Genomic DNA, 63,946 nt, shown 5'->3' with positions numbered 1-63,946 from the left:
GCGGCTGTCGGATGCTGTATTCGCCATTAACTCTGCTAAACAGTCAACAACGAAGCATTCGCCGTTTCAGCTTGTCTATGGACGACTCCCCAATAGACCAGATAACAACCTGTTTGAGTGGCCAGTGTCAAGGAGAAAGTTCATCAAACGTGTGGAACAATTGAGAAAGGCGGCCAGATTTAACATTATCCGCCGTCAGGACAGAACAAAAATGCTTTGCGACGCTCGCAGAAAGGCATCGAAGCCGTATTATCAAGGTGACCTTGTGCTAGTGCGTCGGATGTTAAAAAAAAAAGGATTGACAAAGAAGTTCTTGCCAAAATATATCGGGCCATTCCAGATTGTAAAGAAAGTGGCAGAAACCACTTATCTAGTGGAAGAGTTGCCATCTAGAAGAAAGAGGAAAGTGGTACGAAGGTTTAACGCTCATGTTGTGCAATTAAAGCCATTTCGAGCGAGAAGTGACGAGTGGCATGTGAGTGAACTCGACGAACCAACCGAAAGTGAAAACGACAATGAAAATAGAAGTGAAAATGAAATGTCTCAAGTTACCGTTGATCCAGTCATGGAAGAAATTCCGGCCCAGCATGTACCTGCCCCCGAATTCCCAAATCGCCCGCCAGTGAGGACAAGAAGCGGACGAACTTCCCGTCTCCCCACTATCCTCGAAGGTTTTGATTTGAGTTAATGTTGTGTCATCTGTTTTCGGAATTAACTATTCGATTTGTTTTGTTTTGTTTTGTTTGTTTTTTGTTGTTTTTGTTAGTTTTTTTTTTTTTGTTTTTTTGTTTTGTTTTTTGTTTTTGTTTGTTTTTTTTGTTGTTGAATTTAAATAGGGCTTTGCTCCACCCACCCATAGTTTCCCCCATCCGTGAGCTATTTTGTTTAGTTTTGTTTGATCTTGATTTTGAATCTCCCACCCAGAAGGAGGAATTGAATGCATGAGAAGGGAATGGTAAAAGTTATGTGTTGAATGGGTTGGGTATAGCTTGGTTATAAGTTTAGTTTAGTTTATCAGATTATTATTTTTTTTTTATTTTTATTTTTTTTTTTTTATTTTTTTTTATTTTTTTCAAGATCGAAGATTTTTTTAGTAAGAAACATTTATTTTGTGTGGGATGTGTTATGAGTGTTCAGTGCCTTTTAGCACGGGTGAAATTATTGTTGGTGTTATGTATTGTTTATTATGTATGTGAATCGTGAAAAAAGTCACAGGCCAGGAAAGGCCGAATGTGGCGGGGATATCCCAGATACCCCACTGGCATTACGACAAGTCCCTTTCCCCCCTGCTATATGTCACGACTGGTGACACCCCTTATCTTCTGCCCTCACCCTCTCTCGGGACAGACTGGTTCGAACTGTCAAGCTGGGAACATTTTCCCCCCTTCTCTTGCTGGGATATTGTGTAATACGGGTGCCGTGCTAGGCCCCGTCGTGTGAAAAAGGTACTAAGATTGATTAAGAAGTACATTTGATTGTCCTGTAGATTGTTTGCATTTCGATTGGGTGAAAGTCTTGCTTGTGTGTCTAGAAAGACAAACCCTCGTTAATTCACTAGTGTCTGAATAAAATAGGCTTGTGGGCCTTTATCCCGCAACAGGATAAGTCCAAGGAGAAAGTTTCATGGTGGGAGGTGTTCTGAAATAGATTCCGAGTGCAGAAAGTTGTAATTTGATGACAATCAGGTTTGGGATACTCCTCTCTTTCCAGAAGGTAAGATTATTGACTATATTGGTTGCTGTTGTAAAGAACAAATTTGACTTTTTGTATTGTAGTTTGATTACTAAACATAGGAAGGTTCGTCTGAAGGTAAGTCATGGTTCATGTTTTTTTCTAATATCTCTTGCTAAATATGCTTTGCCTTTAGAGAGAATAACTTCAAGAAAGAAAACAACTAAAGCTCAAGCTCCATCATCAACTCAAACTCAGCCACAAACTCAAGCCCAGCCACCAACTCAAGCTCCGAAATCAACTCAAGCTCAGACATCAACTCAAGCTCCGCCATCAACTCAAGCTCTGTCGAAAACCAAACCGCTCCTGCCGAATACTGCCCTTGTCTTTCCCAAAGCCATAGGGGTAATAGTTAAAACTCCAAATGGGATGTTTTTGAAAATGAGTGACAGTCAGGTAGATAGTTCATATATATTATAATGTGCGCTTAATTTATTAAGAATCTATTCAGGTTCTAGTCCCGATTATTAGTAACGTGCTGCAACAACCGAAGTAGTGTCAAGGATATGTATAACGGAACAAATACGTGGATTTTAAACTTCTTGTTCTTGTTTTTATGTTTTCTGTAATAGACCGCAGCAACTCCTCCCAGCAACAGCAACCCCACCTAGCAAGAAGGTCGTCACGAATGCAACCTTCCCTGAGGATAATAGTTTATGATAAAAGTAAAAGTTATTGTAAACCCCTCCCTTCTTAACCTTCAATCTTTTGGTATATAAATGCATGGTTGTATCGTCTTAAGTAGAGTTAGTTTACTAGCAAATACACAGTCTAGAAACTATTACATTTTGAGGTCCCAACGAAACAGTCAAGAATAACAACGAGACTCTGGAAGAAAAATTTCTGATCTGTGCTTCATTCGCCAGCTGCAAGTGTTCTACGCTTCTATCACCAAGTCTTCAAGTAACCAACATCGGAACACCATCGAGGTAAGCAAATCCCGTTTGATTCACCTGTACAAAAGACTGCTCTCAACGAGAACACATTACTACCTTTATACCCCGTACTAGAAGAATCTGATTTAACCGACCAAGACCCAAACCTAAGTCACCATCGAGAACAATTTTTGGACCATTGGAAGACCTTAATAGACTTAGAATTTAAGCAAGACTTAGAAAGAAGTAAATCATACCAGACAATCTCAACAACCGAAAATATCCAACAGTTACAAACACAGAAAAAAGAAGCAAGTCAGGCGACGCAAAATTCGCTGCATTTTTACACTTATTACCTTCTAGAACAAACTGTAAAAGTAACAGATGGTGTAACGGCAGAAACCATTGCAAATGCTAGTAAAACACTCAAAGACGATATAGTCGCACAAGGTGGGAACACCAGAACACTCGATCGTTTACTACAACAGCTACACAAATTGCACGGAAAAGAAAAAGAATTTTTGTTTGGTACCATTAGTGTATTGCAGAAAGAGTCAGTAATTGCACGAATTGAAGATAAAAAGCAGATATCTACGCTAAAATTTGAACTTTCAAACGCGCAAAAACAATTGGAGAGTAACAAAAAGAAGGCAAAAAGTTCCAAATACACTTTAAGCAGTTCGTTAGAGCAATTTCAAGAAAACAACGAGGCTCTGAAAAACTCCCTTGAAAAAGCCAATTCCCGAATCGCCGACTTAGAACAAAACCTTAAAACCACCTTAGCAACCGAGAGCCAATTGCAGAATCTTCTCAAAAGAAAAGAGGAAAACAACGCAGCCGTCGAGACCGAAGGGCAAGAAATAATTAACAAACTTGAAGGTGAGAAGACCAGACTGATCCAGAAACTCAGCACTGCTGAAAACCAGATAAAACAAGTATCAGAAACAGCAGAATAGCTCCAGAAAGAAATAAAAGTTTTGGCAGACAGACTCGACAAGGCTTTAACGGAGAAAATCAATTTAAAGAAAAACTTGCTAGATTTTACTTCGAAGAACAAGAAACTTGAAAAAGACCTTCAAGAACTACAAGATCGGGTACGAGGACAAAAAAATCAAATAATATTTCTAGAAAACCGGGTGAAAGAATAAAAAAAACTTCAAGTTAAATTCATTGAGACTGAAGACTCCAACGACTCAAGGTTAGACGAGGACGAGCCAGGAGAAATAACCAAACTAGTGGGAGATATAAGCGAACTGACCTTGCCGACAGACAGTGGAGACAAGTCACTCCACTACGAGTTGGAAATAAAACAAACAAACGATTTTGAACAAACAATAGAAAACCTCAAAACGCAAATAGAACACTTAAACAAAACAATCATCTATTTGGAGCAAGAAAATCAACAGCTAAAAAAGAAGTTCGATATGGGCGTAACACACGACGACGAGGACACTTCGGAAAAAACGTTCGCGAATACCTCCAAGAAAAATCCCAAGGATGACGATATTCCAGCAACTGAGCAGGACGAAGAAGATGCAAAGAAAGTGAACAGGTACTTCACTCAGCCAATAGTGAAGGCCCTAGGAAAGCTATTCTCCAGAGAAGACAAAAAGGCAATTCCAATCTTTAAAGGAAAAAGCACTGATAAACTAATATCAGAGTGGCTACGCGGTGCCGAGCACGTAGCACAAAACAACGAATGGGACGACAATCAAAAGATAGGTTTCTTCTCTGATCGATTGAAAGGCGAAGCCTTCGAATGGCATGAAAACTACCCTGAGGAGGAAGGCGATGATCTAAATTACCAGGATTGGAAAGAAGCACTAATAACAAGATTTCAAGACACCTACGACTTAGCTACGCTGGAGAAAAAACTTTCAAAATTAACTCAAAAACCGGAAGAAAACTGCAGAGCTTTCATGTCAAGGTTAAATAATCTTTACGATACCATCGCTGGTAAAGAAGAAAGGGCTGATCATAACTAAACTATTATTGAAGGAAAATTACGAAACAAAGTGAAAAAGGTGAGGGATCACAGAAAAAGCAAAATCCTGCTACAAGGATTACTACCAAAGTAAAAAGCAGAACTTTATCTAAGAACGCCAGAAAACACAGAAGACTTTGACGCATTATGTAAACAAATTTCATTTCTGAAAAAATTCTACACACAAAAGAAGCTACAGACGACAAGGAGATGTCAGCTGTCATAGCAGGGATAACGCATCACGAAAAACAACAAGACGATAAAATCCAATTACTTGAGCAAAAATTATCAGAAGCTCTGTCAGAATTAAAATTTACTAATACGAAACGTGGATCCCCACAGGAAAACGACGTTACCATAGCTGCAACTGACCAATACGAAAACGGGAGACCACGTCCAAGTGAACGCTACTCAAGATCACGTGATTCGCGAGTGCGATTTGCTGACAGTCATACCTTCGAGAATCAAGTCGAGGAAGATGTCTAAGTAGGAACAGAGACAACAGCCCCTACCGCAGAGATTACAATTCGTCAGGACGAAGAAATTATAATCCTTCAGGATACAGGCAAGCCAGATTTTCATCTCACCAACGTCCCTCCTATCGGAACGACTACCCCAACCGACAAGGAAACTACAACGGACCAAACAACTACAGACATCAAGCACGTTATAACAGCAACCAACATACACAGCAGCCACAGCACACTGGCAACAACCCTCGAACCACTGAAAATCGAGAAATAACCTGCTACTAGTGTAACCGAAGAAGACATATTGCAAGAGAATGTTGGACAGATATGGCACGTACCAACAACCAAGGTCCCCGATAAACACCATAAAACCAATCCGTAACTCCCAACTAACATACAATTTAGGATCAGATGTAGAAGAAGAAATTCCTAAACTGATACGTATTCCCGTTAGAACTTTTAATAAGTGTAAAGCATCCTCCCTCTCGGGTGAATAACTTTACGGATTAAGACAAATATATTAACACGGAACTCGGAGGCGTTTACCCACAATGATGACAGTGTATTACTAGACTAGGCCATAAGAATTACACGGGAAAGGACATACAATATGACAAGAAAAGGGGATAACGAGCCAAACCATAATGACCAACAGAAGAAGGGCAATTTGGAAGCTTACCGATCTAGCGCGAGCGTTACGGGAGCGCACGTTGGTAAAACGATACGAAGTGGCTTGTGGTAGCGAGAGCGGGACGCGGGGGAAATAGACGCGAGATGGAGACGATTGGAAATACAATTCAGATAGGCACTTACGGAAACAGGTAGTCGGAGAAACACTTGTAGGAGAAAACACTAAGGCAAGTTAGGTGTCGAACTAGTGTTGTTGAAGGCAACTGAACATTTAGCGAGCTGCTAATTGTCTGATCTTTCTTAGGTTTTGGGTTCACCATGAAACCTCGCATCTCGTCAAAGTGGCGTGATGCTGTTGACGCGTCGCTATGTCGCGAGTGCAGCCAATCAGAAGGTGTTTGTTTAATGGCTTGATTGGCGTCGCGCGTGCGACCAATCAAACGAATGTTTATTTAATGGCGTGATATGCGTCGCAGGTGTGACCAATCACGGAAGTTTGTTTAGTGGCGTGATAATGCGTCACACGTGTGAGTCAGACAGCAGGTGTTCAATTAGGTCAACGCTAAGATGTCTATGACAAATGGTTACTATGCGGATTACAATATTCGAATAATATGCAAAAGAAGAGTAAATGCAAGAGAGTAAAATGTAGACATAATTATATACCAAGGGAGAGTAAACATAATATTATAAGAATGTGGGTGTCATAATTAAATGTATTTGTAGGCCTTCGTTACATCGCTCCCGGCGGCGTAAGATTACGTCCCGTAATCAGACTTCGTGTTCGTGATAAGAAGTTTTAACTTCTTTAATTAGAGGACAGCAAACACCGAAGAGGCCAAGACAGCAGCAAATGCGTAATACGATGAGGACAAGGATGAAAATGACGGTGACGACCAAGGAGATTATGATGACCTTCCACCAGCTGGTATATCTCTCGACTCCTGCTGCTGTCAGTAGAACATCCGCTGCATGAGGACGATGATTCAATGGAAAATCAGCAGGTGATTGTTCATTCATGGCGGCTACGATGTCAGCTACAACGTTCATGGGGTTGAGTAAATTATCGTTATAAGCTGGATTGCTGCGATGGTCATAGTCGAAGACTTTCACGTCTTCATAGCGGAAGGAATGAGCCAATCTACGCTCCGGCGGTACAATATTCGGGTCGATCCTTTTCCAAGTGTTGTTGCGGAAGGCGTAAGGTTTATCGTTGAAATTGACGGAACCATTTGTCCAATAGCATGGGGAAAATTTCACTAATTCCCAGCCATCAAGATTAATGGTATAATTGTTAAATTTCGGTTGTGGTCCACAAGGTGTTATTATGGTTTCAAATGTGGCATTCACAGCTTTACACTGAATCACTACGGCGGTTTGTCCAAAAGCTTGCAATTTTGCACACCGAGGTAATTTCAATAATGAAGCGGCGAGCCAACCATTATATTGGGCGGTGATAATTGCTCGTTCATTGTTAGCTTTGCGAACATCACATTCAATTGTCTGTAACATACGCGCTAATTCATTATCACGATCAATAGCACGATCTTGAATATATTGTTTATTGGCCAATTTATCCAAATCGGGGTCACTAGATGGTGAGGTGGTTTCAACAGAGACGCTTGGTTGGGCCTTCTCCTTGATGGACGCCGACTCAGCGGTGAGTGATAGAGATTTATCGACGAAGGGCCACGTTACCAAAACTAAATTTGATTGGCCGACGATTTTAAAAGTCGTTGTTCGGTTGTTGCAACTTCGATGATTGGGGTCGCAAGGTGGTTGAAGAGTCAAATGAAAATCTAGTTGACGGTCGTCGTCCAAGAGGCGGACATATTTTTCATTAATCGTTTTCAACATAAGATTTCCGGTTCCAGATTCAACTGGACGTAATTCGTGTTGAATCTTATGGGTGTATGTCGTATCCCAAACCAAAGTTAGATGGTTGTGAGACAAGGTACCGGCGGTTGCGGAAGCTTTTCCGATCGGCGTTGGAAAATCTTCATCTTCCATTTGTTGAAACAATTGTACTTGTTCAAGCGCACAATTCAGAGTTTCCCAATCGACGGTTCGCATCCAGTAACCGTCAGATCGAGGTTCATGCGAAAATACATACTTCTCATCCGAAAGAGTCATTTCATAACCTTCACACTTTTTAGTGTTAATCATTTTATAGCACTCAGAAGCCGTTGTGTCTATAGGAATTTTCTCAGGCACGATCACTGTTTGACCGAAAAAGTTCATAGTCACACGGTGAATATTTCTCCATTTGGCACAAATAAAACCCGGAAATTTCACTGCGGCGCGTTCATCACTGTAGACAACATATCTCACTGGAACAGCTCTCGTGGAATTCATTTTCGGCTTGCAATCAGCATCAGGAAATTGAATAATTCCCATATTCTTCGGTTCAGAACAATCGCACACAATTGTCTCAAATGCCTGCGGGTGTAACCCGTAAAATCATAGCAGCAGTAGGAATGGTAACGAGGACATTTCTACATGTAAAAATATATGGTAAATGACATAACAAAAAATGAACAGTATACTGGCCAACTTAGTCTAAGTCATCATGTGGGTTTACTAGCTAAGATAATCAAATATGAAAAAGAAATAATGGAAGTAAACGTCAAGGTAAAAGAGAGGAAACAACAACAAAAAAAAAAAAAAAAAATTCTGACGGCTTTTGAAAGGTCAACGATTTCCCGTCGGCTTTTCGTCGGTTACGCCACGGCAAAATAATAGAAAAATAGGGGGTGACGTAATATAACAGTTTTTTATGGTAGAAGGACACAATATTTTTTGAATAAATTTATATCGTTGGAAAGAGGGGAAAGTGAGCTTAATTATCAAAAAGAAAGAATTGAAAAATATTGAATCATGTGGAAATGCTGACGAGAAAGAAACGTTTCAAAGTTTTATGGCGGAAAATTTTTCTGCCGTGGAAGGTCACGCGCATATCTCGTTTTTCTCTAAGTCCAATGCAGGGAAAAAGTGCAAATGGGGGGAAGAAGCGGAGGGGAATAAAAATGGAATAGGGGGAGTAGAGAAAGTAGCCTTCGGCAAAAAGGGAACTTAGAATATTTTCAATATTGCTGCGGCGGGGAAGCTGCAGTAGGGAAACGAAAGGGAAAGTGAAAACTTAGCGTATGTTGGGGTGTGTAAGAATGGAATGCGCTAGCGGTGGCGCTGCCATATGTGTAGTGTATATGGGAAAAGTCTTTGCAGTGATAGCAAAGCTATAGAAAAGCATAGAAGGGAAGTGGTATATAGTGGGACTTAAAAAATTTCAACTGTTTCGTTCGTCTACCGATTTCTTAGAGAAATGGGAGTTGTTAAATTGAAATGGCATACATTACTATCAAAATTTTACTTATTTCTTTTTTTTTCAATACTTTACTTTTTACTATTTCCAATGTTGTATTGTTACTGAATAATTGTAACAGGTGGACTTCTAATAAAATCTACTATTTCTTTAAAAAAATTTTTTTCGATAAATGTCTGTTACTTCTATCGTAAAAGACGGAAATATGGGAGTTATGCTAATTATGGGCTTAATTAGAGAGGGAACAAATCAAATACAAATATTTCAAAAGAATACAGAGGCAAGAAGAAATAACGAATTATTTTATACTTGTTGGACACGAACATTGTTTTATGGTATCACAACATATGACACGACATACGTATGGAAAGAATGTAAGAAGTTCAATAGTCTAATGGAATAATTTTCTTTTCCTCTATTTTTTCTTTGTCTTTTCTGTTCGAGAGAACTCATGTAATTTTGTGTTTGTTTGTTTGTTTTTTTTTTCGTTTTTGTTTCTTTTTTTTTTCAAGAAATTATTGTTCTCATTTGACTTTGTTTGTTTGTTTTGTTTTTTTTCAGAGTTCTTCTGTTTCCTTTTTTTCTTTTTGGTATACCTTTCCTTTGTTTTATTTTATTTTTTTTTCTCTACTATTAATGGAGAGACTTACTTCTCTCTCTCACGTCTTATGGTTTTAATTTTTTTTTTTCAACAATTAAATCATTCGACCATTCCATCAGTAAAGCGAATTGGTTTTCTTCGATTTCTTTGCGGGCGTCGTCCGGTAGCATTTTGGTGTTCCGGCTTTTCTGCTGACAAATCGTCCTTGGACTCTGTTGGTGGATTTTCGGACTCGTTAGTGTCGCGTGTGGAGTTGTCATCGGAGATTGGTTTGGAATGACGCTGACTTGTAGCATCCACGCATATTTCAGCGGATGGCAACTGATTTTCTGTATTTTGATGAGATGAAACGGCAACGTTCTCTTGGCTTAACTTTTGCTGATCAATTTCTTGAGTCGGAAAATTAGTGTCAAATGGGAGGGCGTCACTGTCAAAGGTATCGTCTGGGTTGTCAATGTCGGGGCCGATTTCCTTTTCGAAAATATCGGTAGTCTGAGTCGCAATCGATTTGCGGAATCGATTTTCAAAATCCAATGAGTTTTCAATGGATGGACAATCTTCAGTCTTCCAAAGCATTGTTTCGTACAAAGGTTTCAAACGATTGACGTGGGTACGCTGGCATACATAGGAATTATCGGCTATATCTACTGTATTATTGGTATGTACTTTTACAACTCTATAAGGGCCTTTATATTTCGAAGTGAATTTCCTACTGTCACCTTCTTTAACTAAACGAATATCTAATAAAACTCTATCTCCTACGACATATTTTCTTTCTTTCGCACGTTTATTATATTGTTCAAGCTGACGATTCCGTGCTTTCTCGCTTTCTTCACGGACTCGCTGAAAGCTATAGCGTAATCGATCAGCTAAATTTCCTACATAGTCGGATACAGATTTAAAAGTTTGAGGGGAGGCGTCTAAAAATTCATTAATGGGAAGATTAGGGTCTCTCCCGTGAACTAAATAATAAGGGGTTTCAAGTGTCGAAGAGTTAACTGAACTACGATAAGCAAATAAAACATCGTCTAACATATTTTCCCAATTTGAATGTTCTCCGTCTTTCAATTCTTTTCTTAACATCGCGGTTAGTGTCCGATTAAACCTTTCTGTCTCGCCATTACTAGCGGGATTGTAGGCCGTTGTTAATCTTTGGTCAATTTTTAATTTCTTACAAAAATAACGGAACAATTTCGAAGTGAAATTCGTTCCACGATCGGAAATAATGGCTTTAGGCATACCATGTCTTACAATTATTGTTTTATATACACATTCTGCCGTGGTTTGGGCAGTTTGGTCTTTTAGAGCAACTGCTTCCACCCAGCGACTAAAATAATCAGTAATAACTAAAATATAACTATTTCCATTAGGCGAAGCGGGAGTAATAGGGCCTAAAAAATCCATGCCTATTACTTGGAAAGGGGCTTTAGCAATTTCATGCGGGTGCAAAAGTGCTCTATATGTGGAAGAAGTGTTAGCTATACAAGTTTCACAAGCTTGACAATATTCTAAAATATCTTTTCTCATTGTAGGCCAATAATAATGATTTTTGACCTTCAAATACGTTTTATAAAAAGCTAAATGTCCACCCATCGGTGCGTCATGTAATTCTTTTAACACTAAATGGCGAAGCGATAAGGGTAACACTACTTGACAATTAATTTCGTTACGCTTACTATTTTTGGAAGGCACTTCGTGGCGATAAAGTGTACCTTCTATAATTTCAAAATATTCAATTTCTTTAGACCATTCAGGTTTAGACAGAGATAAGGAGATGGCTCACTCCACGTAAAGCCCAGCAGTCGACATTTTCCCTCCTCCCCCTCTCTAGCAGACGAATTCGACTGCGCTGCTCCTTTCGGCCAGCTCCGGAAGCATTTGACGGCTGAGGACCACTGGAGGACTGGTTTTACGTTTTGAAACGCAAAGATATTCGTATTTCTTATTTATTTAGTTCCGTTCAGTGCACTTTAGTGATTGAATTGATGAATTGAAAAGAAACAAAGATGAAAATTATGTTTCTACTGATTCATAAACAAGGTATATTTGTTCAAGAAATTTCTTTTAGAGGTTTCATTTGATAAGTTTTGATTAAACACTTTAGTAAAAGAAACGAATCTGAATTTAAGATATCTGAGTACAATTAGTTTGATTAATTCATGAACACTTTCAACAGAAAACTTGTTAACAATGGTAGGAAACACTTCAGAGTAGTTAACAACTTTGAGGATCTTGTGCGCTAATGTTTCTAACACATTATGTTGATTGGAGAGTGCAGATAACTTTTCTACAACAACGGAATGAAAAAATGTTTCAGCTGTGTGAATCAAGGTATATACAGATTGTGAAGGAACAGTTATTACGTTTGTAACTCTAAATTTACAAATATTTAACAGGTCTGGACTTAGAGGATCATCACACGAGTTAAACAAGGAATTTCTTCTGGTTGGACATTTAACAAGTTTCTCAATTTTCAGTACAATGTAGCCAGCAATGTATGCTAGGCATTGGTTGGTGAAGTGGTCTTTCAACTGACTAGCATGGAATTCCTCATCAGAACATATTACTTCAATATCCATCATGATATCCTGATCAACTGTGAGTTCGTTAACATCAGATACATTATCTACTGGCATAAGGGAACAGTTGGATGACAGTGAAGGGGTAACACCTCCAGCTTTTATAACTAAAAATTTTCTCAGAATGGATTTGAATTGCAGAGCATTTGGATTATTATTCAATCCACAACGAAGTCGAATGATCCCAAAAAAGTGTTCCAATGGGTCCTGCTGCATGTGCCTAGTGGCTACATAACTCAATGGGTTGTTCTGCCGATGAAGAAGCTGGTGGGCTAGAGTTATAGTTGATCGTATCGTTGCGATAAATCCAATAATACAGGTTTTCCTTCTACTTGTGTAGACTAATCTGCCACTTGGAAGTTTTAGTTTAGCTAAAAAGAGCGCTAACTCATTAAGCTCTTTAGTCTTCTCCTCTAGGTTTTCTTTGGTAAGAACCGCTTTGTCACCATTTGCTTGAACATTCCATGAGTTCAGGATATCGAAAAGCTTATTGAATTGCCGACAGAACTGTTCGGTGGCCTCACTTCCTTGAAACTGTAATTTGTGAGTCAGATTTTGTTGTTAAAATTGGCTATTAATTTTTATTTTTTAATATTGAGATGTTACCTGAGGAACTTTTAGTACTTCTCGTAAATGTCGGAGCGCATCTGCCACGGATCTACTCAAAACTTGAGCAGCGAGAGCCACCTTCATCTTATGTCGCTCGAAGTATGCGTGTTGTCTTGTAAGTCGATTACCGAGACGAAATCCAGCCTCATTTTGGAATTGAAAGAGAGCCTTGATGTACTTCCACTGTGCTGGATCTTGATATCCAGGTAACTTCACCGGTGAAAAAGACAGTAGATTCCTTGCCAACTTCAGCATGTGGCACGCATCAAGTAAAACATTAACTGGTTCTCCGGTAGAAGGATGCACGAAGTTTGGTTTAAACGGGCAAGTCAATTTTTTTTTCAAAGCGGCAGCTCGTCTTCCTGTCCTTGCTGTTTTTGTTGGCATTGATGACGACGAGTATTTCAGATTTGCGCCTAACTCAGTAGTCATTCCAACGTTCGCCGCTAACCCATCGAATACCACGGATCTGACAATAATCCCAAATTCGTGAGTCGCCTTGAGTACGTCCTTAAGCAGTCCTCCCAAGCGTGTTCCGTCGATGTGGTTTGTAAAATAATATGCGACAGGAGTTTTCCATTTACCGTCGAGACCAACGATGTAAAACACTAGTGCTTGGGTAGCCATAGAAGACACGGAATCGTCTGTTTCTGACTGCTCCTTGTTAGAAAACTCGTCGAACCCGAAATATTTTTTCAATTTTGCATCCCAATGAATCCCTTTCTTGATCGCCATCTCGTCTAGCGAAAGAGTAGCTTCCGCCCCATGAAGACCGTCTTTAATTTGTTGCTGAATTTCTGCCAAAGCGTTTTTCAAAATACCGGAAGGACATCCAACGGGAGCTAAGTATCTTCTAATACTGCTAATCGACGGTAACCTGAAGATAGTTCTAAGTTTTTTGTATCCTTGATTCGAATAGAAGCTTAAATTGATTGCCAAATTCCTGATATCATCCGAGAAACGTTGGCCGCGGGAATATTTTTTTGCATTGATTCTTTCGTTGTTGAATATCAATTGTGCCGTGGGAGTCATGTTGTCTTTGAATGCGAGCTCTTTGCGCAAAGGTTTTTTTAAGTTGTTTAGTTGGACGTGCATTTCCTTCAGCATCAGAGTCTTCATCGCCAATTCTTTTTCAACAAATTGCAACTTGGATGTTGTTACTGCCATGGTATGATTTTCTTCACGAAGCTTTTCTATTAAACCCTTATTTTGTTCCTGGTTCGCTTGAAGAATATTCAACTTTTCTTGAAGGGCATTATTTTCGACTTTTAATCGGTGGAGTTCTTCAAAAGTGTCACTGAAAGACTGTTCTTTTTGAATCTCTTCAGCCTCGAAATAAACAGTGTCATTAAACAACTCTTCTTGTTGAATTTCAACAGTCTCCAGATAAGCGGCTTGGACGGTTAAATCAGGTGACCTTTTTTTCTTACTTGGCGTCTCTGCGCACTCTGCGCCGTCGACATCATAACTTTCATCAGTACCATAAAGAAGCTTCTTTCGGCACAACACCATCGATTCAGGTTGCGACTGGCCATCTTCATGTAAAGTCGATAAATTAGGATCATTGATATAAATGACGGAAGAGAACATATAGATTAATCTTAGTTCACTGTACCTGTATCCTCCGTCAAAACTGGAATTGGATCTTGCAAACGATTCAGTTGGCGACATGATCTCTTCCTAGGTGTATGTTTCATGGGACCGAAGTGCAAAGAACACAACACTGAACTTTTCTTTGGAACGAAATTATGTGGACAATGTTGTAGCCATAGCGCACGTCTGACGTCATCAACGGGGAACCTTAAAAGCGACACGTCACGATCACCAGACTTAGAATTACAGTCTTTCGCACTACACTTCGATGGCATACTGTTAGAGCAGAAACTTAAAACTGGACGTAGTTGAGATACGTGACCGTATATTGCGATGGAAAGACATAGACTGATGACTTGCATCACTGTACAGAAAGTCCTTGACATCCTTAAAGTCATTTAACAAATTCCAAAGAAACAGATGTTACAACCAAAAATTCGGAAGGATCAATGGCGAAAAGCAGCTCCTCCGTTAACAAGCATTTCCCAGTAGCGCTCCCCCTTCACGTTTTAAACCATACCGTCCTTACCGCCAAGTACAGCCATGATTCCGGAGCTGGCCGAAAGGAGCAGCGCAGTCGAATTCGTCTGCTAGAGAGGGGGAGGAGAGAAAATGTCGACTGCTGGGCTTTACGTGGAGTGAGCCATCTCCTTATCTCTGGGTTTAGATTGGCTATTTTCCTCATTGAGCTCTCCTTTCTCTAAATAATTTCTAATGGCTACACAAAGGTCGTCCTCTAGCTGTTTTTCACAAATTAACTTAATATTATTTGGTACCGGCTGAATACTAGCTACTTTCAACCGTGATAAACAATCAGCATTTTGATGAATACGTCCAGGCCTATACTTTAATTCATAATTTGTAGCAGCTAATAGTATAGCCCATCTACCTAACCTACCGTTATTATCTTTCTGATTTTTTAGCCATTGCAAAGGACGATGGTCACTAATAATTTCAAAGGGTTTATCCAAGAGATAATGTCGGAAATGTTTAATTGCATCAATTACGGCTAATGTTTCTTTTTCAGTTGTACTGTATTTCATTTCGGCCTTTGTCAATTGCCTACTAGAGTAGGCTATTGGATGTTCTTGCTCATGCTGCATTTGAGACAGCACGGCTCCTATTCCATAATCGCATGCGTCAGTAAAAAGCAAAAATTTTTCGTTAAAATTTGGATAAGCGAGGACTGGGGGAGTTACCAGAGAAGTGCGCAATTTCTCAAAGGCAACCTGTTCCTCTGTTCCCCAAGCAAAAGGTTTCCTACTTAGATCTTTATGCGTTAATCGAGTTAACGGCTTAGCTATTGAACCGAAATTTTTAATAAATCTTCTATAATATCCAGCAAGCCCAAGAAATGATCTCACTTCGTCAACAGAAGTTGGCGTTTTGTAATTCCCTATCTTATCAATTTTAGCAGGATCGGGTTTAATACCGTCCGTTGAGATTACATGGCCTAAATAATTTACTGAACGCTTAATAAACTGACATTTGTTAAGTTTCAATTTTAAATTTGCTTCTTTTAATAGGGTAAAAATTTCTCTGATATCTCGTAAGTGATTTTCAAAAGTGTCTGAAAAAATTATGACATCATCCAAATATACTAATGCTTTACTTCCTAAGACGTCTCTTAGTACATAATTCATTAATCGTTGAAAAGTGGCTGGTGCATTACACAAACCGAATGCCATTCTTTTAAATTCGTAAAGATTATTTTCTACAACAAAAGCGGTTTTTTCAATATCTGGATCATGAACTTGAATTTGCCAATAGCCGGAAGCTAAATCGAGAGTTGTGAAGAATTTTTTTCCATATAATTTATCTAAATTTTCGTCAATTCTTGGCATGGGAAAAGAATCTTTCTTTGTAATACCGTTTAATTTCCTATAATCGACGCAAAATCTTATTTCTCCATTCTTTTTCTCTACTAATACCACGGGTGAAGCCCATGGGGACTGCGAATATCGAATTACGTTTGCTTGAAGCATTTCTTGCACTTTGTCTTCTAATAATTTCCTTTGGTTATTTGTTACTCTATATGGGCGTTGTCGAATGGGGCCTCGTCCTTGGGTATCAATTGTGTGTTTAATAAGGTTAGTATTCCCTAGTTCGGAATCTTTTGAAGCGAACAAGTCGTGGAAGTCATTTAATAATTTAGAGAGCGGTGCTTGAAATTCAATGTCGACTTCTGAAATTACAATAGGCTCAGTTATTTCGTTAGGCTTAGCTTCTCGTTGATCTAAAGCTATTTTTCCGATGACATGATGAATAATTTCAATTACGCCTAATTTGGTGTTTCTTGGGATTTTGACTTGATTTAACGAATGGTTTTCAACTACAATATTATACGTTCCATCTCCCGATACTTTTCCGATAAATTCTTCAATATAAACTCCTGCCGGCAAATTTTCTACTGGTGTAAATATAAATGCGGTGTTAGGGGAAACATACGGAAATGAACCCTTTAGCTGGCCTACAATTACGAACGACGTCTGACGAGATAGCGTCGTCTTTTTGACCGTCGTAACTGCCATTTCCGGTACCCTAAAAACAGAAGATGAGCCTTGCCCATCTCTAGCTAGATAAATGCTCTTCGTTTCTCCATCAAGCTTAAATGCGTGTTTCTGAATTGCGTCCCATCCAAGGATACAATCTTCAGAAATACCATTTGTAATAATAAATTCTTGTTGTAAAATTGACTCTCCGTATCCAACGGGCAAAGTCACTTTTCCCAACGTATGTAACTTTTTCTCCCCTACATCATATAAATCGAAATCAAGCTGACTGCAGATCACCTGACCTCTAGGGGGCAACTTTTTAAATAATCTCTCTTGAATAATACTTTTAGACGCGCCTGTATCAAATAATGCTTGTAACGGGACCTGGAAAATTTTTAATGGAATTCTTGGAGTTGATTCATTCGTAATGGTTGTTAACTTCGCGACTTGTCGGGATTTAAAATGAGGCTCTTCATCAACTGACCCGAAGCTACAGTTGATCCCTACTGGTTTCCATGGTTTTGAGGGGAACCTGGTATGTTAGGCCTATTGGTGCTTCTGAACTTAGGGCAAGCATTTGATTTATGGCCGATGTCCCGGCAAGAATAACATATAGGAGGCTGAGCTTGTTCTAGTTGTTGACGTTGATAACTACGACAATTAGATTGAATGTGACCGCGATAGCCACAAAAATTACAAATTATCGACGGCTGTGTAGGCCTATTGTTGGTGTCGTTAGATGATCTCGGAAACGATGGTGTAGCGTTTGTAGGCCTATTCTGTGTGTTTGAGAATTGTCGATTCCCACTATTGTTAGGGAAGCGCGGTGGAGGTGGTCTACCATTACTATACTGGTTAACAGTAGGCGTTTGAAAAGAAACTTGCTTCCTGTATGCTGCGTTTGCCGGATAAGAGACGTCGTTTTTATTTAGTTGAAGTTTTTTCACGGTTTGGATAAGCTCATTAAGTACGTCTTTAATTTCTTCGCTTTCTGTTTTCTTTTCCACGACAGGTTTATCCCCGTGGCGAATATTTGCAACTGCCTTATTAACAGCTTCTTTTTGGTCTATTATCATCTGCTTAATTTCTTTTAACTCTGCACTGCTGGTGTCTTGTGACCCGTCTATGGATCGAATAAACTCCTGTTTTCCGCGATCGGTTTCCAACGCTTCTAGTCTGAGGGCATACACCCGTGTTGCTGCAACCAGTTCGTTAAAATCTTTAAATTCCTTATATTTGACTTTTGTCTGCAATTTGGAGTCTAATCCCTCAATAAATTTTTGCATGAGAATAACTGCAAACGATTTTTCGGAATGACCTAAGGGATACGCGCGTTTAAAAATTTCCTGTATACGTAGCGCGTAATCGACAACTTTTTCACCTGGCTTACGTTTGGCTTTGTTAAACTTTTGAAGATATAAATCAACATTTTCATCGCCATGAAAATGGTCAAGCAATGCTTCTTTAATTGACTCATAATCATGCGGATGTTCCTTTAAAATTGCCTGAATGACGGAAAAAGCTCTGTCCGTTAATTTAGCACGTAACATCTGAATCGTTTTTTCTTCTGACCATCCCGACCCATCTACTATACTTTCAAATGATTCTAACCAAGAGTCAAAACGAGTAATAGGGCTTCCGGTGAAAGAAGGAAGTAATTGTAACCGGGAGAAAGTATGTTGGTTATTTTGAAAATCGTCCAAATCTCTGACTGTTGCTGCTCTGGTGGGGGAAGTATAGTAGGCCATGTTGTTGTTTTGAACTGGCAATCGAAATCCTAAATTTCCCTGTTGCGAAGTCTGAGACTGTGCTGGAACGCTGCTCGTAGGCGATCGAGGTTCGCAACAACGTCTGCTGTCCGCCTGGACTGTTGTTCCAAGGAAAGGTTGCGTCGATTTGTAGGCTGGTTGTGGGGTTGACGAATAGGGCGGTGGACGGTGTGTCGCACTGGTATCGGTGGTTGAGGGGTTCTCGACAGCGGCAGTACTTGCTGTGGTGCCACGGATTGCTGTGATATCTGTCCCGTGATATCTGGTGATAGCAGTTGTTTCAATTGGGTTTTGGTCTGGGAGAGCGTTCGTTTGATCTCTGCGAGCTGTACGTTGTTCGGTCTGCTGGCTCCTGGGAAATTGTCCAACTTCCTCAGCAGTAAGTTGATCTCGGGCGACAGCGGTTCCAGTGGAGTCAGTAGTTGCAGCTCCCGTATGTATAGCGTAAGGTTGCGAATGTCCGCCAGAAATATTTGTTGATAGGCCAGCGATACCGTCTGCAAGTGAATGGATAGGTCTTCCACTTCTTGCGAAAGATGGCGATATTGATCCTCTCTGTGTCTGTATGTGGTCCCACAATTCAGGGTTAATTCCAAGATAGCCCTGCCTTTCTGCAAGTTGGTTATGCTGTGAAACTGTCCCAGCAGGAAGGTCAAGAACTGTCTCGCATACGACGTGAAAATCGCTTTCAGCTCGGCCGTCTGTTGTTCCGTTACTGTCGTCTTCTTCGATTGTGCACTGAGTCTCACCTCTAGGATCGACGTCAAGTACTTCAGTAGGATCGTTGGTTCCTTCCACACCGTCGATGGGTTCTGGTCGTCTTGATATAGCTTCGTCAGTCGGATGTCCTGTATCAGACGAATTATTTGGGTCTGCACCTTCGGATCGTCCGACTGGAAATCCGCTTCTCTCTCCTTCAGGCTCTTGATCGCAAGTATTAGGGACGGAAGCTTGCTCGCCTTGGTCTGGAATATCTTGTCGTGATTGTTCTTGACTTTGTTGAATAGATGGCTCAGGCTCAGGTTCAAGTGATTTTCCATTCGGGGAGTTCCTCGTGAAAAACCCTAACACAGTTTTTGCTACTGAACTAAACTTAGGCGAAACTTGTGGAGGAGACTTAGCTGGAGACATACGCGCAGCAATTCTAGCAAAAATAGAGGGTGAACGCTTCCCTGAAACGGTACCAGAGGCCAAACTACCTCTGGGTTTCCGTCTGGAAACAAGATCAAGACGACTAACGGCTTCGTACGCACCGTTAGATCTAAGCTTACTTAGTTGAGAACTAACTCTAGATGGTTGTGTACTTACAACGGAAGAAGCGGGTTTACTAGCCGGTTCAGAAATTGGTTTGGGAGTGGTACAAGATGGACATGTATCAGGTGCAATTTGGGGTTCAACATGCAACTTATCGAAATTAAGTGATCTAGCAACAGTTGGCGCTATGTCGCTATGTCGCGAGTGCAGCCAATCAGAAGGTGTTTGTTTAATGGCTTGATTGGCGTCGCGCGTGCGACCAATCAAACGGATGTTTATTTAATGGCGTGATATGCGTCGCACGTGTGACCAATCACGGAAGTTTGTTTAGTGGCGTGATAATGCGTCGCACGTGTGAGTCAGACAGCAGGTGTTCAATTAGGTCAACGCTAAGATGTCTATGACAAATGGTTACTATGCGGATTACAATATTCGAATAATATGCAAAAGAAGAGTAAATGCAAGAAAGTAAAATGTAGACATAATTATATACCAAGGGAGAGTAAACATAATATTATAAGAATGTGGGTGTCATAATTAAATGTATTTGTAGGCCTTCGTTACATAAGGAAATTTAGTTTTGTTTAATAAGGCTAGTTTAGTATCCAGTAAAATATTGGATACTCTAGAGTGTAATGAGAACTTAAAACAAGTAGAGAATGCGAATCCTCCTATTTTTAGAACGGTGTGAGGACAAGAACTTAAATCGATAGGGAAATTTGAATTTTCAGTTATTATTAACGATAATCATATTATTAACCATCACTTTTATGTTATGAAAAACTTAACATACCATAACTTAACTGAACAATGCATCTTAGGATTAGATTTCTTATCTAACAATAATGTGAAGATTAACACTAGAAATCGTCAAATATGTTATGATCACTTTGGAGTAGAACATAATTTTGGAAGTAATACCATGCTCATTTATAGCGGAACATTTAGCAAAGCAGGCATCCATATACCACTAATCCCAATTGATAGAGAAGACAAAGATCTTACACAACAAGATTATCGTAATTTAGAATCCTTCACTCAATTAGACTTTAATAAAACTAAGCAGATAGCTAAGATTGCTGAAAAAGAAGAACAAGCACTCAATGTATCAGACGACATACAAACTAAAATTTAAATTCTACTAAAGAAACACAAAGATCTTTTCGCAGACCAAGAATCCGACTTGGGTCTAGCTACACAAGTGAAACATCACATCAACATAGGCCATAACGCTCCCATTAATCAAAGACTACGAAGAACACCCGAATCCCTAAAACTTGTTGTTAAGACTAAAATAGAGGTAATGCTAAGTAACAAAATAATAAGAGAAACCCACAGTCCTTTTGCTGCAGCCATAGTAATGGTACCTAAAAAAGATGGAGAGATGCGAATGTGCATCGACTACAGAGCTTTGAACAAAATTACTGTTAAGGATAAGTACCCTCTACCTAGGATAGATGACACAATTGACGCGTAGTGCGGATCTGTTTATTTTTCAACATTGGATTTACTGAGCGGCTACTGGCAGATAGAAATAGAAGAAAGTGATAAACACAAGACAGATTTCATTTGTGAATTTGGCCAATACGAATTTAATCGAATGCCATTTGGTTTAACAAATGCCCCCAGCACTTTTCAAAGAGCAATGAATAACATCTTGAAAACGGTATTGTACAAATTCGCATTAGTTTACCTAGATGACATCATAGTGTTCAGTAATTCAATTACTGATCATGTGACACAGTTGGAAGCAGTTTTTAGACTCCTTAAACAAGCGGGTTTAAAGTTGAAAAGGAAGAAATGCGAGTTTTTTAAAGAAGAATTAGATTATTTAGGTTACATCGTATCCGGGAAAGGAATAACACCAAGTACAAAGAAATTAGACGCGATTATTAAATATCCCGCTCAGAAAAACGTAAAAGAATTGAGCTCATTTTTAGGTCTAGCTAGCTACTACAGAAAATTTATTCGGGCTTTTGCTGATAAAGCCCACCCACTAAGTGCGCTCACTAGAAAGTCAGCGGAATGGAAATGGGGGGATAAACAAAGGGACGCCTTTGGATGTATTAAAAACTGTCTCATCACTAGACCTATTCTAGGTTATCCGGATTTTTCTCGAAAATTTATCATCTACACGGATGCTCCAGGATATGGAATAGGAGCAGTCTTGGCTCAAGTACAACCTCCACCTCAATCAGCGGATTTAGCGGAGTCCGATGGACAGGACCTTCGTAAATCAGACGGCGTAGAAGTTGTCATAGCCTATACTTCTAAACATCTGAACGACCGCGAGGCCAAGTGGTCAACCACAGAGAAAGAGGCATACGCAATAATCCACGCCATCGACGTGTTTAGGACGTATCTATACGGGCGTAAGTTTACCGTATTAACATATCATAGACCTTTAGAATGGCTAATGAGTAAGACAGAACCAGCAGGAAGATTAGCTCGATGGGCTCTTAAGATCCAAGAATTTTATATTATTATTGGGTACCGACCAGGAAAGTCACACCAAAATGCTGACACACTTAGTCGCACCCCAATAGTACCGTTAGCGAAAGTAGAAACAAGGTCAACAGGTACAAAAGAGAAGTCAGAAGTTATAAACGAAACCAAGGAAACTAGAACAAAACAAGTAATTTTTGAAACGGAAAGTAATCAGTCCAAGGACACGGAAAAATGGATCGAACTCCAACACAAAGATGAGTATTGCCGAAAAATATTAAAAGAAATGGCAAAGGCCAATCCAAGTAAGGACGTTTAAAATAAATTTTAAATAAACGAAAAAGGATTATTAGCAGATATCAAAGGAAGAATTGTAACGCCAGTAAGACTGGTGCCACAAATTTAAAGGAAAATCACGATCACATATTGGCAGGACATTGAGGAGTAGGAAAAACGTTGGCTAGACTTCAAAGACAGTACACATGGTCATGCATGCGTACCGCCGTAATAGAATACGTTAAAAGTTGTTTGATGTGTAATAAAAGAAAAGCGGTAGGTGGAAGTAAAGCACCATTGCACCCTTTGCCTTTAGTTGAAGGAGTATGGGAAAGGATCGCTATGGATATAGTGGGCCCAATTCAAGAAAGCGCAAAGGGATACAGATATATATTAGTTATTTCAGTTTATGCCAGTAGGTTTGTTTTTACAGTTCCAATGAGAAATCAAACTGCCCAAACAATTGCGCAGGTTTTAGTTAATAAAATATTTACTAAATATGGATCTCCAGAAGTAGTTCTAACAGCCCAAGGTACTAACTTTCTATCCAGTCTGATACAAGAGGTGTGTAAACTATTCAAAGTCAAACAAATAAGGACTACAGCCTATCATCCACAAACTGATGGATTAGTTGAGAGGTTCAATCGAACTCTCTGTTACATGTTAGCTTGTTATGTCTCAGACCAACCTGCTAACTGGGACAAATACCTTCTGTTCGTTACTTTTGCTTACAACATAGCAAAACAAGCTTCATTTCTTGAAACACCATTCTTTCTATTCTTCGGACGAGAACCAATAATGCCCAACGATATCAAGATTATCAGAAGATACGAGACCTATGAAGATACTAGTATGGTGTATTCACAGCAATGGGAAAAAGCTCAAAAACTGGCAAGAGAACATCTCTTCAAATCCCAAACAAGACAGAAAAAATACTACGACGTAACCACGAAAATTATTAAATACAACATAGGTGACTACGTATTACTGAAGGCACCACCAGCAGCAGGAAAATTCATAAATCGATTGAACGGACCATTTCAAATTTCAAGAAGCTTCTCGGATATCAACTACGAGATCCAGCACACTGAAAACAAAAAACTGAAATCTGTCGTACGTACCAACCGTCTCAAACTTTACATACCAAGAAAACAACTAAGGAAGAAGAAATACTACAAAACCTACCGGAAAATGTTGAAGCCCAACGACGACCAACAATTCACCAACGCCGACCAGGCCGACCAGGGAAGCAGCAGCTGATACATCCAGTGAAGATGAACATCAAACCACGCAGGAAAGAAAGAAAACCAAAAGAACAAACAAACCACACAATACCCATACTTTACCGTTGCCAAATCCGAAACGATCCTATAACGAATCACCAATACAAATCACCAATACAACTTACGAAGATTATATCAAGGACCAGATTACTAAACATTTTAATTTTTCACAGATGCAGACATTACTCTTCCTTCTTTGCCTCCTTCATTCACTTAACCCTACTTACCCTATCTACGCATCCGTCTGCGATTGTAACAATATGAAAATACGAGGAATCCTAGACTTCGAATTGCCTTACTACTGGGACAATGAAAAACCAGAAACACAACACTTACCAAGGATACCAACTACTTACACCTTAGTAACCAAGCAAAAACCAGCAGCCACTTGGAAAGGATGGACATGTCGACAGTGGACTAAAACAAAGAAAATAACCGGATCGTTCTGGATCGGATCCTTCGATACAGTTTACTCCCAAGAAACAATACTAATCACCCCTTTAGAATGCTGGCGGATGGTCAACGATTAAAAATGTGGTGACAATAAAAACCGACCAATGAAAACCGGACCGATGGGACTCAGTTTCATAGCAACTCCTACAGAAGAAGGTAAATGGTACGCCATCAAGGAATACCAAACACTCAACTGTATAGCGGAACAGATCACGCTACGTCAGGAGAAACCAGATAGTCCAATCGAAAGCCCTTTCGGATTACTAAACACCACCCAACAGGAAGGACAATTCATCCAAAATCAAAATACGATCGTAGGGGGTTAAAGAACAACCAACAGTTCATACACTCAGACGCTACTAAAAGGAAAAGGATACCTGGAAATTCCTCGAGAACCGGAGTCGGATAACTCCAGCCGCCTTTACGACACCAGTCGGCAAATCGAAATATCTTTTCTTAACAAACCAGATAAGGACATCGTACCGATAGGACAAAAAGTGGTTAAAATCCCTCTAACGTACTTGACGTTTCCTGCAGAAACCAAAAAAATTTTATATGAAATGTTCAAGAACACAATCGCAACATGCCTTGAAAATACCAACCTTGCTATACCAGTATGTAAAGACTACAGAGAACTGTACAAATCCAGACCACAACGTTCTCTTCTTCAAGAAATTCACTATCTTTTCGACACCCAAGTCGAAGACGAACAACTTGGGATTCGCCTCTACAGTATTTCATACGCCTGGGGAACTCTAAGATTGGCGCATAGAAGACCAAAAATAATAAAGGAAAATGAAAAATCGTACAAAAGGATGCAACAATATACATTACTTACGAATCTGGTAGCAGAAATCCTTTGATAACGTACAGTCAACTTTCAAAGGACGACCCTCTCCCACCAGGATCGAAATTTGAGTACATTGTCGATCAAACAATGCGCGTACAAAACACTCATATCTGCATCATGGAAATAACAAACGACTACGTATTTGCTGCAGCCTGTTCAGAGGAATCAACGAGATGTATATTAGAAAAAAAGAACAGCTACCTAATTTCCCAAGAATCAGAAATGTGTCTTACCGTAGGGGTCGACGAAACCTTAAAATTGGAAAAGTGTGCTTTGGAAGGAGATACCAGGAAAAACCAGCAGTGGTTCTTTCAAACAATAAATAGCAACCCGGATGTTATAGAAAATTTTCCCGACGTAACATTGCAGGATATTCAAGAAGTCCGATTAGAACAATGAAGAGCAGTTACAACCACAATCAACTCACCCATATTTGGAGGTATCTCGAAAGCAAATCACGGCAGTGGAAACATCATCTGGGACATGATCACCTGGGGGTTGTTGAAAAATGGACAATATCCAAACGGGAAATGTGTCACAACTCATGGGTTTAACAAACAACTAACCATGGAAGATTGTGACACAGATTGGACAAAATGTCAAGATGAACTAAAAATATTTATCACAAGTAACGATCCCCTGTTGTAATCACAAGTATCCGTAGGAAACTGCAGTAAAATAACTAACAAAGGCCAAGCTTTCGAGTATACGTCTGATTTCACCATTAGACCGTTCAACACTAATGCTTGCATCAAGGCAAACACAACGATGCTTATTCTACAGGAATACGCCAACACCAGTTCAATTTGGGGCACTTTCGAACACACAGGACAGCTCATGGCAACAGACAGAACTGGCCTACATTCACCGGCGTCAGACAGAAAATGTCTCACACTAAAAGTAGGACGTCTGAGTTTAAGGCATTGCCACGGTTCAAGTAGAAAACAACAGTTTAACTTCGAATATCGAAACCCACACCAAATACGGACGCTTTCAGCAGCAGCCATTATAGCGCTTCACACTCAACAATCATTGGACGGAACACAACTCCCACTTATACCACCTCTTCTCAAAAGAGAAAGTAAAGCAAACAACGAAAACTTAACCACGCCCACCACACAAAAATCTATCTCATCTACTTCAAGCACCACAACGACAGTAAAACCGACTACAAAATTAAGCACAACCACAATTAAAACAACAATAGCCACAACGGCCATAAAAATGACAATTAAAAGCACACCACCGAAAACTAGGCCTACAACAACTACAAAGCCTACGACTACAACAAATAAGCCTACTACTACAACTGCTAAGCCTACAACCACAACAAATAAGCCTACTACTACAACTGCTACGCCTACAATTACAACAACAAAGCCTACGACTACAACTACTACGCCTACAACTACAACAACAAAGCATACGACTACAACTACTACGCCTACAACTACAACAACAAAGCCTATAACCACAACAAATAAGCCTACAACTACAACCTACCTGCCTACAACTACAACTACCACACCTACAACTACAACTACCACGCCTACAACTACAACCACTAGGCCTACAACTGCAAGTACTGAACCTACACTGCCCTCAACTACAACTGAAACCACGTCCGCTACACTATCATCAACGACAACTATGGCGACAACAACAACTGAATTAATAAGCCATTCAACAACACTTCCCACAGCAGCAGAAAAAATAGAAGATCCTCCAGTTCCGAAAGAGCACACCATTACGGAAGATGCAATAATGGAAATTATTGATGACACTGAACAAAGAGCTCATCAAGGAATACCCGAGGCAGCATCTTTAACACTAGAACAAGTACCGGAGGTACCAATAAAAGGTGAAACAGAAAGCGGTCTACCCCAAAATATAGAAGAATTCGGTGACAAAAATAAATTCGAAATTTAAAAAATGCATGAGCAATATAAAATAAGTATAGAAACATAACACGAAAACAAACTTGCAAAAGAAATCCGCGATGTATATTGTCAACTTTCAACGATAAAGAAAACTCAAGCCGTGATTCTAGCTCAAAGTAACGGCATTCTTGCTGCTTCACCACTTGGATTACCCATCTGTACGAGACTGCAAGGCTTCGGACAAGGGATGACCCTTCAACAATGTGAAACAAAACGGATTTTCATCTCTGCAAAAGAATCCAAATGTGGATTTCAACCATTTTTAACCAATGAAGTTAAAAACTGCACAATTGGAGTAGATGGATGGTCTATACATCCATATTCCGATTGCTTTTGGAAAACTCATTTGGTAAATTTAAATGGATTCCATCACACCTGGGAACATAATTAAACAGACAGAGAATGGGTAAAACAAAAAGCAAACATCCACATGCCGAACTTAGACCTTATCACAGAGTTCGAAGAGTTGCACTTGAATGATTTCGACTACAGTTTGAAGAGCCATCCAGCGCACGAAACAATGGAAATGGAGCAATTGAATATCCTAAACGATTTATTAGGCCTAATGCAGGAATCAAATTCAAAATCAGTTTCTGACATAGTGATGTCAGAAAAACAGGATAATCAGATAGGTACCATGTTTTCATGGTTCGAAACATTGAAAATTCTTATCCTATCTATTATCGGATTCATTATATTCATCGTATGCCTGCGCATATTCATCATTTGTGACCCTTTCACAAGAATCATGGAAAAAAATCGTCAAACTAGAAGATTTAGACGATACGGAATCAATATGGAAGAAGCACACGAATTAACTTCAATGATTGCAAATTCAAACATTCAACCACCAGAAGAAATAATAGAACAACCATTCACTAGGATGACGGCTCCTACACCTCTTACCATGGAAAGACCCTCACAATCACGCCCAGCTCAACCAAGCGCACCGAAACAACGTAGTATTTACCCTATTATGGAAGAAAACTGGAAATCCGATCAAGCTCGCAAATGCACAGGAAAACACACGACGTGCACTTACGTTGTGGGTTATGGAATGGTATGGGAAGACCTTTGCAGATGCTCAACGGAAGTTGAATCTAAAAACAACTAACCTTTAAAAAACAACTAAACAAGTTTTTATTTTTAAGGAACATGGGTGAAAGGGGAAAGTAGTAAATTTTTTATATAGTGAAGAAAAACAACGAAGAAACCTTAGTGATGGAACAGAACAGTGAAGACGCAGTACAACAAAATGAAGCAAGTGATAGTGAAAGTCAAGCAAAAACGAACTACATAGTGATCGAAAGTGACATTGAAACAGAAAGGGAAACACAACGAGATGGACTTTTCGGGGATTATGGTTTTTATCCACCAACGTTCAGATTTAATCCAAATGCTACACAAAAAGCAGCGCTACCTAAATGTAGTAACTGTGCGATGAAAACGCACCCAACTTTATCGGCAGCGAGAGCAGATGCCATTCAAAAACGAACACAAGCCATCACACAATTACGTGACCAAGAAATGTTCTTAGAAATGATAGACGCCCAAAGGGATGAAATAAGAAGATGTATCATCAAGAAATTGGGTCCCGCTGCATGCGATTACCACCCGAAGGCAGAATTTCTAAACCAAAAATTTAACAACAAAACACTACTCCATACAAGCGTGAAAGCGGGAAAACTGGACATAACGGATTTACTGTTAGACTACGGAGCTGACCCAGACATAGAAGAGGATGTCCAGACCATTGCAAATAGAGCGGCAGCAGAAAATAACAAGCTCTTAATCAGGATATTACGATATCACAAATACAAGTTTTCATCGTATAATAGCCTTGGAGAAACACCACTAATGGTCGCCATCGCCTACGGGCATGAAGAAGTAGCTAGTTATTTGTGGATAAGTTCTAACGTTGCCCAAATGGCAAAGGACAACAGCACCGTCCTACATTATGCCGCAAAACATGGAAACAATAGTCTCGCTAGGGCAGTATGCGAAAGGAAAATCCACATTAACATCAATCAAACGACTCGACCAGGGAACTATACGGCCCTACACCTAGCCACAATGTATAGGCAGGATCACATAGTAAATATTTTATTGGAACACGGAGTATATCCAAACATAACTTATGTCAATGGAAATACCCCGCGGGATAACGCGTTTGACGAACAAAGGAGAATCATATTCGAAGATTGGGACTATATAAGAGGCCGCAAGAGAAAAGCTTCTGACAGTGAATCAAACTAAAATTAATTAAATTTAAAAACAGATTAAAGAGCCAACAAAAGTTTATTAAACAACCCAACAAAAACACTACAATGAAAACACTACGAAAACAAATTGCATTCACATCATTATCCTAGACAAAATCTTCAAATTCCTCCAGCAGACATTCAGGTAAAAACACAGCAGATCGAGAAGTTGGATAGAAAATATCCTCGCCTGACTCTAGCCACCACAAAAGCCTAGCGAGATGTTGAGAATAAAGATCTCGGAACCTCGCATAGCCAGGATATCGGCTAAAAACAAATAATAACAAAACATTAATAAAATTCGCAAAAAAAAAAAGAAAAAAAAAAACGAAAGGAAAACCAACTCACACGTAGTAATAGTCGCCGATCCAAACTCGTTGAAAGCCGAAATTATAAGAAGAGGGAGGAGCACATGGATTGTTGAGTAGCGAAAACAATAACAACTGCACTACCAACTCCTTATCCTCGGGTCGAAATCGAGCTTAGAAACGGAACGGTGAAGAAAACAACAATGTTGTATAATTTCTGTCTTTTTCATTTTTAATCGCTAATTTAACCCAAATATTTCAAAATAACAAAGAAAATGTTAATGTTCAATAACAAATTTAAAAAGCCAAAGTGGAAATAGTTGTATAAAAGCAAATAAAATATGACAAATTTAAAGGGGGAAGTAAAATTTAGCTGTAAGTCATCAGAAGAAAGTTAGGAAAAAGGTAGAAACCAAAAATTGAGAGTGAAGCATATCCACGAAAAATAAATGCATAAAAATATATAAAGTAGAAGTACAGTAGCAATCAGGGTACTTGCCTAGCAAGACAAATTTTCTCTAATCCAAAAACGATTACCCCCCATACAGGGTTGTAGATCTTTTTACGCTGATCATTTTTAATATAGGTTTTAGGGTGTGCAAATGAGCGGGAGTGTCCGTAAAACGCGTACAAAGTTTCGAGTTTTACGGAACTGACGCGCTGCCCGAGCTGGCCAGAAGGGGGGTTGGGCGGGGGGGATTGCGCGTACCCATGGGAGAGGGGACCGTGAAAGGGGGTTTACCTGAGCCACACCATACGGCCCCATGTTTTCCCTTTACCTCCCATATTAACGGTGGTGTAATGGTTAGCCGTTTAGCCGGTGCCCTCTACCCTGTATCAATCATTTTTGGATTAGAGAGAACTTGTCATGCTAGGTAAGAGCCGCAATCAGTAAAAACAATGTTAGTCTCAGTAAGAATATAGTGGGATTAATGCCCAATGTAGTGAAACAGCAATTACTATAGAAAAACAGCAGTTTGTGTCAGTTAATGTACAGTGAACACTACTGAAAACAAAGTGTGTCCAAGTAAACGTGTAGTTGTCACTAGTGAAACAGAATACGCCCACTTAGCGTTACTTTTATTTTACTGTGTTCACTATAGTAAAATGATAGTTTACTTGGCTACATTATCATTTTATTTCAGTGCAATCTAGTACTTTTTTACCTGGGTAGTGAGACAGCAATTACTAGTGCCTACTTTAGTAAAACAGTAGTTTGTGTCAGTAAACATACAGTGAACACTACTGAAAACAAAGTGTGTCCAAGTAAACTTGTAGTGGTCTCTAGTGAAACAGTAGTGTGTGTTAGTAATACTGATTTTGAAACAAAGAAAAAAATACGCCCACTTAGTGTTACTTTTATTTTACTGCTTTCACTACAGTAAAATGATAGTTTACTTGGCTACATTATCATTTTATTTTAGTGCAATCTAGTACTTTTTTATTTGGGAGGTTTGTATAGTTAAAATGTTACCGTTTTAAAAATAGGATCACTTCCACTTCAGAGGTTCCAAGTGGCTTCTGTACAAGAAACTTAAGCCTGATTAAATGTATTTGATTATTATCTACAAACATCATAATTAATCTTTACTTCTTAAATGTTTGGAAGTGGTAGACCGTGGAATGCTGACCAGTTATCCGTAGTTAGAAATCCACCTGACCAAGCCTGAGATCCTGAGACTGGAAAAACATAAGTTGAAGAAATTTCGGTGCAACGCTGTGCTAGGAAAAAGAAAGGAGTTTCTTTTTGTCATCCAGGAAATACTGATAATTTATTTCTCCTAAATAGGTAATAACAAAAAATATTTAGAATTTTTCAATTTATTTTAGTTTTTCATTGAAAATTCCATAGAATTAACAGACCACTGGGAAGAAGATGTTGATTTTGTCCGCCCTTGGATAGGAGCCAAAAGACTGAAGTATTTTAATTAATCTACAAAATATATGTATCAATTTCTACTTCTTATATTTTTAGTAGTAGACCATGGAACACTGATTTGTTTTATGTGGGTGGAAATCTACTTGACCATGTGAAAAGCTGACAAATGTCCAGTGAATGAGAAAAAACAAGCAAAGATATTTAGCAAAAGTGATATACTAAGATAAAATGTCCATAGATATTTAAAAGTCCATTAACCAAGTACTTAAAAAATATATTTTAGCACTAACTATTTTGTGATATACAGTCATGCGTGCAAGTTTCTTTAGCAGGCAAATGGGTGGATATTCCAGAAAGGGAATGTTCCACTCTAAACCGGTTGTCGTAACGTCACTCGACGTTTGGCACCAATTCTGAGCACGTAAAGTTGTTGGTTGCATTATCGTATCTGTTTTCTTTGTTGTTGTTGCTGCAAAGAAACGTTAGGTGAATGTTGTTGTTTTCTTTTTTTGAAATGAAGATCTTCAAACAAAACAGATGTTGACACTCGACGTCAACTGAAAGAGGAAGAAGACGTAAAATTAGGGTAATTTTCTCACACCATAGGCAGTGTGAATAATGATTTAAACGACGCACATCAGCGAAGCAATCAGAAACGATTGATTCAGCCAATGGGTGTGAGCTAAACGTTTGACAAGTCACTCCCATGGGCATTAGCCCTCGTGTCGAAATCATAGCGTCCTGGACCTGGAGAACAATTTGTGCGTCAACGTCTCTTTATTGCCCGCTAACCCGTTCCTTTCAGATAAGTCCAGAAGTCCTCCTGCCACCGCCTCCTCTAGCCTGCCAGCCGCCTACCTTGACGTGCCAGCCTGCGACCGAACCGAACACCGGGAGCCTTCTCATTACCGCAATTAAGAGTAATACTCTGCGGCTATATCCTCTGTTGAGCCCGACAAGGCCCAACAGAATCTGACCTTGCCTTAGCCCGATAAAGGCGAACAGCAGTCAACGGACTCACTCGCGCTAGCCCGACAAGGCAACCGCAGTAGTCTTTGAAATAGTGCTACGGCACCAGAGATGAGTTTAACCCTATCAAGTTCGAACAGTCTGTCAGGCTTACCACCGTAAGACCCGACTGACCTTCTGCGCCAGCAGTAACTGGCCCTACGGGATTAGAAATCCTGAAAATTTGGCTTCCTGGAAGAGGCATTTCTGCCAAACAGCTGTCTCTAAACCTCCACCAGCAACTATCCCTGTCTTTTTGAAATGTTTTGAATGAGGCGTATCGTGCAGAATTGGCAAAATTTCGACGATTTCCATTGGCTAACGAGTTCTCATAAGTTTCTCCACTTCATTGACAGCATTTCAATTGACTCAAACTGAATCAATTATGTTCGTCTTTTATGCAGCGCTTCCACTTCTAGGGTAATTGAAAGTTGGAAATTGCCATCTAGGATGATAGGGATTTTCTAGGGATATCGTCTTTATTGGAAATCTAGGGATTTTCTAGGGTTTTTGCGATTATCTATGCAGAGACATAGGCCACTATGGCTATCTTGTGTTTTCCCTCTCAGAAATGGGGTAGCCTTTTGCTGGGAACATGTTTTCCACCCGACAAGAGTGCTTCTTGCAGGTGTGTTGGTGTTCATTCGACGCAAAGACTCTAATTTGTAGCCAGACGGCACTTGCAACAGGCGAAAAATCTCCGCCCTGAAATCCTCGTTTTTTTCCTATAGTGTTTTTCGCAGGAGGGTACCCCTTTTCTTAGAGGGAAAATGCAAAATACAAAATTGCCATTGCGGAGCAACCAAGGATCTCTAACTCTGATCTACGCAAAAAAAAAATAATTTTAAGTGGTGACCGTGACCAGCTGGTCACGATGGTGAAAAAATCAACAGATTTAATGTGTGTCGCGCCAGTATCTTCCGTTAGTAAGCTGATCAAGGTCAACCCATATTTGCATCGGGGCGCCTTTTTTTATGCATGGAAAAGGGTAGGGCTCGGCCCCGATCACATTCTTATCGGGGACACCACTAAGCTTCGGTGCGGGGATTTATTTTTTCGGTGCGGAACGGTGCTCTAATCGGCGCTGCACCGCTTCAGCCATAGGGGGTGAGTCTTACCATAGTGGCATGGTCTAACATAAGAGGTCCCAGAACTGTCGTCTGCTAGGTGTTTCGTCTGCTATTTCCGCGGAAAAATTTTTGGGCACTCGCTAGGGGCGCTGACTACCCGGATCAGTCATAACATTCCCTCCATAACGTTGTTAACAATGGGGAAAGTAGTCGCTTGTGACTGTTTTTCGCGCTGTTTTCTTCTGTATTAAAAATTTAAAAAATTTACTTTACAAATAAAGGAAACCTGAAACCAACTTCTTCATGTTAAAAAATAAGTTTTCATAAATATAATTAAGATTTCCCCCCTTTTCTTCCTAGCAGTGGGTACCCTATTCAATTTTTCCTTTCCCAATTTTTTTTTCTTGTCCTAGTTCTATCTTGGTTTATTTTTATTTAGCTATTGTTTGTGAATGGTTTGTTGTTCATCCCCTTGTAGCAGACGAATTTCTGGAAGCAAACGAAATTCTTCGGCTGAAAGAGCAGAGCAACTTACAAACAAAAATAAAATAAAAATAAAGTAGATGTTGGCATTAAAACAGTTGTTGGCACATCCACCCAAGGATTCCCTTAATTTCGACAGAGGTATAATGCGATAAATCCGTAATTCCGTATTCATTAATGCAAAATGATTTATAACTTTTATTCTTTTAATACATGAACTCATTGATAGACATGGGTAAATTGGCTTATCTGGTGTTACTATTGAGCCTATTTTACTTTTCTTTGATATGCATTTTTTGCTTTTTAATTTTTATTTTTCTTAGGTCTCAGTTCAGGTAACAATAACTAATGCTCATGATGTTGAAATCTAATTTTCAGGAAGCTGAGGGATGAACAGTTACATCTATCAGGAATTATTGATCGGGTCTTAAGTCCTATCAAATACATCTCTTAGGTAATGGACGGGTCCTTATTTATATACATAATCATATGTTGAAACTTAACTGTTCTTGCACTTGTGTGATTAACAGGTATATGAATTATATAAAGAATAGTGTTTCTTGGTTCATTACAGTTCATCTCATGACTTCTCATTTCATGATTCATGTATTTCAACGATTAACAGGTACATGAATTGGCTATCAGGTTTTCTCAACAGCTTTCAAGTCATTCAAACTGAAACATGATGGTAATGTAGAAGACTAACAATATTGAACTTCAATTAAATAACAGGTACTTGAATTGTATTGATAATAGGTCTTTTGGATCAACTCGTCATTTTCAAGATTATCAAGCAACAGAGAAAATTAAAGCTTACATAATAAAATTGATCGTCGCGTTCGTTCAGATTCATTCTAATAAAGTGATTTATTTGGCTTTGTTGATCTTTAATTATTTATTTACTTAACCTTTCGTTATTAGACTAGCGTCGAAATCTAAATATTTTCTTTATTTGATTCACAATGGTACATGGAAAATTACTGAAACAAAAACAACTTGTGCACATAGTGTTGGGTGTTAGCCGTTTAGTCCGTCTCATGAACAGTTACCGATGTCACATTTGAATAGAATTTGATTAAAGAATAAATTAAATAAAGAATCCACGGCGGATAAATTGTTCAAGAAATAAATATGTCGTAAGATATAGGTGAAAGGCTACAAAAAATTCGTCTTTTAGTTTAGCAGCAATTTAAAAATGTATAGGAAGTATTCAACTGCTTTCACATTCGACGATGCTTGATGGCGTGTGGTCAATCAACGTAACCGGCGTTTCTTCAGAAGGCGAGCTGAGAAAATGAAACAAGGCCCAAGAGACGAGTTGTTAGCTGTTACCGAACAAACTGACGCCGGCTGTTTAAGTGTTTATGAATGCTGGTGCGACGGTAACTGGGTTTGGCCTTTCCTCGAACATACATAAAAAACTATTTCCCAGAACCTAGCAATTTTGAGAGACCTGCGAGGTATATAAGCTACAGAACGATATGTTATGTCATATCAGATCGAGCATCTTCCTTGCAGAGTCGCTCAAGTTTCTTTCGTGTTTTAAATGGTATGTTGTTTTCATTCACTTTTTTTTGCGCACTGTTTGTAACAATTACTATCTCTTTTGAAAAAATAAGATGGCTGAAAATCTTTTAACGAGCGGAAGTGAAGACGAGAATTCGGGCGATGATGTCGACAACGTAGTACGTGCTGGAGAGATTGTGAACGTGACTAAGATCAAGGGAGAGAGGAAAGACAGTGAACTCTACAAGACGGGCGACATGTTTTTATTCCATACTGCTAAAAGATTGTAAGTTATAATCATTCAAATTTTTCTTGACTGATGTAAATTCTACTAAACTTTCTGAATTGTTTCACAGGAAAACATCTGTTTTGTACCATTGTCGGTGCTACAAATCGCATCATTGTCTGGCCCGTCTAATTAAAAGAGACGGTGTTTACCGCAAATCAGGGGCTTCCACATAGCCACCCAAGTGAAGAAGAAGATATCGGGAGAATTGAGTTTGTGAATGAGTGCTGTAAGCGAGTGATAGAACGACGTGCTCCAGGGGGCCTTAAAAGAATTTTTGAAGAAGTTCGACACGAGTAAAGATTCGCACTTGGATGTTTTATTTATTTAACGTAATAAATAATTGATTTCTTTCTAATCTATAGGCGCCCAGAAGTTATCATTGGATTTAACGGAGCGCTTGAAAAACGGATGCAACGGACCCAACAAGAAAATAAGCCGCCACCTCCAAGGACATTCGACGAAGCTGAAGCTTTGCTTCGTGAGTTGCCACAATATCGGTAAGAAGAAACGATACATCACAAGTTATTTCTTTTTCTAATTCTGAAACTGGTTTTAGGAAAACTCGAGATGGTTCTGATGAATTCTTTAGGACCCGTGTTTCAACAGCTCCGGGAACGTATGCCGTATGTTTATTTAATGCTGTAAATCGTATTTTTGTACCTTGTGGCCACACCTTCTGTAGTGAGTGTGTTGAAAGATTTACTCGCAATTATCCGTGCCCACAATGTCGTACACCATTTCCAACAGCGATGGTGTTTTTCTTGCCTTAATCACTCTAATGTATTTAAAAATTTGTAATTACCCAGAAAATAAAATACAGCAAAGTAAATATAAAATATTGTTCATTATCTTATTCCGAAGTGCAATGTAATAGTTCGTCGCTATAGGAATCCGAAGTGCATTAGCGTCTTTGGACACTTGAATCGGCTCTACGGTCCATGAAAATAATTTTAAAGTCGTTGTGACTTCTATTGTAGGGCATTTAAAATATTTTAAAATTAATGGAGTTCTACTGTCAGGAACAGAAAAAATTAAAAAATCGTGGGAGTTCTATTGTCGGGCAGTGGAGTTCTACTGTCGCGTACTGGAGTTCTACTGTCGGGCAATGGAGTTCTACTGTCGGGCATTAAATATAATATTTAAGGTATTGGAGTTCTATTGTCAGACAGAAGAGTTCTATTGTCTCATGCTATTTGTTATTTTTAATTTTTTTTTGTGGGGTTCTAATGTCTTTGGAGTTCTATTGTACATGGAGTTCTACTGTCGGACTTATCAACAATTTTTAAATATATTTTTAAAAGTGGGGTTCTAATGTCTTTGGAGTTCTATTGTACATGAAGTTCTACTGTCGGATTTACCAACAAATTTTTTAAATATTTTTAAAAGTGGGGTTCTAATGTTTTGGAGTTCTACTGTTTTTGGTGTTCTACTGTCTTTGAGTTCTACTGTCAGCAACCCTAGAACTCCATCCTCCGACAGTAGAACTCCAAGACTTTATTTTTTATTTCAATAAAAGTCATAAAAGTAGGGCTCGGCCCCGATCACATTCTCATCGGGTACACCGCTAACGTTTACCGTTAAAAATTAATCGGGGAAGTTTGACGGGTGAGCTAATTAGGAAAGTAAACCGCTTCGCCATTTTTCGGGTAGGTCGGTGCGGTTTAGCGGGTCATAGGTATCCCCCCCTAAAAAACGTAATATTTCAATAATTTATTGCGGAAAAATTATAAGACAAAAATTAATAAATTTTGCAGAAATGGATAGCTCTTGGCAAGGGCTATACATTTCTGTAAAATAATTAACATAATTTTCATAAACAAAAAAAAATTGGACAAGAAGTTTTTTGTAGTTTTTGTGCTCTAGATATATACTAGATCCAATAGACTAACTTAAGCAACAATATTAATTATTTTAAACTTTCTTGTGTATGAATATTTTTTCGTTATTGTTCGTTTATTGTTTTTAATTTATTAATTTATGCTATTACACTATTTATATCTTTATTAAATCGCTTTTCTATTTATAAAACAGGAATGAATTAAACATCGGTATATTTCCATCAGAATAGAGCAAGTGATTGACGCGTACCCCCTTCCTATTTGTGAACGCACTCTTGCGGATTTCGCCATGTTTGTTACGAGTCCGTTTTTCCTCTGAGGAATCCTTATAGGGAAAAAAGGGGATCGCAAAAAAAAATTTGTGAAACCTTCCCAATTTACCAAAGGATACTAGCAATAATTTTGTGTTAAAGGTAAATGAACTAGCTACATTTTAATATTAAATTAAGGGTATTTAATTCTAGAAAACAGCAAAATTTTAATGTTTAACGGTATTGTTTACAATTTTCATTGTCTTAGGCCCTGGGTATGATGACACCCTTTTACAACGCAGCTCGCCAACTGAACAAATCTTAAAAAAGATGTCGAACAGCCCTATAGGATCGAGTATATCTCTAGAGCGCAAAAACTACAAAAAAATTCATGTCCAATTTTTTTTTGTTTTTGAAAATTATGTTTATTATTTTATAGAAGTGGATAGCCCTTACCAAGAGCTATCCATTTCTGCAAAATTTATTAAATTTTGTCTCATAGTTTTTCCGCAATAAATTATTGAAATATTACGTATTTTTAGGGGGGGGGGGTGCCTTTGACCCGCTAAACCGCACCGACAAACCCGAAAAATGGCGAAGCGGTTTTCTTTCCTAATTAGTACACCCTAAGCAATATTTTAGCAAAATTGGATAGACCTTATCAAGATTTATCCGTTCCTATAATTATTAAAACTTTTGGACATATAGTTTTCCCGATTCTCCCAAAATCGGGTTTTGGAACCTTTTTTCTCAGACCCGCACCAACCCAATGGCCCGTGGATGACAATTCACAATAGTTGTAATGAAAACACACTAATATCTAATTTATTCCTGAGCTATAAAATTTAAAATGATATAATAAAGGTATAAATAATTTATTAACAAAATAGTAAGTTAGAAACAAAATAATAAATAAATAAACATGAAAAACAAACAAATGAAGGCGGCAGCCCGACTACTCCACACACGCCACATGTCACACACCACAAGCAGAAGGGGTGGAAGGGGTTATAGAGTGAGGAAAGGGAGAGAGCCAATCAGAGGGCCGGAATAGTCCCTCTGGGATGTAGCGGTGACGGTCTCGACCCTTCGAGACCGTCTCGCGGAGACTAAGTTGGGCTAAGACGGTGCAATCGGTGCAGAACCGATTCTAACAACGACAAAAAAATCCCAGCGTCAAACTTCCCCGATTAATTTTTAACGGTAAACGTTAGCGGTGTACCCGATTAGAATGTGATCGGGGCCGAGCCCTACTTTTATGACTTTTATTGAAATGAAAAATAAAGCCTTGGAGTTCTACTGTCGGCCGTAATAATTATTTAAACATTCAGTGGAGTTTTACTGTCGGGTGTTGGGGTTCTACTGTCGGGTGTCGGGGTTTACTGTCGGATGTTGGAGTTCTACTGTCGGGCATTAAATATCATATTTAAGCTATTGGAGTTCTATTGTCGGACAGAAGAGTTCTATTGTCTCATGCTATTTGTTATTTTTAATTTTTTTTTTGTGGGGTTTTAATGTCTTTGGAGTTCTATTGTACATGGAGTTCTACTGTTGGACTTATCAACAATTTTTAAATATATTTTTAAAAGTGGGTTTCTAATGTCTTTGGAGTTCTATTGTACATGAAGTTCTACTGTCGGATTTACCAACAATTTTTAAAAATATTTTTTTAAAGTGGGGTTCTAAAGTCTTGGAGTTCTACTGTTTTTGGAGTTCTACTGTCTTGGAGTTCTACTGTCGCCATACCTTTTTAATTTTTTTTTGTGGGGTTCGAATGTCTTTGGAGTTCTATTGTACTTGGAGTTCTACTGTCGGATTTACCAACAATTTTTTTTAATATTTTTAAAAGTGGGGTTCTAATGTCTTGGAGTTCTACTGTCGCCATACCGTTCTTCTGTCTTTGGAGTTCTACTCTCAGCATCCTTTCCCAACTTCCCACATGAGGCGCAACAGTCATACCTTTTTACGCTTGGCGTACACCAGCCAATTTTCTAAATCTCTAGATTTCTTGATCACGTGCTATATGAAGAATATCGAATATCGACTCTGAATTTCATTAGAAATTGCCCTGTAAAATCTATTCTGATATGGATCAAGATTTTATACAGTTCGCAGATGAAATCGTCCTAGGCGAAAGTGTACAAAGATCAAGTTGTTCAAAATGCAGGTATATTCAGGTTATAGTAACATTATTAACCATGAATGGACCACTGAAAATATTTAAATGTTTTGGCAGACGTCCTGAAAGAGTTTGTTGGTGCTCATATTTACCAAAGGTACCTGTGACAATCAATGGTAAAATCATTGTTTTGCAACATCCTGATGAAGAGAAAAGAAATCTTAAAACAGGACCAATGCTTTTCCATGGAATGGCAAGTGGTCAATGTATTATTTATTATGGAAAGAAGTTCCCTTCTGCAAAACATGAAGGATTAAAAGAAATGCTGGAGGAACAATATACTTATGTCCTATATCCTGGCCCTCAGTCTCGGAGCATCACAACAGTATCAGATATTCATCCAAAAGGAGCACCATATAATCTGGTTTTGATTGATGGAACATGGCAGCAAGCCAAATCTATGTATTTTCATAGCACTTTCCTTCACTCATTGCCTCAGGTAGACTATTTTATGTTTTACATATATTCTTATATTGTCAGTTGGAGGTAGTTGTGAATTTGTGAATAATTAGTTAACACTTCCCAAACATAGTAATTTTTATATTCATGCAATAAGAATTCATTATGGAGCAGCATAAAACCATTTTAAACATTATAAATTGCACAACTATGAAAATTGTTGCAAAACTATGAAAAGCTTTCTGTTTACTTATAGAAATTTTTGTTGTTGGTGACACCTTACAGGTTTCCCTGCCAGAGCTGGGTCCAAGTCTGTATGTTATCAGGACTCAGCCATCAGAATATTGCCTATCAACGGTGGAGTCTGCAGCATTAGCAATATCTATAATGGAAGAAGATAAAAGCATTGTTGATACATTAGTTCATCCCTTGAAAGCATTATGCACATTTCAATTGAATTATGGTGCAGTAGAACACCAGGATAAGGTTACACTTTTGGAATTAGGGCAGTATAGAAAACCAGTAGGAAAACGCACCATGAAATTCCTTAGGCAAACAGCTCATAAAGCAGTCCTGGAGAAATTTTGAATTTTCATTACCTTTAATATTTTTTGCAGTGCCATCGACCAAAGGGGATGCACTTTGTGGATTGGAATTTTTATTTGCTAATAGCTCATGCAGCCTCCTCATTTCATCAAGGTCCCTGTATAAATGTTGTTCTATGTGATCCATGCGTGGCTGTAAGGCATCCATCTAAATGAAATGCAAGTGGTCATTTTAATTACTATTAACCTTAAAATTACCATAACAATTCACATTATTTAAACAGTAAAATATCTTTATCAGATGCAATGACACATCCAGTCCAATCAACATTTAGATTTTGACTAACAAATTAAGTAAATGGCATTTGCTATGTCTTGCACATAGTGAGTTGCTAAACTGAATAATCAATGGAACTCTAATTTGCAATCAGAAATTTTTTTTTACTTCATGTAAATATGTGCGAAATCTATCTTGCCGCGAGGATTCTGCATAGCGATTTTTTATCATATTGACAAAAACTGTCAAGCAGCATATTAAGGAAATTGCAGCTATCAACTTTCCAGGGCGATCAAGCGGCCTCCTTGTAAAGTGGTCACACAGCTGCATCATAAGACACTTGCATATTTGATATATCCAGGGTAGAACAGTTGACGTCTTTATTTTATTTATCACAGGTTACCAAGCCATTCTTACACAAGAAGCAGCAGACAAACGTACGTACATTTGTTTAGGATTTTACGTGTGTACACCTTTCCACCATCTGGTGGACAAAGGGTGGACTTGGCGTTGGGCTTTGACCACTGAGAATGTTTTGTAAAGGCGACGAAAAAAAATGCAGACTGAAATAAAAATAGTGCAATACAAAATACAGAAAAGAGAAAAACAAAATCTAAAACGCAACAAAGATACTTGAAAAAATAAATATATCGAAGTTATTCTTTCTTTGCCATTCGAGAACGCGGAGGAGCCAAAAGAATGTTTTGCATATTTTGCCCCCTGCTAGTGGAAGATGTAGACTTTTGGGCCCCGTTGGTGGATTTCTTGTAACACGGCCTCGAAGATGTGTTGCCTGACGAGGAGCTTCTTTTACTGTCCGTTTTAGTAAACCATTTACCCTTTTTATTCAATTTACTTCCACCTCCTGCCTTTGAGCTTCCTCGTTTACGTTTGAATCCGCCACTGCTCTTTCGACCGCCAGAGAAGTATGGTGATTGCTGTGCTAAGCTGCCAGAGCTCTCAGGGCAAATTTCATTCGAAGCGGTGAATTCACTAAGATCAGTGAAATCATCGTCTATAGCATTGCCGCTTCTTTCTTCCATCATCACTGTTAGGTTTCTCAAAAATAGACTTACACATATTTTAATTTTGTTGGATTAATATCTCATTACCCGATTTTACAGCCCTGTAACTGCATGTAATATCCTTAAGTTTGTCTCCATATTTAACGTAGTTTGCTCTGGTGACATGTGGGATAGACATCATTTCCTCCTCAGTTTCCGGTAAGCGCCTGGACATTTCTTTGAGTGCCTTTACTTACAAGTTAGATTTAATTAATGAGACACTAATTGGCCAAGTAAGCAAACCTGGAGGTTCATAATGGAAGTGTAGTTGACGCCAGCTTCGGCTGCCATTGCTTTACAACAATCAAGAAGTTTGCCATAGCATTCATTTTCCAAATTTTCCAACTCCGGATCACTTTGAACTGCCGATGAGCCTGCGATGGCTAGATGCTCTTTACCTCTGCCACCAGACTTCTTTGTGATGGAAAATTTAACCTTTTACACAATGAAGGCTGAAAGTTAAATGAATAATTCAAGTTTACAGAACAGAATGAAGTTTACTTTATCTGGTGCTTTACTGCCAACGCGAAGGTAAGCAACCGCAACCTCATCTCTACTTATAAACAATTCTTCATCCAAATAATGTTGCATCACCATAGTCCGCATTAGCCGTTCAATATCATTCCTCTGCCATGATTTTCCGCGTCCATGAAGACTATGTTTATTGTGACCTACAGATAGAATTCATGTAAAGGAAACAAACAATAAAAAAATAAAATAAAAGGTAAAAATGAACAGAGGAAAGGGTTTACCCAATTCCATTATTTTTTTTGATTCGCTTCCTTTGAAAATGTCCACAAAATGATTAAGAGTGTAGTTGTTAGACCACTTTCCGGCTTTACCACATAAAGCATCTACCGCTGACACGATTGCTTTGCAATCTTCGGTCACATCTATTTGGATATATTCCACCTGTAACAAAAAAACATGATTAAGTTTAGTAAACAGACCGATTATAGTACACAAATAAAAGAGCTACCTCACTATCACAGTTATCGCAGACCGATCTTGGATTGGACTTGCACAGCTGACGATCGAAATGTTCACCGAAATAACTCAGCTGCAGAGTACGTCGACAATCGGTTTTATTCTCGCAAAATGCAACCATGCGATATAAGTTATCGATATGGGTTTGTCTCGCAGCAAAATTTTCTCGATCCACTTATAACCAGATAGAGAAGTGGGTAAATTACTGTAGTGGATGTTGTCTTGATAAATATAAATAAATAAATAAATAAATAAATAAAAGATACTTTACTTTCGAGCATACGACGCATTCGAAGAACGTCTCTGTAGGCATAATACAGATAGCAGTAAGATATTTCTCCATCTCGGCCAGCTCTGCCAGACTCTTGATAGAAACCTTCGATGGATTTCGGCAAGGAATAATGAATAACGAAGCGTACATCTACACACAACAAATGATAAGAATAAAAGCATCTACAGATAACAGATTGCGACCACAACTAACCTGGTTTGTCAATGCCCATTCCAAAAGCAATTGTGGCACAAACAACCTGAAAAAGTTGGATAAGTTTTAAGTCATAAAAGTAATAATATGGATTTCTAAAGTTACACAAGCGTTCTACCTGAACAGTCCCATTGATCCATTTAAGCTGAGCCTCTGATCGCGCATCATCCGTCAACCCAGCATGATACGAAATGGCTTTGATTCGGCTGCTTTGAAGCGCTTGTGCAACTTCGTCACACTCTCTTCTTGACAAGCAGTAAACTATGCCACTTTTCCTATTAAACCGCTGCGTTATGAGTTCAGCAATTTCTGTTATCATGCCAGTCTTCATTTTCTTCGGAAGCACGCTGTATTTTAAATTCGGTCGATTGAACGAGGAAAGAAACCTGAAAAAATTATGATTTGTTGACAGTCTCCATACACTAGTACTCTTTAATTTCTTCTTTCTTTGCTATGCACCATTTTGGATATTTCATATTAAGCTGGCGGAGAATATCAAAGCGAACACGGGGCGTAGCGGTCGCAGTCAAGGCCATTGTAGGAACGTTCGGAAATTTTTCTTTCAAGACACTAAGTTTCTTGTAATCAGGTCTAGAGGGAATTCAAAAAGCATTAGAATTTTCGAAGAAATGCTATAAGCTTCTTTTATACCTAAAATCATGCCCCCACTGGGAGACGCAATGTGCCTCGTCGACGACGAATCTCGCAAGTAGTTGCCTTGCATTCAAAGTATTCAAGGCACTCAGAAGCTTCATACTAGCACTTAGCTTTTCGGGTGTTATATAGAGAAGTTTGATGTCTGATTTTGGAATAAAATATAAATTTCATTACATTAAACCGTTTCAAACAACCAGTTAGTTTTAAACCTGGGTTTCTCATGGACAATCGTGCGTAAATGGCATCTTGGGCAGCATTTGACATGTCTCCTGATAAATGTTCCGATGGAATCTATAAAAAGGAATGTATGTAGAGGTTGCGGTTGAAAAACTGAAGTAAAAATAAACTTGCATCTAGTGATTTAAGCTTGTTGACTTGGTCAAAAATAAGTGACTTAAGGGGTGAGATAACAACAGTAACTCCTGGAGTAGTAAGCGCCGGTAACTGATAACAGAGCGATTTTCCACCACCAGTTGGCATTAAGATAAAACAATCGTTTCCCAATAACCCAGCGTTGATAGCTTGAAGTTGGTTCGGCCGAAACTCTTGCAAACCAAACCGCTCACGAAATGTTTTCTTTAGGCTAGCGCTATGATCAAAGCCAAAACCATCGAACACCTTTGACGTGCCATCGTTCTGCACATTGCCGTGAAAACGACCGGAACTATTAGACGGCATAGACAAGAAATCTTTCGGTGGAGTATCGTCTGGTACAGTGATGGTTGGTGTGCAATGCGGCGCGGACGAATTATCAGGGGCTGCGTTTGTTGAACGATTCTTCGTAGGTGTTGTATAATTCGTGTCAAATGGCCTTGAAGATGAGGACGACGTTCCAGCTCCAGAGCTCACAGACACTGCCAAGAAGTCTTCATCGTCAATTATCAGATCAAGTGCATCTTCGCCAGATTCGTATTGTTCTCGAATTTCAGGAAAGCTTAAATCTGATGGTTGAATGATTGGGGGAACGCGGCTACTATTCGTACTGAATGTTGCGTTCAACACAGACTTCCTGCTATCTGAAGTAGCTTTCAGAGCAGTTGCAGCGGAGGAACCTGAGATAGCTGTACTTCCGGTGTTGCCAGAGCTGTTACAGCCATCACTGGTCTTCATCGGATTTGCTGCTGATCGACTGGAACATATTTTCGCTGTGGGAGTCCGGTAGATAAAGGCTGCTCTTGCAGGTTCGACAGAAGTTGTTACCCCTAGAGTACTGTCTGCGGTTGGCTCCAAACTTTCATGTATATCACCAAGATCAAATGACGTTCTTGAGGCGTTGTGGACTTGGGCTATCGCCTGAGCTTTTAACTTGATTTTTTCAATACGATGCGAGGAGGGATGAAGGTTCGAAGCAAAATGTTTAAAATTAGACAGAGAAACTGAAGAATCTTGAAGGCTGCGTCGAAATTCAATGAGTTGATTTAAGAGAGTAACTGCTATGTCATTTGACATGGAATCTTCAGAAAGGGGGTACAAACTATCCAAAAGATTGACAATTTTCGTATCCAGCTCCCCCCTAAACAAGTCTGATGTTTGCGACGGGCCCTGTAACGAAAAATCCAATTGGCGAATTCAGTTTCCAAGTTCCCAAAAATTATTGACAATACCAGTGGATGCTCTTGTTCTTTAGCAACTGCAAACCAATCTTCCACATCCAACACAATCCGTAGCTTGCTTTCAGCCACTTCTATGGATCTTAATTTATTAGGCTCCTCCTATCAAGAGGCTTTTGTAAATAAAATCATAATAATTTAAAATTAAAATATCAAACCTCACGCTTCGGCCCTAGTTGTTTCTTGTAATCACTGTCAAGATAACTGCCATTTATATCATCTTCATAGTCAAAGTCACTATTATCGATGCCCTGAGATTTTGAATTTTCAACTTCACTAGGCTTTGGCTGATACACAACAGCCTTGGATGGTGCAGTGTTAGCTGATATGGCTTTTGGTACAGGAGACGCACTAAGTACTCTATAGTAAGCCAAATCTTTTGACTCTTGACATTTAAAAATTAAATGGCCTGTAAAATTAAAGAAATTATTTTACTTTGCATTACCACATGAAGCATTGTCTTCCTCTTTTTCATCAAAGTCTCCCCAAAATGATCCATCAAGGTTTCCCACACTGAAATTGCCCTTATTATTGCTTAAACCTTTTCCATTGTCACAGCTGGGCTCTTTCTGATATGGCATATGATTTGTTTCTTTAGGTGGCAGAAGTAAGGTTTTAAATTATCAAATGATAAATCATATTAGGTACAAAAACTTGAAATACTGTTGTACCATTAGAGTTAGAATTGTCATCACGATCATCTGAAGCAATGGTGAATACTTCTTGATAGTTTTTTTCTGCATTTGAAGAATTTTGATGTGGAGATTTTGGAGGACAACTGTTTGTGCTGTGAAAAAATATGGTAATGAAACTGTATTGATAGCATGATTACTGAACTAACCTTGAATTGAGCTTAAGTTTATTAGTACGAGGTAGAAGGAATTTTTCCATTTGACAAGAAATTATCTTTGTTCTATGTTAATTTGGCAGAAATCCTACGTCCACTTTTCAGACGACTAACACAGGAAATTTTCCTGCAATGTTTTGAGGTGCAATAACTATTACAAAAAATCTTCGGTAATTTCAGGAGAAGTTTCTTGCAGTTTTTTGGCTTTACACTTTTTTCCTATGAACTCCTATCTCACTTTCAATATTAGTATCTGTTTACCGTATTTCACTTCATGAAACATGGAAATTGAAACAACATATCTACGGAAAACAGAAATTTCTCGATCTTCGATTTTTGGTACGGTAGATTAAATCAAATCCTCAGCAGCAGTGTTGTCAAAATCAAATGAAAAAAAGATTTAAATCAAAATCAAATCCTTTCGCCAAAATTGCTAAAATCTAAATCTTAAATCAAGTAAAATCATTTTCTAGAATTGATTTAAATCGCAATTTAAATCATAAATCAAAATCATGAAAAAAATGATTTAAATCGCAATTTAAATCGATTTCGAAATCAAAATCAAAATCACTTCAACATTTTTTGCTTGAACATAACCACATGTTTGTTAGCAAAGCAATGGGAAATCTCTTCGTCATTTTCATTCACAAACTCGTAATTATTTTTTGTATTTTTTTTTTTTTTGCAATTGATTGATAGCAAGGGAAAAATTAGTGTAGGGTGACCTGGGTTCAAATTAAACATTTCGTGTATTTTGTGTCCCCCCGACTAAAGTACTGATCAGCAAAAAAGTATATAATTGTGTAGAAAATTATCTATTCTTTAACCAATTTTCCCAAATTTTTGTCAGACGCCAAGATCTAGATTTTTGTTTCAATTGTCCCCGCGTTTCAATTGGCCCCATCCTCCCTACAAAATCAGTACAAAACTAAAAGTATCAGGCGTGATTCCCACAATGATTGTTATATTTTAGAAAGAATGATGAAGATTCTTTAATCTGTATTAAAATTTATATTTTTACAAAAAACACTGATTTTGATTTTTAAAAATGATTTATTTTCGCATAAATCAAATCAAAAATCGCAAAATTTAAAAATGATTTAAATGAAAATGAAAATCATGAATTTAAATCGCAATAGATTTTGACAACACTGTTAATTCACGTTACTTCAAGTTCAAGTTACGGTCAATGATTTATCGCCTGGGCCAGGATAAAATGCGGACGCAGACCGCGGACTGCGGACTGGAGAAACTGCGGACTTTGACCTGCGGACTGGCCCAAAATTTTTGACAGCATTCTGCCAACACAAACTTCAACTGTTCACGGACTATGTTCCGATCTCGCTGTCGTCTAAATCGGACCTTCTAGCGGGAAAAATCGGATCTATGTCCGATTTTTCCACAAGATGCCATTTTATATTCTTTCACTAGACGGCTCTAGTGATCGGACGTACATCCGTTCTCCAAAAATTTCGAATTCAAAATCAATGGGCATTATTGAACGGGCATTGATCCGTTCACGGAAACGCTAATTCGTCAACAACCGGTCCGTGGCGGGCGTTCCAATTTTGTGTGATTGTCATTATTTACGTTTATTGTTTTTGTTTTTTTCTTTTTATTTGTTGTATTTGTGTTTTTTTTTTTTTAAATCTGTATATATGTTTAAAAGAATAAAATTTTTTAGGAATCATTTACCTGGAAAAGGGAAAATAAAAGAGTGATGTCAGGGCTATAACATTACAATTTTTTGAAATAAGTTACCTGTTTGATAAGTGTGTTAATTTTTTTACAATGCCACAATAGATTACCTTCTTAATAAAAAAGTGTACTTCCCAACGTGGATGGAAAACGCAGCCAACACACTGAATGCAAATTTAAAGCTTTGGCTGAGTAAGACTGTAAAAATTTTATGCATTTCACTAATCCTAAATAAAATTCGTTAAATGGTAAGAAATTCATTAACCTATCAAATAATAATATATTCTTACTTCTGTTCTAATGTAAAATTTGTTTCGTGGTTCTAAAAGAAATAAAATACAGGATACAGCAATTTTTGTTCACTAAAAAATTTTATTCTTTTAAACATATATACAGATTTAAAAAAAAAAAACACAAATACAACAAATAAAAAGAAAAAAACAAAAACAATAAACGTAAATAATGACAATCACACAAAATTGGAACGCCCGCCACGGACCGGTTGTTGACGAATTAGCGTTTCCGTGAACGGATCAATGCCCGTTCAATAATGCCCATTGATTTTGAATTCGAAATTTTTGGAGAACGGATGTACGTCCGATCACTAGAGCCGTCTAGTGAAAGAATATAAAATGGCATCTTGTGGAAAAATCGGACATAGATCCGATTTTTCCCGCTAGAAGGTCCGATTTAGACGACAGCGAGATCGGAACATAGTCCGTGAACCGTTGAAGTTTGTGTTGATTCTGCAGTTTCTCCATGGGGCAGCAGTCCGCAGTCCGCGGATTATAAGGGGATGCAGCATTCAATATAGAAATGTGTATGTGTTGGTAAGGCAGAAAAATCGATAAGTATAGTCTTAATTTCATAAAAGTATTTAACATTAAAATTTTCTAATATTTACTCTTGTCAAGACAGATCAACCTCATTTTGTTCATCTGATTGTTGTTCGATAACTGTTTACTAAAAAAATATGTACGCATGCAACAATTCCAATGAATAAAAATTAAAACGTGCACACCTCTTAGCAGTTGACGACTTTATTTATGCTAGATAAAAATCTCTTCGGTCATTCATTATGATAGATCAAAAATGCGTGGGCATTTCGTCGCATGTTTACAAAATGGCGATTTAACAATGTTTCCAACCGTATCAAACCAATCTTTTCCTATGTCTAAGACCACGATATAATAGGAAAGGTACACTCTCGCTCTATCCCAGTCTTTTGGAAGAAACGGCGGGTGTTCAGTAAAGGGTCAAAAATTCACAATTTTTTGAAATTTGCGCCTTTCGCAACATTGCCTATTTCATTATATTAAATACGTTTGTCTTCTCTCTAGTGCAGCAACTTTTACACTTTTGTTTAAAAATGGATATATTTAATAAATATTGACGAATTCAATTTTAATGAATTCTGCACTAGAGAGAAGACAAACGTGTTTAATATAATGAAATAGGCAATGTTGCGAAAGGCGCAAATTTCAAAAAATTGAGAATTTAAATCACAAATTTAACATATAAATAATTGCCTAATCTAGATAAATTAGGTATTTAAGGATATGGAATTAAATTAAGCTTAAATGAAATCAATTTCTGGACACATTGATTGGTAATTTTATAGATAACGAACGAAAAACCCCAATTTTTACTATACCCCCGAGAGGCGAGGGGCCTCCTATACTAGCGAACCTGGCGGGGAATCTTGGGACCCTTTACTGAACACCCGCCGGTCTTGGGGATAGCCGAGAGTGTACAGTATCCTGCACAAAAATCCGAACACCGATTTAATTTTTTAAAGCCACCTATTGGCGGGGAAGCGGTTTTTTTTTTAAAGGGGGAGGGTAGACGGGGTGATAGACACGACAGGGCAGGGTTGAGTAAGTCTAGACATAAAAAAAAATGCCTTAAGGTATTACGCTTTAAGGCAAGTTACAGGTCAGGACATTTTTGCAACCCCCAGTGTGGTGTGTTTTTTTATACGGCAGTTGGAAATTTAGGGCTTGGGCTTGGTAATATTGCTTACCGAAACAATTCTGATTATGTTCCAGCTGCCTGTGAATGTTTACGTCGTTGTCAATGGCGTAGGTGTAGCCTTTGTGAATGTGATGCTGGAGATCGGTGTTCGATTCCAGATGAGGTGATGAATTATTATGGTTACCTTACGAGATATCCTAGTTCATATATAAAACAAGTTTTCATCGAGCAATATGTGCTTTTTTTGTTTATTAAATAACTTAAGAAATAATAATTCACTTCGTTCTAAAAAAATTTATATTCCCAGCATATTAGAATGAAGAATATTATAAAGATACGATATATTTCGCAATTCATTATAGGGAATCGAACACTGATCTACGGCGTCGCAAACAGAGGCTCTACACATATGCCATCGATATCGATATAATTGTGCACAGGCAGCTTTCTAATTTATTTTGGGTAAGGAATATTACACAGCCTAAATCCAACATTTCCAACTGTCGTTTTTAAAAAACACGTCACCCTGGGGGTTGCAAAAATGTCCCGACCTGTTACTTGCCTTAAAGCGTAATACCTTAAGGCATTAAATAAAATTTCTAGACTTACCCAACCCTGCCCTAGATGTGTCCATCACCCCGTCTACCCTCCCTCTTAAAGAAAAACAAACAAAAACCCTTTACCCCGCCAATAGGTGTCTTTAAAAAATTAAATCGGTGTTCGGATTTTTGTGCAGGATACTGTACCTTTCCTATTATATCGTGCTAAGACCATCAAAAATGTGCAATCGGTGAAAGTGTATTGCGTATGCCGCCGCCCCGATAGGCTTTACGCTGGAAGTAAATTTAGAAATGAGAAGATGATTCAGTGTGGTACGAAACGTTGTAAAGAAGGGTACCACAAAGAATGACTTCCTAAAGAGCAGCACTATGCCTTTCAGGAGTCTTAAAAAAAACCCTGGAAGTGCCCCAAATGTCTTTAAGTTTATTAAATGTTTTATTTTCCTTGTTTTACCAAGAGTTTACCTAGTTAAGAAATAACCATGTGATTTAAACTGTCTCTTACTATCATATTTTGAATAATACATCATGTTTTAATTTTTTAATATATCTTTAGTTTGAAATTTAAATTTAAAATTTAAATGGGCATGTCCGCATCAATGGGTATGGGCAGTCCGCAGGTACCAGTCCGCAGTTTATCCTGCCTGGTCCACACTTTCAAAGGGTCCGTATACGAAACGGCCCGCATTTTATCCTCAAGTCCACGAAAAATCTGTCAAAAATTATGGGACAGTCCGCAGGTGAAAGTCCACAGTTTCTCCAGTCCGCAGTCCGCGTCCGCATTTTATCCTGGCCCTTATCGCCTCTCCAAACTTGAAAAAATTGCAGACGATTTCCTACTTACTTCCAATCAATCATACTTTGTGATGTTGCCAATAGACGCAATTCACTTCGCGGTTTCGCGTTTCAATTGTTTTACAGAGATGTGCCGCATCAGAGTCATAGGGTGCGTCCAGTCGGTATCCAATCGAATTATTTTTCGAACAGCTGATTATCAAAGTTCTTAGGTGGTTTCACTTGCGACTAATATTTCCGCAACATCATTGGTTGTCAGAGATCACGTGATCGAAAGTAATTCAATCGGATACCGTCTGGACACACCCATAGACAACACAGAGTTGACTTGGCTAGCCACACCGTATTGGTCAAGCCACACCGTTGTGGTTTATCGTTGCCTATTTTTTTGGCCGCTGCACAACAGGTACTGCCGTAACACCTAACGCCATCTGCCAAACTATATTTTTAACTTATTTATTTATTTTTTGTTTTGTTTTTGTTTTAACAATTTCGCCCAGTGAACGTGTGAAGGCCAAAAATGTGAGAGAGTCAAGTGAAAGTGATAGTATACAGACGTGTGAAAAAGTGCTCCAAAAACCACTCCCTAAATCCAACAAAGTGCAAACCTCCCGCAAACAAGGACAAAGACAGAGCCCGGGTCCAGGCCCATCCCGCTCGATCGCCCCCTCCCCGCACCCCCCAATCAAGAGCCATGGGCACACACGCTAGCGACACGCTAGCTCCCGTATTCATGAGACGTGACGACGGAGGCTCGTTCAAAACCATGAAATCTGACCAAATCTCAGCAATCTTAAAAGAACTAGAGCTAAAACTTGGGAGATTTGAAATAGGAAGAATGTCGATCGCTGCGGGTGGAGACTTACTCATCCGACCCAACTCCAAAACGCAACAAGAAGAACTAATGAAAATTAGCAAAGTCCTGAACTACTCCATAGACGTAAGGTGCTCCCTCCCTAACAGCTACACCATACAAAGGATGATATCAGACAAGTTCCTACAGGAGACTCCAACGAAGATATCTTACAAACTCTCAAAAACGAAGGATATCGGGTAACCAGCGTCTATCGATTTAGCTACAATAAAGGCGCAGAGAAAACCCCTTCAACCACGGTAGCACTAGAATTCGAAGGCCCCCCCCCAAACGATATCTTCCTCAATGACTTAGTCTTCCATCCCGAAGCACAAAGAGCCAACCCCCTCAGATGCAAGAAGTGTCAAAAGCTAGACCACACCGCAAACCATTGTTACAACGCCCAAGCATGTGCAAACATTGGAAAACCCCACGAAGACATGGCGAACTGCATCTCAACACCCCGATGTGCTAACTGAAACGACCACCGCCCATCAAGCTCACCTAACTGTCCAAAATTATCCCAGATGAGGGCAATTATGAGAGCAAACGAAGAGAAAGAACAATCACAATACCTAGGCCGAAACCCCACCTACAGTGACACTTTAAAGAAAAACCTTACCAACACTACAACAAATCCAGAGATAGAAATTGTAAAAGGTCAAATACAAGCTATCCAGACGGAGATGAACAGATTCAGAACCGAATTAGGGAAAATAAAAACGCTTGAGAAGAAGGTAGACGACCTAAAAGGATCAGTCACCCAAATACAAACCTCACTTTCCAGCCTAAACCAGGGACCTGATGCAACAAATAACAAACTAGATAAATTAATAGACCTCATCTGAAAACTACCCAAGCCCACAGAGCAAAGTGACGCAATGGAAGAAGGTGAATACCAGGAGCTTAATCCAACTGCACAAAGAGAGAATAATAAACATATAACCCCTAAAGCAACCATCACCCAAGACAAAACTATCAAACCAAACGTGAAGAGACTCCAGACGGCAAGTAACACAGAAGCCTGGAATTCTAAAAACAAATTATGCTAATTATCCAGTGCAACGCAAGAAGTTTAACCAAAGCAAATTTAGTTCAATTCAAAGCCCATCTTCACCTATATAAACCCTTAGTTGCAATTATCTCCGAAACCCACTGGAAAAACGACTTCTCAGTTAAATTTAAAAAATATCATGTAGCCTTCAAAAACCGGGTGGATCGCCCAGGAGGAGGAGTCGCAACCCTCATCCACAAATTTCTTAAATTTTCCCAAATACCGTTACCCTACCTAGAAACAATTGAAGAAATCAGAGTGACGATAGCCCTAAAAGAGAACGCCTACAGCCAGTTCATAAACATCTTGTCAGTCTATGTCCCTAATAGCAACATATGCAGCGAAGTAGAACTTACCCAATTGATACAGGACCGAAACGGAAATACCATCGTGGGGGGGACTTCAATGGCAACCATGGCCGATGGGAGACATCCTGCAACCATCCAAATCAAAGCGGAAGAGTCATCGCCCACCTGCTAGAAAACGAAAACGACATAGAATTAGCGACCTCAGCTAACATTGGAACGAGACAAAACCCTAGCTCACTCATCTACTCCACCATAGACCTCACCTTAATGTCACCTAGCCTCGCACTGGCTTCACAAATAACAAGAGGCCCTCATCTCAGCAGCGACCACCTCCCAATCCACATTAAAATTAAGGCTGAGCCTACACTTTCCATTGAGGGAACCCCGACATGGAACTTCACACAAGCAAACTGGACATCCTGGAACGAAGAAGTTACCAAAATCATCAGCAGCAGCGAATTCTACTCCAACAAAAACACCGAAGATAAATACCTAATCTATTATAATGCCCTCATAGAAGGAAATAGATTAAGCAAAATCCTGCTATCAAAACCAGCCACTGAAATCAAATCAGAGCCAGCACAGCCATGGTGGACCGAGGAATGCAGGAAAGCGGTAGCTGCAGCAAGAAGAGCCCGTAACCGATTCGAGCCCGGAAAAGGAGGTGTCAACTGCGATTCCAATAAAGAAGCCTGAAAGAAAAAAGAAAATGAAAAAAAAAATTATAATCAAGGCAAAGAAAAATTCAATGAAGCAATTCATCAACACCCTCTGTCCTAAAAGCAACCCGACCAAAACATGGGCCTTCGCAAAGGCCTGGACAACCGGAACAAGAATCCCTGATCTCAACTCATCCCCGATAGAAGACCCAGAAACTAACCAACTCACTACATGGTTCGCGTCGTGTATTTGTGACTAGTATTTTTATGAATTTTTTTATTCCCCTACTGATCAGATTCTTCGCACAACCGGGGTTTGCGAGAAAAATTTTGCATCAAATTTTTACGGGACTAACCGGGTTTCGAAACAGGGCAATGGAAACGGTTTTCGAAATTGTGTTACCCACACGAAAACCGGATAGGTAGTGGGCACAAAGTCTCAAGAACCGTTACCCACCGGATCCAATTTTTTTGCCGAGAAGACCTACCCATTCGCCCAAATACCTATCACTTGGACACGGGGCCAAGCCCTATGTGCGTATGGATCGGCCCTGATCCATTCTAATCGGGGACACCGATAAGCTTCACCGATAAAAATGAATTGGGGAAGTTTGGTAAAGGGATTTCTTTTTTCGGTACGGAACGGTGATATAATCGGTGCCACCGATAGCACCGTTCAAGCCATAGGGGTTTAGTCTTACCAGTGACCTTGCGATCTGATAGGCCCACGAGAATCACGTGACTAGAGCAATATTTTGTTCTTATTGGCTGCAGGCCAACTGCCAATTTAGATCACTATTCATTGATAATCGGGGAAGGCACCGATCACCGTTATCACCGAACGGATAAAGATCATCCCCGCACCCAATCGACTAAAAAGTTCCCCGATTGGCGCGGGTCCGAGTGCTAGATTTCCGCGATCAATTTTGTTCAAGCAGAGTCATGGAACCTCAAAATTTTTCTTCCATGACTCTGGTTCAAGCAATTTATCAAGTAATCGAGTAAATTTTTGCTCGAGCAAAGAAAACATTTTTCTTTGCTTGCTCGAGTTTACTTGAACAAAAGTCAAACAATTTCAAATAATTTTTAAATTGTTTATTTGAATTTGTTCAAACAATTTTTAAGAACGAAACAAACTTTAATAGTTTAATTTAAAAAATGGAACACTGCTTTCCATGAAGCCATGACTAGTGCAACTTATTTTTAAGTGACAGTCACCAGTCTAACTACCAATCAGGATTCAGGCAATAGTGTGGGAAAAATAGCCATCTGCTTTCTGTTTTTTTCTCGATTCCTCGGGTATATATGAAAAGTTCGAACTAGTGTAAACGTACCATTATGGATGATGTTGAGTTTCAGTGACCTGATGAAGCTTTTGAAGTAACGATTCCTGATGGTGAAGTTAATAATGAGACATCTGATGCTATGATTTCGTCTGATTCCAATGGCGAAATGGTTGATTCCGACCATCAACCGCCAGCACAAGCAGCAACGGCCAAGAACGCGACAAGTAAACAAAAATCGTCGATATGGAACTTTTTAAAGATAGAAATAGATCAAAAAGACAAGAAGGAGAAAGCTAGATGTCTCCGATGCAAAACGAAACCAAAATTTTTATCAAGGTCAGCCACCACAAGTCTATCCTACCACCTCACTCACGCTCACCAAAAAACGTCTCCAGAAGTTCAGTCCACTTCTTCGCTAAATGTAGTGCAAAGTACCATGGCCAATTTCACGAAAGCTCTCTCCAAAGAAAAAACTGCCTCCATAACAAAAGAAATTACTAATTTCATTGCTTGGGACCTATGTCCCGTGAATTTAGTCATGGGTCCAGGATTCAGGTCCCTGGTGAAACTTCTTGAGCCTTGTTACGTCATTCCCCATCGTACAAAGCTTATGAGGACGCACATTCCCGTCGCATAAAAAGAAATGCGACCACAAGTCGCGGCTAAATTTAAAATGCCATCAGGTTCTGTCTTACAACAGATACTTGGACAGACGATTATAAACACTGTTCCTATATGGCAGTAACGGCCCATTTTGTTAGCACTCAGTGGGCATTTGAATCTTTTTGTCTATCAACTAAACTGTTAACCAAAAAAGCAAACTTCTGCAAACCTTGCCGATGCTTTGTTAAACGTCGCTGCAGAGTGGGATCTTAAATTTTAAAAAAATTTTGTCATTACTGATGGGGGAGCCAATATTTAAAAAGCCGTCAGTGATTTGGGTTGGATACAGATTCCTTACTTTGCCCATTTGCTTAATCTATGCATTGCTAAATACGGGTTCTTGAATGTTCCGGTCATAAATAACGTAATCAAGAAGTCACGTTTCATCCCTAACTTTTTTATTTTCACCATTTTCATGGTCCAGCAATCTGCAACGATTGCTGAAAATTGCTTGAAAACAAAAAGAGCTCGCGAGATTCTATGAGTCAATGATAGAATCAGAAGACCATGACTATTCCGAGCCAATTACAAGTGATGACATAGCTCAGATTTCATTGAAAAAGGAACAAGCTACTCGTTGGAACTCAACTTTGACTAGCATTGAATCTGTCTTAGAAAACCGGGTTGTCATCGAGAACTACTGTCATCTGAGCAATTTGATTCCCCTCACCTGATTCCTAGAAACGATGAAATGTCTTCGTTAAAGAAACTTGCTGAAATCTTGAAGCCTTTCCGTTGCCAGACAGATACCTTGCAGGGGATACATATCCTACCATATCCTTTATTTTACCTGCTATTCAAGTTCTTATAAGGCAGTTTGATATATATAGAAGCACTACATGAATCTTCGAGTTTGCCTTTAGACTGTGAAATTTCTATGACGCAATTGAAAATTAACGTGCGAACCACCATGCTAGAACGTTTCCCGTCTGACATGGATGACTCAGTACTCAATCCCATTTTTTGCCTTGCGACCACTTTGCACTTCCGATTCAAGACCAACAAATCTAGTTTTAAAACCATTACGGACTTCATGGATGCCATACAGTATTATGATCAAAAATTGGGTTCCCTTCGTGAGTCGTCAGCTCCAAGTTCGACACCAACTAAAAAATCTACTCAAACGGCAAATACGACAGCAAACATCGTCAAGCAAGAATATTAGAATTTCGGCTTTGTACGGCGACATTTCGGATACAGAACCTGATATAAGTGGAACCCCAGAAGAGCTTTTAAAGGCTGAAATTCAAAACTGCCTTGCCATTCCTAGATTATCTGCCGATGAAATGGACTAGCTGGATATCTTGTCCTGGTGGAAGGGGCGTCAATACGATTTTCAGCTACGCAATATATGCTAGGCAAATATTAGGAATAGTAGCAACCTCGGCACCGTCAGAAAGAGACTTTAGTACCGGAGGAAATGTTGTCACTCAAAAGCGCCATCGACTAGATCCTCAAAACGTCGGCAAATAAATCTTCCTCAGCGAAAATTCTGCCCCCCTCCCCCAAAAAGGAAACATTTGCTGTGAACTCTAATCAAAAATCTATGCTAAATGTGATCACTGCAACAAAGTTTTCAAGTTTTAAATCCAGTCAATAAGGAAATGTTTTCGTACCTGTAACGTTTAAAAAGTCAAACCTTTAGTGTTTCTCGAATCGCTGTTCTTATCCAAGAAACATAAATGTCGTTTTTATTGAAGCGTTGGCTGCGTTGCAGAATTTTTTAAAGGGTTTTGTTCAAACAACATTTATTGTTCAAACAATTTGTATTGTTTAAACAATTTTGTCCAAGAATATTGTGTACAAATTGTTCAAGTAATTACCGAGTAATCGAGCAAATAAATAATAATTTGGCAATTGCTTTTGTTTGCTTGAGCAAGGGATAGTCTATCTTTTCCTCTATTACAAAAACTTATGATTGGCACTACTCCTTATATCCTGATTTTCTTCTTTATTTCTACAAGGATTTTTTTTTGTTCTCTTTCCCTGTAGATACATTTCAAATTTTATTTATTTATTAGTCAATATACAGTCATGCGTGCAAGTTTCTTTAGCAGGCAAATGGGTCTATATCCTTTCATTTTGTTTGGATGGAAGGAATACTATGGTGCCTACCATACCCTTGTTTTCTTTCCATTCTTTTCTTCCTCTACGTTTCAGTCAATTTTCGTACTTTAAATGTTGCACCTTTTTCGCGGGATGCAAAGAAAGAGAAATAGGAATAGCATAAAGGGGTACGGTAGGCACCAAACTATTCCCTCCATCAGAAAGAAATAGAAGGATATAGACCCATTTGCCTGCTAAAGAAACTTCCACGCATGACTGTATTGTTGCGTTCGCTCTCCTTTTCAAAATCGAAGAGCCTTCGTCAACCCAAATGAAGGCTGAAGCGTTTCTGTAACGTTGCTACGTCCCAATTGGGACGGAATTCTTACTTGTTCGTTTTGATAGAGACTACTGAGCTATTCTAAAACTTAGAACCGGAGAAAAACGGAATACTTGCTCTTGCTTAGTTAAATACTTTTTGGTGATTGACTTGGAGATAACTCATAATACTTGGTTTGTTATGTTATTGTATCTTGTATGTGTGTATTTGTGTGGAACTGAAATGCTATAAGCATTGCCAGTGAGATATGTGCCGTGGTAAAGTGGGCATGGATGTGCCATGGTTAAGTGGACATTCTGTATGCCGTGGTAAAGCGGGTACAACAGGCACGAAGTGCCAGTAGTGTATTTGAGATATGTAAGTCTGTTTTTTAACTATGTCAGGAAGTGTGAGCCGAGCTTGGCCTAATTAAAATACAGATTTCGTAACAACATAAATAATAAGCCTAAAAACTTAAATATAGATATATTAGATACATACATACGTTAACATATTAAAATATGCATATAAGATATTAGAAATATCGTTATTTATATGTATTATGCTTACTTAGTAATTCTACGATGTTATTAGTTAGAAATTTTTGTTAAAATTCTTTAAAATAACTTTTAAAGTTATTATTAAACTTAAATTAACTAAAGTGTAGGGTTATCCTCCCACTCAGTGTTGTCCCCAGATCATTTCTTTGTAGTTCAAATCTTTTCCGCTCAGATCATCTCGAGAATGATCTGATTTGCGATCAATTTTTTACCATGAAGTACACCAGGAATAGTAACGGGGGTACCTTTTCCATTGGAGAGCTTTGAGCTAAGCATGTTAAGCTCCATAGATGGCGTTGCGGCTGTTCGGTCTGGAATTTAAAGGAAGAGAATAGGGAGAAACAAAGGTTGTCATTTTGAGTTTCGTCTGCTATGTTTTTGTTCGGTGGCAAAGTTCAAAATTGGTCTGCTTCCTGCAATAGAGAAAGTAACTGACGCGTACCCCTGTTTGCGAACGCACTCTTGCGGATTCCGCCATGTTTCTCGCGAGTTCGTTTTTCCTCTGAGGAATTCACATAGGGAAAAAAGGGGGGCATGAAAAAATATTTGTGAAACTTTTACAATTTACCGAAGGATACTAGCAATAATTTTGTGGGAAAGGTAAGTGAACGAGCTACATTTTAGAATTCAAATCATGGGTATTTAGTTCTAGAAAACAGCTAAATTTTAATGTTAGACGGTATTTTTTACATTCTTTGTAAGAAACAATGAGCTGCGTTGTAAAACGGTGTCATCAATCATACCCAGGGCCTAAGACAATGAAAATTGTAATGGGACCTATGCGTCTCCCCATCTACTTCAGAGCAACAGGGCATTTTACTAAAACAAATAGAACTAGCAGACAGGACGGTCTCATGCTCTCTCTCCATATCTTCCTCCTCCCTCAAAGGCGTTATATTTGGTGTCACCATCTCAGAAGATGAAGAAGATATTTCAGCTGCGTTGGCTGACCAAAACGTCGTCCATACTAAACGACTACCTATGAGAGACCAACCGAAAACCTCCTCCGAAACCGTGTTCCTCACTTTCCCAACCCCAATCCCAGACAAGGTAAAAATCGCCGCAATAAATTACAGGGTCCAGCAATCAATCCCTACTCCCTTTAGATTCAAAAAGTACTGGCACCCTGGCCACTCCACCTACAGATGCAACTCACCAACAGTCTGCTGCAAAAAATGCGGCAAACCTCACTCAAGCGCCTCTACGTGCCCCACAATGTGCATTAACTGCAACAGGCCGTCCCAGGAAGCGGATAGTAAAAAATGGCCAGAATATCTCGAAATGAAGACTATTCTGAAAATTTCGGTTTGACAGGACATTTCCGTCCAAAATAACCGGGCTCATCACAACATATCCTACAAAATTCAATAGACAAAGCTAATCCACTACTAGCCGTCCTCCAAGCTGAACTGAAATTTTTCCAGGATATCAAAATCCCGTGCAATCTATCCACGACATCTCGTTTGACCTGGTGGCAACAAAAAAAAACTATAGCACTTTGACTCGCTTGTCGAATATCTAGAAAAGATACAGGCATCTAATGCAGCAATTCAGTCCACCTGCTTCGATAAACTAGAGGAGCTTATAACAAATTTAGCACGCATCCTACTCCTCCTCCTCCCGTGTTTGATAACAAAAAAGCCACACGTTTCCAACAATCGCTTTAAAAAACACACTACCCTGGGGGGGAGGTTGCAAAAAATGAAGGCATCACAGTAACAAAGTAACTTAAGGCATATAAAGAAACAAGGTATAGACTTACCTAACCCTTCCCTGTTGTGTCAATCACCCCGTCTACCCTACCTTTTAAAGAAAAACCAACCAAAAACCCGTTACTCCACCAATAGGTGGCTTTAAAAATTAAATCGGTGTTCGGATTCTTGTGCAGGATACTGTACATCGAACAAAACAACATACTTGTCCAGAACAAGTAGGCTTAAGGAATAAATATAGAATTACCGACCATTTCGTAAAAATAGACAACGACATAAAAAAGAGCTCCAAGGAAAAAAATTTTACCGTCTCTGTCTTCTTAGACATAAATAAAGCCTGTGATATGATATGGATCCATGTTCTCCTTCACAAGATTACTAAAAATAGTTATCCACGTTAACTGCCTGGGATGGCTGCATAACTTTCTTCTCAACCGCTGAATTTGTGTCCGACTCGGCGGGCCACACTTCCTACCTAAAATGCATCCCTACCCACATAGTATAGATCTGTCCCACAGACATCCACATTCTATCCAACACGGATAAGGATGATATTGTACGGACATTCGTGGAACTGCCCGACCACCAGATTGGATGTCCCTTGGGTGTCGAATGAATATTACAAGACCTCCCAGGAAGAAGAAGAAGAACATTCGAAAGAACTTCTTTTGGTTATATATGGGAAATTTTTTGTTTAAATATTGTTTTGAGTCGAGAAACGCACCCGGGTCTCCCGCATCACAGTCGGGTCTCTTATCATTCTGCTATCACTTTTTTTTTCTTTCAACTATATTTTGCTACTAAAAAGAAATATTGTGAAATACTTGTGAAATGTTTTCTGCTGGGGATGATCAATAGCTGTCTTATATAATTATAAGCTTAGTACAATTTTTAAAACTTGCATAAACTTGTATTATTTTCATTATATAATTTTTTTGCTGTTCTTGTTACACTACGAATCGCTCATACAAATTATCGAGCAAACCGATGTTTCATAAAATGTAAATGAAATCGTAAAATCTAACTTCTCATGATAAACAGTGTTAACTTTAATCTGCCGAAAATTTTGTAAAAAGCTAAGAGTTCGTCTTAAACCCACCAAACCCAAACCAGCTTCTGTGTGCCAAACAAAGTCCCCCTTTGTTTTAAAGAAAATTAATTTTGTCAATCAAAAATAAAACATAAAAAAATATTCTTTGCTTTTAGAATGAATTAGTTCGTAGAATGAAATTTTTGGACATCAATTTGTTCTTAAATTCTGACTATCCAACGGACATCCATGGAACTACCCATAGTGTACATGGATATCTAAGGGATGTTTGTCCATGAATCGGACATCCGACGGCAGAAGTGTGCTATGTGGGTAGCCCTCTGCTATTCAACATAATGTTGCTCTACTTCCCACTCCCACCTACAGCCATCAACCTACTCCTCTATGCAGACCACGTTACCATCTATACCCCGGTTAAGCATTCAATAGACGCAGAACCCATCCTCCAACCGTATATTTAAAAAATTACCAAATGCGGACGCAAATGGAAGTTCCAATTCTCGTCAAGCAAATCAACTACTGTCACGTTTACCCTTTCATACAAACCAGGCGACAATCCCCTAATATTTCTCAACGGAAACCGCATCCCTAACGCACCAAAATTCAAATTCCTGTGTTTTTTTCTTGATTCAAAACTACTGTGGAAAGACCATATCTCCGAAGTCGTAAACAACTGCGTGAGATTTAAGAACCTGTTTTCCATAATCACCAAATCCACCTATGCCCCCCCCTCCCCATCAGATCACTCTAGTCCCTATTCAAAAGCCTAGTTCGCAGCCGTACAGATTACGGACTCATAGTGTATGGCTCGGCCTGCAAAACTAAGATGCTGAAGATCAACGTTATATGCCGAACCATACTCAGAATGATATTTGGTTTCAGACCCCCAAATCCCACCGAAATAATCTATGCAGAAACGGGCACAGAATCTACTGATGAAAGAAGAGATTGGCTGAGCACGTAGTATACCATCAATCTGAGCCAAAACCCACGCAACCTAACATACCTGCTCGCAAAAAATGTTCGAGGACAACGAGCCGTAGCCTCCCAGATGTACCCCAAAAATCAAATCCGCGTGCTCGGCTATAAAAAAAGAGGAAATAAATCTGTTTCAATAACCTCCAAGGAGTAATTGAACAGACAGTCAAACAACCCCCACCATGGTCCCTACCGCCCTCAGTATAAGGTACAAGGTTCCCCATTGGAAAAAGCAAAGCAGCCTCAAATCCACAAGTCGTTTCAAACTTATTCATCACGCTTAACTTGAACATCCCCGCTTCTGACATCTGCGTGTTCACCGATGTATA

General features: G+C 38.9%; 3 protein-coding genes, 2 long non-coding RNA genes and 2 pseudogenes across 8 annotated transcripts; 5 read left to right on the top strand and 2 right to left on the bottom strand.

Moving 5' to 3' along the window:
• The first annotated feature begins 11,425 nt into the window (after positions 1–11,425).
• On the top strand, positions 11,426–12,523 carry LOC123473662. 2 transcript variants are annotated; one of them, XM_045174745.1, is made up of 6 exons: positions 11,426–11,653; positions 11,790–11,806; positions 11,892–11,944; positions 12,010–12,058; positions 12,118–12,277; positions 12,316–12,523. In XM_045174745.1, exons 1-5 carry the CDS (start codon positions 11,620–11,622, stop codon positions 12,265–12,267), a joined length of 303 nt encoding a protein of 100 aa, XP_045030680.1. In that variant the 5' UTR covers positions 11,426–11,619; the 3' UTR covers positions 12,268–12,277; positions 12,316–12,523. The 2 variants fall into 2 exon arrangements, with proteins under 2 accessions (XP_045030680.1, XP_045030679.1); XM_045174744.1 differs by having other exon boundaries at positions 11,440–11,653; positions 12,334–12,523.
• A 16,915-nt stretch (positions 12,524–29,438) lies between these two features.
• Positions 29,439–29,897, bottom strand: LOC116935837. Its single transcript, XR_004401459.2, has 2 exons — positions 29,769–29,897; positions 29,439–29,687 (listed from the first exon to the last, which is right to left on the bottom strand). It is a non-coding gene; the product is annotated as an uncharacterized LOC116935837 (long non-coding RNA).
• A 4,260-nt stretch (positions 29,898–34,157) lies between these two features.
• LOC123473994 lies at positions 34,158–35,044 on the top strand. Its single transcript, XR_006648607.1, has 4 exons — positions 34,158–34,309; positions 34,547–34,622; positions 34,794–34,856; positions 34,925–35,044. It is a non-coding gene; the product is annotated as an uncharacterized LOC123473994 (long non-coding RNA).
• Positions 35,045–35,787: 743 nt separating this feature from the next.
• LOC123473770 lies at positions 35,788–36,608 on the top strand (annotated as a pseudogene).
• Positions 36,609–39,939: 3,331 nt separating this feature from the next.
• LOC116935841 (tRNA-uridine aminocarboxypropyltransferase 2) lies at positions 39,940–41,411 on the top strand. Its single transcript, XM_032943066.2, has 4 exons — positions 39,940–40,219; positions 40,289–40,670; positions 40,916–41,181; positions 41,248–41,411. Exons 1-4 carry the CDS (start codon positions 40,140–40,142, stop codon positions 41,297–41,299), a joined length of 780 nt encoding a protein of 259 aa, XP_032798957.2. The 5' UTR covers positions 39,940–40,139; the 3' UTR covers positions 41,300–41,411.
• On the bottom strand, positions 40,757–47,465 carry LOC116935840 (Bloom syndrome protein homolog). 3 transcript variants are annotated; one of them, XM_032943063.2, is made up of 20 exons: positions 47,096–47,464; positions 46,926–47,041; positions 46,700–46,846; positions 46,413–46,639; positions 46,249–46,356; positions 44,996–46,186; positions 44,854–44,935; positions 44,639–44,786; positions 44,447–44,578; positions 44,106–44,373; positions 43,988–44,033; positions 43,775–43,924; positions 43,496–43,677; positions 43,269–43,428; positions 43,018–43,187; positions 42,760–42,951; positions 42,565–42,703; positions 41,621–42,500; positions 41,230–41,383; positions 40,757–41,012 (listed from the first exon to the last, which is right to left on the bottom strand). In XM_032943063.2, exons 1-18 carry the CDS (start codon positions 47,143–47,145, stop codon positions 42,109–42,111), a joined length of 3,900 nt encoding a protein of 1,299 aa, XP_032798954.2. In that variant the 5' UTR covers positions 47,146–47,464; the 3' UTR covers positions 40,757–41,012; positions 41,230–41,383; positions 41,621–42,108. The 3 variants fall into 3 exon arrangements, with proteins under 3 accessions (XP_032798954.2, XP_032798956.2, XP_032798955.2); XM_032943065.2 differs by having other exon boundaries at positions 46,413–46,630; XM_032943064.2 differs by lacking the exons at positions 40,757–41,012; positions 41,230–41,383; positions 41,621–42,500; positions 42,565–42,703 and having other exon boundaries at positions 42,766–42,968; positions 47,096–47,465.
• A 5,501-nt stretch (positions 47,466–52,966) lies between these two features.
• LOC116924575 lies at positions 52,967–53,829 on the top strand (annotated as a pseudogene).
• Positions 53,830–63,946: the final 10,117 nt, after the last annotated feature.

This window comes from Daphnia magna, linkage group LG6 (genome assembly GCF_020631705.1).
Source record: "Daphnia magna isolate NIES linkage group LG6, ASM2063170v1.1, whole genome shotgun sequence".
NCBI lineage: Eukaryota > Metazoa > Arthropoda > Branchiopoda > Diplostraca > Daphniidae > Daphnia > Daphnia magna.
Note: the sequence above shows the minus strand (reverse complement) of the source record. Positions and strands in the feature narration are given on the sequence as shown.

Coding starts and splice junctions, on each gene's coding strand:
- LOC123473662 (XM_045174745.1), top strand. CDS start 11,620: ATGAAAATTATGTTTCTACTGATTCATAAACAAG. Junction 11,945..12,009: donor TTTCAGCTGTGTGAATCAAG/GTATATACAGAT, acceptor AATATTTAACAG/GTCTGGACTTAGAGGATCAT. Junction 12,059..12,117: donor TAAACAAGGAATTTCTTCTG/GTTGGACATTTA, acceptor AATGTATGCTAG/GCATTGGTTGGTGAAGTGGT.
- LOC116935841 (XM_032943066.2), top strand. CDS start 40,140: ATGGATCAAGATTTTATACAGTTCGCAGATGAAATCGTCCTAGGCGAA. Junction 40,671..40,915: donor TCCTTCACTCATTGCCTCAG/GTAGACTATTTT, acceptor GACACCTTACAG/GTTTCCCTGCCAGAGCTGGG. Junction 41,182..41,247: donor CGCACCATGAAATTCCTTAG/GCAAACAGCTCA, acceptor TATTTTTTGCAG/TGCCATCGACCAAAGGGGAT.
- LOC116935840 (XM_032943063.2), bottom strand. CDS start 47,145: ATGGAAAAATTCCTTCTACCTCGTACTAATAAACTTAAGCTCAATTCA. Junction 43,925..43,987: donor AATGGGCATTGACAAACCAG/GTTAGTTGTGGT, acceptor TGTTGTGTGTAG/ATGTACGCTTCGTTATTCAT. Junction 42,952..43,017: donor GCAGTAAAGCACCAGATAAA/GTAAACTTCATT, acceptor ATTGTGTAAAAG/GTTAAATTTTCCATCACAAA.